General features: G+C 54.9%; 3 protein-coding genes across 20 annotated transcripts in view; 2 read left to right on the top strand and 1 right to left on the bottom strand.

Moving 5' to 3' along the window:
* Positions 1-666: 666 nt before the first annotated feature.
* On the bottom strand, positions 667-36,936 carry COL5A3 (collagen type V alpha 3 chain). 3 transcript variants are annotated; one of them, XM_046685188.1, is made up of 67 exons: positions 36,657-36,936; positions 32,680-32,841; positions 32,396-32,585; positions 32,164-32,320; positions 31,311-31,415; positions 30,853-31,005; positions 28,912-29,025; positions 28,671-28,817; positions 27,398-27,445; positions 27,283-27,324; positions 26,916-26,978; positions 26,315-26,389; positions 26,134-26,217; positions 25,890-25,946; positions 25,747-25,800; positions 25,498-25,551; positions 24,869-24,922; positions 24,733-24,786; positions 24,490-24,543; positions 24,078-24,122; positions 23,933-23,986; positions 23,709-23,753; positions 23,519-23,572; positions 23,340-23,384; positions 22,339-22,392; positions 22,191-22,235; positions 22,019-22,072; positions 20,523-20,567; positions 20,362-20,415; positions 20,112-20,219; positions 19,645-19,698; positions 17,147-17,200; positions 16,174-16,218; positions 15,893-15,946; positions 15,738-15,782; positions 15,290-15,343; positions 15,138-15,191; positions 14,992-15,045; positions 14,756-14,863; positions 14,494-14,583; positions 14,194-14,247; positions 13,249-13,356; positions 13,053-13,160; positions 12,917-12,970; positions 12,391-12,444; positions 11,887-11,994; positions 11,757-11,810; positions 11,513-11,566; positions 11,350-11,403; positions 11,161-11,214; positions 10,237-10,344; positions 9,678-9,731; positions 9,435-9,488; positions 9,093-9,146; positions 8,893-8,946; positions 8,595-8,702; positions 8,390-8,443; positions 7,851-7,904; positions 7,553-7,660; positions 7,222-7,275; positions 7,105-7,140; positions 6,624-6,695; positions 5,884-6,091; positions 5,681-5,793; positions 3,679-3,747; positions 1,722-1,961; positions 667-1,632 (listed from the first exon to the last, which is right to left on the bottom strand). In XM_046685188.1, the coding sequence occupies exons 1-67, from the start codon at positions 36,742-36,744 to the stop codon at positions 1,486-1,488; spliced, it is 5,259 nt and encodes a 1,752-aa protein (XP_046541144.1). In that variant the 5' UTR covers positions 36,745-36,936; the 3' UTR covers positions 667-1,485. The 3 variants fall into 3 exon arrangements, 1 of the variants encoding a protein (XP_046541144.1); XR_006891910.1 differs by lacking the exon at positions 667-1,632 and having other exon boundaries at positions 1,889-1,961; positions 6,641-6,695; XR_006891911.1 differs by lacking the exons at positions 667-1,632; positions 24,078-24,122 and having other exon boundaries at positions 1,889-1,961; positions 6,641-6,695.
* Positions 36,937-38,570: 1,634 nt separating this feature from the next.
* RDH8 (retinol dehydrogenase 8) lies at positions 38,571-44,416 on the top strand. Its single transcript, XM_046637803.1, has 6 exons — positions 38,571-38,673; positions 41,208-41,369; positions 42,003-42,182; positions 43,138-43,231; positions 43,460-43,643; positions 43,753-44,416. Exons 1-6 carry the CDS (start codon positions 38,571-38,573, stop codon positions 43,966-43,968), a joined length of 939 nt encoding a protein of 312 aa, XP_046493759.1. The 3' UTR covers positions 43,969-44,416.
* An 8,750-nt stretch (positions 44,417-53,166) lies between these two features.
* Positions 53,167-60,948, top strand: part of LOC124225884 (putative protein C3P1) — a 17,415-nt gene continuing 9,633 nt past the window's right edge. For 2 of the 16 annotated variants that reach the window (XM_046638676.1, XM_046638659.1), the window contains exons 1-10: positions 53,167-53,650; positions 54,839-54,931; positions 55,019-55,101; positions 55,325-55,505; positions 56,455-56,575; positions 57,575-57,714; positions 57,795-58,099; positions 58,194-58,834; positions 59,096-59,225; positions 60,125-60,948. The exon at positions 60,125-60,948 is cut by the window's right edge and continues 802 nt beyond it. The gene's annotated coding sequence lies outside the window, so the exon portion shown is untranslated. Of the gene's footprint in view, positions 53,859-54,650; positions 54,742-54,838; positions 55,102-55,324; positions 55,506-56,212; positions 56,316-56,454; positions 56,576-57,574; positions 57,715-57,794; positions 58,100-58,193; positions 58,835-59,095; positions 59,226-60,124 lie in introns of all 16 variants that reach the window. The other 14 variants (XM_046638667.1, XM_046638660.1, XM_046638663.1 and 11 more) reach the window with 14 other exon arrangements.

Below are 60,948 nucleotides of genomic sequence, written 5' to 3'. Positions count from 1 at the left end.
CCCCATTCATAGCAACTCCTACCTCGCCCAGTTCATTCTACTTCTCAAATCAACCTTAATTGAATTCAACCCAACGTCTCATTCCAAACCCTTAACTCAGTCTGCTCATCACACAACCTCCACATCGACGGGTCCCATCATTAACCCATCTCTTGACACATCCCTCAGCTCAGCCAGTATTCCAGGACGGATCAAGGTCAACTTGGAGATCTGGCTGTTTTCTTTTTAAGCTTGATGCCTTCCTAATAGGTTCACCATTTTTTTCCAGCTTTATTGAGGTGTAATTGACACATAACATTGTGTAAGTTTAAGGTCCACAACATGATGATTTGATACACTTATATATTGCAAAACGATGACCACCATAGTGCCAGCTAACACCTGCATCACGTCACATCATTACCATTTCTTTTTTGTGGTAAGAACGTTTAAGATTCGCTCTCTTAGAGATCTGGGTATTTTCAACTTTTCCTCTGGGGGCCTGAGTTGATAAACAGACCCATCACCTCCAGTGAGTCCTATTATAATTGGGTTCCCCACTCACACAGCCACTTCCACCAAAAGACACGATTAATTAAGACAGGTGGTGGCAGCTACCTCGGGTGGGACAAGAGCTAGGCCCTAAGAGAGAGACAGCCAGCACCAGATGAAAGACAGACACGCAGACACAGTTCACAGGTTTATTCTCACCCTTGAGATGCCAATTATGCCCTACGGCCCCGGAGGGGTGGGGATCATGCTAGAATCTCTCTCATCATACCCCAGCCTTCCCTAAGGAGGAAGCGGATTAAATACACAATAGAGGGGACTCTCCTTTTAATACAGAGCCAGGTATAAATAGGGCAGCACCATTAGGATCCTGATTCACCCCCACTGTCTTGGTCCTCAAACCACCTGGCATGGCAAGGTGTGTTGGGGGAGATTTGGGGGCGCAGTATTCAGAGCTGGGCTGAGGCAGCCGAAAGAGCACACAGCTCAGTCCAGGGAAGTCCCACTTCCCTCTGTAGTCTGACTTCAGTTCCTTCTCTGTGAACCCACCTGAAAACAGGAATGAGTGAAGGCGTCCCAGTCTGGGATCAGGAGGCGTCCAGTGCTTAACTATTGGGAAGGGGAGCACCAAAAGGCGTTGAGGGCACTGACTGAGGAGGGGGAGGCAGGCATGGGGGGCATTCAGCTCTGAGTTAGGAGTTCATTGCATGGAGAACCAGGGGTCGGGAGTTGAGGGCTGGGCGGGCGTGGAGCGGAGAAAAAGCCAGACTACAGTTGTGCCAGCTGGGGTGCGGCGGGGGGAGGCTGGACCCATGGGCCAGGAGAGTCCAGCCCCCGGCCCCCTGGAATGGAGAAGGCATATTGCTTGGCCGCGATGAGTAGACTCTCCTCTGGCTTCACAGTCACAGGAGATGATAAATATGGTGGCTTCAAAGCCTCAGCACCAAATGCGCCCCCTCTGGGGCTCCCTCATTGTCCCTCCCACCCGCAACGTTCTCAGCTGCTAAAGCAGACGGGGCCCAGCTCAAACCCAAACTTCTGGTTCGTCTGGCCAAAGTCGGTGGCCGCCACGTCCCACAGGGGCAGAAACCCCACACGGGAAGAGGTGAACTCCAAGAGGGTCCTCGTCTGTCCCTTGCGGAGCTGACCACGGGAAGACACGGATGGGGAGTTAGGGGAGGGCAGCCGAGGCCTCCCCTCCTCGCTCTGGCCAGCCCCATCACCCCCCTTACCCGGCAGCCATCATAGGGGACGGTGATGGTGGCTGCTGCCGTCTGGTTGAAGGACAGCTCCTCCCCGTTGGCTCCGAGGAAGCGGAGGGAGCGGCCGTAGTCGCCTGCGGCTTCGTCCAGCCAGGCGGCCGAGTTCTGGCAGGAGTAGGTGAAGCTCTGGCGGGCGGTGGCGCTCAGCAGTTTCAAGAAGGTCAGCTGTACTACGCTTACCGGGGACCCATCGGCGTCCACATAGGAGAACTGGGGGTGGGATAAAGCAGAAAGCGAGGGCACCCGGCTCACCTCTCCCTTCTCTGAGGAACCCACCTCCCAGCATCCTATCCATCCACAGACCCGCCACGTCCGCCAGGACCCCATCCTTGGGGCAGCCCCCCAGCCATCCTGCCATCCCTGGTTCTGTGAGCCCCGAGGCACGTGTGACTGGCTCCTGAACACTTGAAATGTGGCCGATAAAGCTGAGAAAGTTTTTTTCTTACTTTATTTAATTGTCTCACTTTAAATTTTTAGGTAATTATTTAATTTAAATGTTTTTTACTTTTATTTAATTCATAACTAATAACTGAGCCTCAGTCCAGTTATCAGAAAACTTAGGTCTGAAACAACTTGAGTATATGAATCCACTTCTTCAGTGGCAGGTTTTATGAAAATATGGATCAAGTATTTCCCATGAAATTTAGGACCCAAATTACGACGTGCCGTAAAAATAGAATATGCACCAGACTCTGAAGAACTCATATGAAAAAATTTTAAATGACTCAGCAATCTTTACGTTGATACAGCAATATTTAGGATATATTGGGTTAAATAAAATATATGAGATGACTGTCTTGGTAAGGCATCCTTTTTTGGCTTCCTTCTCTTCTCTGTATCATTTCCATGTTCCCCGATTGAATTCTGGAATCACCTCCCAGATAAACTACAATTGAGTCTCCGTCTCAGGGTCTGTTTTGGGGGAACCCACAGACACCCCCTCACACTGTATTATAGCTTTGTTTCCTTGCTTATCATCTCCCTCGCCCAGTCAAATACCGGCTGTGTGAAGTCGGGAACTGGGTTTCATTGGCTTCTATGTTCTCAGTCCTTAGCTTATACGTGTATGTTATATAAATTAACCCAAACCCGAACCCAATATCCCCCCACCCCTCACACCTGCTCTTCCTCTCATTTACATATCTCAGCATCTCACCAGACACCAGCCCCCAAGCCAGGAACGTGGGTGGCACCCTCATCTACCGCCCCTCCATCTAACCCATCACCAGGTCCTATTGACTTGACCTCTTAGATGTTGTTCCAAGCCATGCCCTCCACTCCATCAGCTCCAGCCCAGACACCCTCCTCACTTTCCTGGACCAACACATCTGTCTCCTCCTGGGTCTCCCAGCCTCTGGTCCACCCTGCCACGCCAGCCCCAGAGGCAATTTTCTAACACAAAGATTTGATCCTTTCCTCACTTAAACACATTCCATGGCTCCCTATTGCCCACAGGTCTTTCTGGGGAGGTGGCCCTAGCCCTCACCCACCTCCCCAGCCTCTTCTACCACATTCCCCCCGACACTCTCTAGAGCAGAACAAGTAGCCTTTTTCTTCTTTAGATTCACCAGGCCCTCTTTTGACTCTGGGCCTTTGCATATGCTATTCCTTCTGCCTGGAACACTTTTCCTTGTCCTCCCTAACTTGCTAACCCGACTCATTCTTTAGGCGTGGCTGAACTGTGACTTCTACCAGGAAGCCTGCAGGTCCTTCCAGCACTGCCTCTGGATTTCCACCCCGCCCTGGGCTTCCCCCACCGCACAGCCGATGCTGCCCCGGCCGCCCTCTTGCCCCAGCCTGCGAACCCCACAAAGGCAGAGGCAAGTCTGTCCTGTTCCTCTCACCCCTCAGAGCCCCTCCTCCCACTCCCCACGCACGGGTCCCACCAATTGGCATGCCATCGCCCACCCGGCCTCTGGCAGCTCACCTTCTTCCCTCGACGGAACGTGCTGTACCAGTTCCCCGGCTTCTCCTTGGACCAGGAGGCCAGTTTCACCTGGGAGAGGAAGTGGGGGTCAGTGTGGCAGACGCCTCAGGCGCCCACTGTGTCCTTTCTGCATTTCCCTCCCCACACACTGAAGGATGTTAAATATCTGGGACTCTCGGGCTGTCCTCTGCCAGCAGAGTGGACCTGGCCGGGGCATGGGGCAGCCCCAAGGCGCCGGAAGGCCCTGCCGTGGGAGGCAGCCTCAGCCAATGACCGACAAGAGCTGGTGGATAAACACCCCGGCTCCCTCTGCTCCCAGTGGGACAACTCGGGCACCTGCTCCACAGTCACCCAAAAGTCCCCGGATGGAACTCAGCCTCAGGCACCCCATGGTGATTTTTTTGTTGTGTGTTTTTTTTTTTTTTTTTTGGTTTGAGGTTTTTTGGTGAGGAAGATTGGCCCTGAGCTAACATGTATGCCCGTCTTCCTCTATTTTGCATGTGGGTCGCCACCACAGCATGGCTGATGAGTGGTGTGTAGGTCCACACCTGGGATCTGGACCTGTGAACCTCAGGCTGCCAAAGCAGAGCGTGCAAACTTAACCACTGCACCACCAGGCCACCCCCTCCCCCCATGGTGACATTTTACTATCACACTCCATCCTGGCTGCCTCCCCAGCTCCTCTCACTTCCCCTCCCCTTCTGGAGCCTCATGGGATCACACCCTAAATAAACAACTTGCCCTCAGTTCTCATCTCAGGGTGTGCGTCTGGGGAACCCAAATCTAGAACATTCTCATTCCCCTCTGCTGCCACTCTCTGGGCGAGAGGAAGCGGGGCTGGTGAGAGAAGAACAGGCCTTCGGTGTCGGCAACTGTTTAGGAAGCAAGTCCTGCCCTGGAGACCCCATAAGTCGGGGGATCTGAACTTGTCTAAACTTCTGTCCACTGCGGGGCCTGAGCTTCCGCTAAGCCAGGGCTCCGACCAAAAATTATAACAAATAGGGCCGCCCGGTGGCATAGCGGTTAAGTTCACGTGGTCTGCTTTGGGGGACCCTGCGTTCACGGGTTCAGATCCCAGGTGCGGACCTACACACTGCTCATCAAGCCATGCTGTGGCAGCGTCCCACGTAGAAGAACTAGAATGACCTACAACTAGAGTATGCAATTATGTACTGGGGCTTTGGGGAGGGAAAAAAAAAAAAGAAAAGGAAGATTGGCAACAAATGTTAGCTCAGGGCCAATCTTCCTCACCAAAAAAAAGAAGAAGAAGAAGAAGAACTTGGTTCTCCGTTCTGGGGCATTTCTTCTAAACTAAAAAAAAAAAAAAAAAGGCTGAGGTGACAGATCCTGATTCCAACCCAGACAGTCAGAGTCCTGAACCAGCGATGCTCCCCTCTACCCTTCACTGCTAAGCCTGGCATGTGGTGTGGGAGGCTGTTCGGCTCCCTGATGGAGAACCCTGGGATTCCTGGGGACCAGATGGTCTCCCCTCCCAGCACTCAGCCTGGAGGGCAGTGAGTCCCTGGGCCTGTGAGAGGGCAGGGTGGTGAAGGGCTGGGACTCTGGAGTCAGACTGCCTTGGGTAATCTCGTCACTGCTCTGTGCCTCAGTTTCCCTATCTGAGGGATGACGACAGAACTGCCACATCGGGTGGTTGGGACTCAGTAAGTTAATGCAGCTGAGTGCTCAGAACAGGCCTGGCACACACAGCACTATATAGAGCTTCGCCACCATTGTGGATTTCTTTCCCAGATTTTCTTGTCTGTCTTGCCCTTTAGGAGGTGAGCTCCACAAAAACAGAGAGATCTTTTTTTGGTTTTGATTCTTTGCTGTAGCCCCAGCATTTCACAGGACTTGGCATACAGTAGGTGCTCAATAAGTGCTGGTGGAAGGAAAGATCAGGTCCCAAAGCCTGACGTGGGGCAGGGGGCGGGGAGGCGCGGTGCCAAGGAGCCGCTTTGCAGAGCCCCTGCCCCTCCCGAAGACCCTGCTGGGGACTCACCATCTCAAACTTCTTGTCCGGGGAAAGACAGGTCTCCCCTCCCGCCGTGAAGTTGCAGAAAACCCTGAGCGCGTCCCCGGCACAGCCCTGGTTGGGGTCGATCCAGTATTCCCCTGCCGCAGAGCCAGGGGGGCGGTGAGCGGGCCGGGACCCGACGCCTCCCCGCCCCCCCCCCGCCCCCCCGCCAAGGGCCCGGACCTCACCATCCGGCAGGTGCGGGTGGTTGCGGCGCAGCTCGCTGCACACGAGCCCCGGGCGCTCGGCTGTGCCCGGGGGCCGCCGCAGCTGCTCCAGCTCCAAGCTCAGGGACGTGAGCGAGGCCAGCACCTCCTCCAGGCCGCCTTCCGGGGCCCCCAGGCCCGAAAGCGAGCGCCGGCGACGGCGCAGCCCGTGCAGATCCGCAGAGGGCCCCTGAGCAGAGGTGCGGAGGGGAGTGGAGATGGGGGAGGAAGAGATAGCAAGAGAGACAGGCAGAGATGAGAAAGAGAGACATGGGAGACCGGAGAGACACAGTAGTCAGGGGAAACGAGAAAGGGGAGGGAGAGATACAGGCAGGGACAGAGACACACAGGAAGGAGAGAGACATGAAGTCTCAGAGAAGGGGAGAGGCCAAAGTGGTAGGATTATGAAAGAGACAAAACCGCAAGGTCAGGCAAAGAAAGCAGAGGGAGAGAGAGAGAAAAAGCAGTGGAACAGTAATTAAGATAAACAGAGACAGAGAAAGGCCCAGAGAGATGCAAGAGATGGAGAGAGAGACAGGGAGAGAGAGATGGGGTGGGGACAGAGCGGAGACAAGACCTGGTCAGAGCCCCCATGGAGGTCCCCCAAACCCCCCCCCACACAACTTTCGAGGCACCTCCCTCCCCACCTACATCCCCTGAAGACTGCTGTGTGCCCCTCCCAGTTCTGGGCACTGGGGGACCCAGGGGGAACACGCCAACACAGTCCCTGGGGACTCACCGGGGGGCCGGGGGGGGCCTGGGGGTCCAGTGTCTCCACGGGGACCAAGGGATCCCTGTAGGGAGAAGTCACTTGGGGGTGAACACTGTCTATGGACCCCTTTCCGCCAACACACACACACACACACACACACACGCACACAATTTTCAGCAACAAGCATAAAGCTCATACTTTGTTTCCATACTTCAACATCTCTGAAATCAGCATCTCAACATCTTTGGCAAGTCATAGTTTACTTGGCAGAATTATTTTCTTTTATAGCAGTTTACAAAATAACGGTGCCTCTTACAATTGATGGCATCTTAGATTTGGTGAAATACACGGTGGGTGTTGAACAAATATTTGTTGAATGCATGATCGAATAAATAAATAGACAAATGAATGCGAAGGCATTGAGGGTTCTGGTGAAGTGGAGGGGGGTGGGGAGCTGGGATGTGGGAGCCTGGGGAAGAGCAGGTACTCACCGGGGATCCCTTTGAGCCCTTCTGTCCCAGAGGACCCTGTGGGGTAGAGACAGGGAGAGCTGGATTCCTGGCCTGGCCCCCCAAGGTGACCCCACCCCACACACCCCTCATACTCACCGCCACACCTGGAGGCCCAGGGTGGCCCAGAGAGCCCATGGGACCAGGGGGACCCTGGAGAAAGGACATCAGGGTCATGACGGCTGGAGTTCATCCTATGGTCCAGACACATCCCCCAGACAAGCCTCTAGTCCCCTCGAAACAAGACCCCAAACCCCAGACACACAGCCTCAAGCCTGCAAGTCCCCAGCTAGAGCCCCCCCCATTTTCCCCAGACCCTGGCTCCCCAAAGCCCCACACACACGTCTTCAGATGAGTCCCATTTTCTGGCTCCCCACCCACCCTCTCCATGAAACACATTCTTCCCACTCAGGGCAGGACACACACTCACAGCTTCTCCCTTGGAGCCAGGGGGACCCTGCACGCCTGGCAGCCCCCGATCCCCCTTCTCACCAGCCTCGCCAGGGGGGCCAATGAGGCCGATTAATCCGATGTGGCCCTGGGGGACACAGAGGCACGTGTTGGGGAAGAAGAGCGGCTGCTGAGAGACTTGTCTCCTAGAGCCGTGGGGTGGCGAGTTTGGGAGCAGAGGGGACCCCAGGCTCCCAGCCCTCTGGCCAGGGAGGGAGGTAAGGGGGAGGAGGGGGAGGTGGATTGGGGAGGGGGGTCATGGAAGGAGGTGCCCCTACCTTTTCCCCCTTGAGGCCAGCGTCTCCCTTCAGCCCTGGGAGGCCAGAGGGCCCCTGGAAGGAGAGCGAGGGTCAGTCGGTGGGTCTCAACCCTGAAATCTCAAGGTCCATGTAGTGATGGGAGGATGGCCAGATGGGAAATTACCCAGACTGCAAATGGGAATGACCAAGGATGTGGCCACGGGGGTGGTCAAGAAAGGGAAGGGATGACGAGAGATGCAGGAAGGGCTGGTTGGAGGACAGCCACTATGAATGGTCAGTGGTCAAGATCAGAGTGGATCAATGTAGACCACTAGGATGGAGGGTCAGTGTGGGTGGTCAGTGTAGACAATCAAGATGGAGGTCGGTGTGGGTGGCCCGTGTAGACCATCAGGATGAGTGGTCCGAAGAGATGGTTAGTGTGGACGGTCAGGGTGGAGTGTCAGATGCACAGTCACGAGGAGGCAGCCTGCACCCTCAGCACCCATGGTCACTAGATAGTCGCTGGAGCCCAGGGCGGTTGTCAGTGCCAGGCCCTCAGGGACAAAAGAGTCTCTTACCAGGGGGCCGGGGGGGCCTATCTGTCCAGGAGGTCCCAGGAGGCCTGGCTCACCCTAAGACGAAGCAGAACACAGAGGGGCTGCACTCTGCCAGAACCCAGTGTGGGCGCCCCCGCCCCCCCGCCAGGGCCAACTCGTCCGGATGGTGATGAGCAATGACAGGGTGGGAGCACCCCCACCCCAGCTCTATCCCCACCCCACTCACCACAGGGCCGGGGATCCCTGGAAGACCCTCGGGCCCCACACGCCCAGGGGGCCCTCGAGCCCCCGCTGGGCCGGTCCTCCCTGGGGGCCCATCAGGACCCAGCTCCCCCTGTAAAGGACAGGGCAAAGGAGGGGCAGAGAGAGTCAGGGAGCACCTGCTTCGCAACCCCAACCAGGAGCCATCATGAAGGGGAGGGAACTGGGGTGCCTGTGGTGGTCACAGGCCCCCTCCCCATTCTGGTGGCCCAACTGTTGGCAAGGGGTCAGGGCAGGGACCCTCCCTGGGTGAGGAGACTCACCTTGGCACCTTTCTCTCCTTCTCTGCCTTCTCGACCCATGCGGCCCGAAGGACCCTGAGGAGGGAAACAGTGTGAGGGGGCCTCTGCTGGTGAGTGGGGACCCATGGGGGGAGTGGGGGCCCATAGGGGGGAGTGGGGGCCTGTGGGGAGAGTGGGACCAGGCTGAAGCCAGGGCTCACAGGAGGCAGGTCATCACTCACCCTCTTACCAGGGGGCCCAGGGGGGCCAGGTTCCCCGGAAGCGCCAGGCGGACCCTGTGCAGATCACGACAGCACCGGGATGGCATTAGCTGACGTTGGTTAGCACCCCGCCTTTCAGGATGCCTCTGATCCAAAGACAGCCCTCCCCGAACATCCCCGAGCCCCAGCAGTCTCCGCCTCCTCCCTCAAGATGAGCATGTTCACAGTGACGCCCCAGAGAGGCGAGGCAGAGCATCCACAGGAGCCCGGGGTGTCTCAGTGACCCACCCCCTCAGCCCCCCAGTTCACCCACTCACCAGCCCCAACCTCTCCCAGCACCAGATCACCGCTTCCCCCACTCACCGGTCCCCCGACATCACCAGGGTCTCCCTTCTCCCCTGGGGAGCCATCTAGACCCTGTGGGGTCGGGGAGACAGAGTCAGGAGGCATCATGGGGGCATGTGAGAATTGGGGGGTGAGGCTGCGTGGGGAGTGAAGGTTGTTTGCTCCACTGACCTTGCCCAGGTCTGGGGGGCGTGGGGAGATGGGGACAGAATTAGGGAACATGCCAGGCTTGGGGATAGGGGAAGAAGGGCTCACACCCACCGAAACTCCAGGGTCTCCGGGGGGTCCCAGATCTCCAGGGAGCCCTGTGGGGCCCTAGAACGCAGAAGGGTGGATAAGCACATGTCTGAATCAGGGAGCTAGGAATGTTCCAGCATCATCTCATTTCAGCCTCTCAGCTCTGGACCCAGCAAAATCAAGGTCCCACAGACTCTGAAGCTCCTCCCTGCCCCCCAACCCAGACCGCCCCGAGCCCCACCGCTATGGCGGGAGGGTCTCAGTCCCCGCCTGACCCCAAATCCAACGTCAACTCTGACCCTGACCAGCATCAGTCTCAACCTCGGCCTTCCCAGCATGGCTGGAATGATTCAGCGTGGAAACCAGTTGCCCCCATCCTATGACATGTAACCGCTGTATTTCTGTGTTCATTCATTCAGTCAATCATTCATTCATTCCTTCATTCATTCATTCACCCATGTTCTGGGTTGCTTGTAGAATCAGCGCATGGGGCAGGAGACCCCTGGCTAGAAGTTGTGGGACAGGTTTGAGGAGATACAAATGCCCCTTCCCCACCTCTGCCTCAACCTCCCCCAGGACTCACCACGTTCCCTTTGGCTCCATCCTCTCCGGGGGGGCCCTTCTTGCCTGGGGGTCCAGCAGCCCCAGATGGGCCTGAGTCCCCCTTTTCACCCACTTCTCCTTTGGGCCCCTTTGCAGAAACAGAGGTCAGAGGTCAGAGTAGCCTGGACTTTCCAGGAGCCAAGGGTTAGCAGACCTGGATTTAGGAATCTGGGTGGTCTGGGACTTTCCCAGGGTCAGGGATCAGAGCAGCCTAGACTGCCCAAAGTTCAGAGGTCAGAGGGATCTAAGACCTACAGGAGTTAGCGGTCAGGATGGTCCAGTTGCCCAGAGGTCATGGGCAAGTTTGGTCTAGTCCATGTGCCACCCTGGAGTGAATTAGAAAAGGGGCCCCTCTTGAATTATGTTAAGTGAAATAAGCCAGTTAGAGAAGGATAATCTCTGTATGACTCCACTCATATGAGGAATTTAAAAATGTGGACTAAGAGAACAGATTAGTGGCTACCAGGGGAAAGGTGGGGTGGGGAGTGGCCACAAAGGGTGAAGTGGTGCACCTAGAACACGACTGACAAACATTAATGTACAACTGAAATTTCACAAGATTGTAACCTATCATTAACTCAATAAAAATAAATAAATAAATAAATAAAAAGGAAAAGGGGCCCCTCTGGGGCAGCTCATCCCCAAGCCAGGGCTCGAGGTTTAGATCTGAGCCACAGCCTGTCCCCTCAGCCCTGCACAGTTGTGCAGTGTACAACCTCGGGAGCTGTATGTAGCAGCCCTATCTGAGACCTTCCAGGGCTCTGTCATGGAGACAATCAGGGATGCCCTGGATCAATGGGACTAGGACTGCCCTAAGACTGTCGAGAGGTAAAGGTGGCCCGAGATGTCCAGGGGTCAGGGGTTCCCTGAGATGGGTGGCGGGCCACAGGATACAATCACTCACGGGGATGCCGGGGGTCCCTGGGGGTCCTGGGTCTCCAGCCTCCCCTGGCTCACCCTGCAGGAGGCAAAGTCAGAGTAGGGATGGGTCCCCTCCTGAAAGACAGGGAGGGGCTCCCCAGAACAGCCACGCCCAAGCAGGACTGGTTGTGCCTCGCCCACCCCGTGCAGCCCCTGCTGCCCTCTCTCTCACCTTCTCGCCCACAGCGCCCGGCTGCCCAACTCCCCCAGGCAGGCCTGGAGGACCCTGGGAAGACAGCAAGGGATGGAGGTGGGACCCTGGGACCCCAACAGCCTCCTCTTGGGAAACGGGTGTCCCACCTCCGAGGCGTCCTGGGCCCCCCCAGAGTCCTCACCTCCACTCCGCTGGGGCCATGGGGACCCCGAGGGCCTGGAGCTCCATGGGGACCCTGAAGGATGGTCAGAATAGCATCCAGTGACCCCATGCCCCCCCCCCCCAAGGTGCCAGTAACCACATACACCACCTGTGATGCTGGTGACCTGGATGATCCTTAAAGCGACAATGTGCCCTGTGACCCCCCCCCATCCGTCTAACGGCCACCTCCATCCTGCCCCTACCCCCTTCCCCGTTGTCCATACCATGGACCCTACGTCTCCGACTTCCCCTTTTTCTCCAGGAGGGCCCGGCAGCCCCTGCGGAACAAAGAAGCAAGATTGGGGCACAGGGCGGGGGGAACCAGAGACCGAACCCCCAAACTCAGACACCCACCTGCAGACCAGGGGGGCCGATCAGTCCCACGAAACCTCTCACTCCATCATCTCCTTTCTGCCCAAAGAGCCCCGGGGGTCCCCGCCGGCCCTGAGCCCCATCTGCTCCCTGGGAGACGGACGTGGTGGGCACAGTTAGGGTTGGGCTCAAGGGTTAAAGGTTGGCTCAGGGCCAAGGTCAGGATCGAGGTTCAGGGTTGGGGTTAGGGCTGGGATTAAGTTGCGGGAGGGTCAGGGTTGGGGTCGAGGGTAGGACTGGGTCAGGGTCCGGCCAATGTGGGACTGGAAGATAAGGATTGTTCTGGGACTGAGATGGGGGCTGTGATGGGGTTCAGGTTGGGGTTCAGGTTGGGACTGAGTCGGATTCCAGGGTGGGCTTGCGTTGGGTGTCGGCACGCAGGGGGAGGTCAGGGCTGGGGTTGAATTTGGGCTTGAGTTCCAGTGGAGGACACTGGCCCTTCCCATCAGGGCTCCAGGGGACGGTCACAAAGCCAGAAGCACTCACCGGGGCACCTGGGTGTCCCGGAGGGCCCCGTATACCTGTCGGTCCAGGAGGGCCCTGGGGGAGGGAACAGAGTCAAAAAAACTCCTCAAGTTCATGATTGGGGGGCACTGAAGATAATCACTGCCCCCCTGTGCACTCGCCCCACCAGGAGGTGACAGCTGCATCCCTCCCACCCTGTCCTACTAGCCACCAGCTGATGGGTCAGACACAGCGTCCATCCTAAGCGGTCCCCCGGAAGTCCCACCAGCACCCAGGACGACGCTGGCCCACTGAAGCTGGACGCTGCAGATGACGTCCTGGAGGGAAACTGGGACCGGATGCCTTGGCGCCCTCCCCCGTCTCCTGGGGCCGCAGCGACTCTGTCTGCGGTTGGCCCCTTCATTCCAGGTAGCTTGAGTGGCTTCTGTTGCTCGCTGGTGTCAAGATGGGGCTCAGGAAGGCAGGCAGCTCTGCGGCCTCCCCCACCCATCCTCCACATCCCCCTCCCCTCCCCAAGGGCCACCCCCTCCCTGGGTCCCCCACTCACCGCATCCCCCTTATCGCCCTTGCTTCCTTTGTGACCTGGGGCGCCCACTTCTCCCTGCAGAGGAAACAGGATGCAGAGGACCTGGCCTCCCCCACCTCATCCTCCCCCACACCCCCCTCCATGAGCTCTCTCTCACCTTGTCCCCTTCCTCGCCAGAAGGACCAGCAGCTCCAGGAGGCCCCCGAAGCCCCAGGGGCCCTGGGATCCCATCTTTGCCGGTGGGGCCAGGGGGGCCACGTTCGCCCTGAGGGAGAAGTGGCAGGGGGACATCAGGGGGCAGAGCAGGAGTGGGTCCCAAGGATGCCTGAGGAGTGGGGTGGGCAGGCACTTACCGGGGACCCCTTCTCGCCTGCGGGGCCAACAGGGCCCTGGCCTCCGCTTTGGCCAGGAAGCCCAATGCCTCCTGCTGGGCCCACAGGGCCGCGTTCCCCAGGGGAGCCCTGAAAACAGGGGTGAGGGGTCAGGGAAAATAGAAATAGCAGTAGTTCTCATTTATGGAGACTTTTCAAGCCGCCAGGCATGGAGTTAGGTGGTTCCTAGCACATATCCAATCTATTCCCCACACAGTGGCCACACACATGTCAAGTCAGGGCATGGCCCTCCTCTGCCCACAGCCCTCCATGGCTCCCATCTCCTTCAGAGGAAAGGAGAAGTCCTCCTGGCAGCCCACACAGCCCTCTCTCCCCCTCGCTCACTCCCCTCCAGCCACACAGCCCTCCTTGTTGTTTCTCCATCACACCACATACGGTCCAGCCTCAGGGCCTTTGCACTGGCTGTTCCCTCTGCCTACAATGCTCTTCCCCAGACATCCACGGAGCTCCTCCCTCACCACCTCAGGTCTCAGCTCAAACGTCACCTTCTCAGGAGGCCCTCCCTGACCAGTCAATTTCAGCTGCTCTTCCCCAAACTCCCCACTCTCTGTGCTATTTTGCTTTGCGGCATTCATCCGGGCTGATCTTGTCTCCTGGACCAGAACACAAGCTCCAGGAGAAAGGAGGTTTTCATATGTTGACGTCTGGCGTGCAGGTAAGTTATGTGTCAGACGGGTCATCTCACTGAGATTTATGACAATCTCTGTGATGGGGCCATGTCACAGACGAGGAAACTGAGGGTCTAGGAGCGACAGGACGGCCCGGCCAGTGCGTGGCAGAGCTGGATGTGCCCCAGGCCTGTCTGACTCCCCAAATAGTGGACTTAATCACGACACTGCCCAGCTCCCCAGAGGCCCCAAGGCCCCCCCACCCTGCCCCCCACCCAGCAGAAGGGGTTACACTTACGTTGGCCCCAACAGGGCCTGGGGGGCCTTTGTCACCCTTCAAGCCAGTAGGTCCCTGAGGGAGGAGACGAGCCACAGTCAAAAGCCCCCTCAAGGGTGCCCCCAGGTCCTATCCTCAATCTGGGGTGCTCACAGTTCCCACCCCCTTCCTGAGCACTGAGGTTTAGGGGTCTGTCTCCCGGGGTCCCTTTACTTTCACAGTTCCTCCCATCCAGGATGTCACCACTACTGAGCCCCTCCTTTCCTTCTCCACTTCACAGCCCAGCCAGGCACATGCAGGAGGAGACCCAAAGATACTCACTGGGTCCCCGCGGGCTCCTTGGGGTCCAGGAAAGCCCCTGGGCCCCGGTGTCCCTTCCTTCCCGAGGGGTCCTGGTGGCCCCAGGTCCCCCTGTGGGAGTGCAGAGGAGGCAGGTCAGGGTCCAGAGAAGGGGTATGTCCCCCCAGTCTGTGAGTCTGGGCCCCCTCCCCCACGGGGCTGATTCTGAGCCTTGAGGGGGCAGCGGGCTGTTGAGGGACCTTTGGGGCCACTAACCGAGATCTCCCCCGGGGAAGGGTCTCACCTTGGCCCCCTCTCTGCCCTCCAGGCCCGGAAGACCTTGTTCGCCGGGAGGTCCAGGGGGGCCCGGGGGCCCCCTCTCGCCCAGAGGCCCCGCATCTCCCGTCTTTCCCTGGAGAGGAAGAAGGCTCATCTTGAACAGAGGAAACCGAGGGTGGGGTCATTCTGAGATCCGCTTCCCCTCTTTAAGTACCCCATAACTGGTGCAAAACTGGGGAAACTTGTGGGGTCCACTCTGACCTGAGGACCCACGACACCAGCTGGTCCAGGTGGGCCTGTCTGACCTTGGAAGCCCTGGGGAGAAAAATTAAAAAGGGGGTGTCATGTAGGGGGAAGAAGCAGAGAGCCGAATGGGGTCAGGGGTCAGAGGTCAAGGGGTCGCTCACCAATTCTCCTCTCTGTCCAGGGTGCCCAGGTCTCCCGTCTTTCCCCTGGGGGCCCTGCAGGACGAGTTGAGAGAGAGTTACACAAATAATGGGCCTCCTCACTCCCTGGGTCCCCCTCCCACCCGCCCCCCAATCAGAGTGAGCTCACTCACAGGGGGACCCTTCGGCCCAGGGAACCCAGGAGGACCTTGCAGACCCAGGAGGCCCTGAAATGGAACCAGAAGTCATCACCTCATCCTTCCTGCCTGGCCACCCCGAGCCCCATGTCATGACAACAAGAACTAACACATAGTGAGCCCTTTCTGCATGCCGGGCATGAGACTGAGCCCTCTGCACACAGTAAGGCGTTTCATTCACCACTGCAGCCCTTGGGGTAGGGACTGTGGTTATCCCCATCTTGTAGAGCAGTACATTGACGCACAGGGAGGTTAAGCGACTTGCCCAAGATGACACAGCAGATGAGTGGCAGAGTTAGGACTTGAACTCACGGCTCTCTGACATTCAGAGGCTGCGCTCTTTCCACATTCTGTGTCATAATGTCTGCCTGCCTGCGGGGCTTGCCTCCCACCCAGCATCACACACACAAACATATGCACACACCTTTTCTCCAGGGATCCCAGGGGCCCCGTCCTGGCCCACGTCACCCTAGGACAGAATGAATGAGACTCAGGCTGCAGAACAAACTCAGCTGAGGAGGACTTGATGAGCCTGGGCTAGAGGGTCTGCCTGGGGTCCTGATCATGCCCACCCCATACCTTGGGGCCTGGCTGCCCCGTGGCACCCGGTTGTCCCCTCTCTCCTCTGGACCCCTGAATAGAAAGAAGCAAAGATTAGAAGTGAGAGGATGGGGGAGCCTGAGAGATAAGACTGAATCCTTTGGTCCCTGCCCTCCCTCTGTGACCCCCTCTCGCCCCACCAGGGACACCAACATAATCCAAACCGTCTTTCCTGCCCCCTCACAACCTCTCCACAAACTCTTCTTCCAGCTCTGCCCCCTAAGGGCCAGTGGGGTGGGGAGAGCTCCCCATTTTCTTACTGGTGGCCCCCGCTCTCCTTCCAGGCCTGGCTGTCCCGCTTTCCCCTGGGAGGTAAATCGGGTGAGGGGAAAGCAGAAGAGTTATGGTGAAAAGACAGGACACAGACACACAAACGCATGCAGTCACAGATGTAGAAGGATGTCTGCCACACATTTATGCACAAGCCTTTCATTCACACACACGTATAAATATAACTTAGACACACACAACCGTGCAAAGATCAGACACCCAATGACATGTATGATTGCACCTATATGCTCCACACCTACAAGCATGTTCCCCCACACAGATGCCTATTTATCACAGCTGCATGGCATGCACACATGACATGTGCCATCATGGCATGTTTTGGGCGATCCACAGCCTCAGTTGACACGCTGAACTCCTCATGTAATATGTCCCTTGTACACACGTGCACCCAATGTAAACACATACACACACGGATTCATGAGAGGACATGGTCCTGATAAACACATCAGTATACATACACTCGTGTGTTTACACAGTGTCCATTTACACAGCTGCAGTGCGCACATAACAAGACAATGCATGTGTGCATACACACTCAGTGTGCACAGAAGTACACACCTATGTGTGTATATCCATATCCTTTCACACACGTGTACATGACCCTTGCACACATGTATGCCCACAGTCACACAATGTACACTCAGGCTCATGCCCTCGTTCACCCAGTCACAGGCCCACAGGCTGCAGCCCACAGACCCCATCTGATCTGTAGCGAGAAACACACGAATGCCCACCACACACATGAGCACAGACACCTGCACCGTATGCCACGTGGGGTCACTTGCATGTGCCCTGCATTGCACATGGGGATACGTGTGCACACAAGTGCTTCCAGGCACAGACACAGCCACCCAGGGGCCCACCCCCCGTCACGCACAGCACACACGCTGTTCCACTCACGCAAGCCGTCCCCTCTCCCCTGATCCCTAGATCACGACTCACCCGCTTCCCTTTCTCTCCTAATGGTCCCAGGGGCCCAGGAAAGCCGATAGATCCCTGAGTGGAGAGAATCAGAGAGAAGAGATGGGGTGAGGAGTGGGTGGTGGGCAAAGTTGGCCCCTCATCCCATTCAGCCACCCCATCCCTACAGGCCTTTCCAGGCCACTGAGTCCAGAAGCTTCTTTGGTTCCCCCAGCCCCAGCCTCCTCCAGGGCAGCCCTCTGCCCTCCTGTCCCCTGACTCTCCCCATCTGCTCACTCCACTCCAACCACATTGGTCTTCTCAATGTTCCTTGAGGACAGCAGTACATTCCTGCCTCAGGGCCTTTGCACCGGCTCTTCCTTTGCCTAAAATGTTCTTCTAGCAGGTCCCCACAGAGCCAGCTACTCCTCATCATTTAGATCTCATTATGATGTCACTCCTTAGAGAGGCCTTCTTCCACCATCTTGATGACCACATCTGCCAAGTCACCCTCCGTCTACCACATTATCTTATTTTGTTTTCAATACAAATAATATTGTGTGGAAATGACTTTGTTCACTTGCTTACTTATTCAATGTCTGTACTCCCCAGTAAGACATAGCACTTATTCCCCACTGCCTGGCACATGGTGGGTGCTCACTCAGTATTTGTTAACTAACTGACTCCAGTCCATGCTGTCCTGCCCTTCCTGGAGGCATTCTCCCTCCACCTGGGGAAGACATCACAGGCTCTGATATCCCCTCCCATGTCTCACTGTGTTTTGAATCCCAAATCCACCACTGGGCTAGCTGTGTGGCCCTGGACAAATGGCGTAACCCCTCTGAGGATCAGTCTCGTTGTTTGTGGCCTGCGGATAACAACAATACCTCCCTCACAAGGTTTTGGTAAGGATTAAATAAGATAATGTGTAAAAAGTGTTTTTACGTGGTCTTTGGCACATAGTAATTGCTCAAGAAATGTGAGCCATCATTGTTATTTATGGAGATTATAACTGACTGCCATGGACTGAATGTCCCCAGAAAATTCATATATTTAAGCCCTAATCTTAGGTGGAGCCCTTGGGAGGCAAGTAGGTCATGATGATGGAGCCCTCATGAATGGGACCAGTGCCCTTGTCAGAAGAGGAGGAGCCTATCTCTCTCTCTCTCTCTCTCTCTCTCTCTCTCTCTCTCTCTCCCTCCCCTGCTCTCTATAAACCAGGAAGAGAGCCCTTATCAGAACCCAACCATGCTGGCACTCTGATCTCAGACTTCCTGCCTCCAGAACTGTGAGAAATAAATTTCTGCTGTCCACCCGTCTAAGGCATTTTTGTTAGAGCAGCCTGAGCTGACCGAGACACCGACCTCGACTTAACCAACACAGCACGCCTCCCGGAACACATTGCTCGATGCCCAAGACACGCTGTCAGGTCTTGGCTGGGAGGCCTCCCTCTAACGCCCTTGAACTTCTCCCACCCGGTGAGTTCTATTCTTAGCTATGGTTGAGTCTCTTTCCAAACCTGTTTATGGCAGTTGCCCTTGCTATTGGAGCCGTGTGACTTAATGAAAGTTGACAAAAACTGATGAGACGTAGGAAGGAAAACAGCGATGTCTATCCAATCTAAGTTAAATGGAAAAGACTCTGTATAAAGGGAAGTCAGTAAAAAAAATCACCGTCAAATTAGACGGCAAAACTGTGGAACTCTGGAACGATTCTGCACTCAGATTTCTTCCCAAGTGTCTTTGAGTTTCTGCTCTGCTTTATATAAATAAAAACTATAAATCGTCAGTGATGTAATGTGGGTATGGTTTAGGGAGACAGACATGTCTAAACTGTAGCCTCATTCATCAAAGCATTGGCAGACGAATGTACATTTTTATATAAGTACATTTTATTACGTTATAATTAATTCAAGATATGTAAGACATGGATTTTTTATGATTCTCCTCCTTACTGACTTTGTTGGAACTGTCATTCATTCCAAATAAGAAGGATCCTACAGTTTTATTATCAAAATCACCAATGTTATTATAATCAAATTGATGAGGTAAATACTACTGATATCTCTATTTTGCAGCTGAGCAAATGGGCTCAAGAGACTTGGCCAGGGGCTGGCCCCGTGGCCGAGTGGTTAAGTTTGCGCGCTCCGCTGCAGGCGGCCCAGTGTTTCGTTGGTTCGAATCCTGGGCGCGGACATGGCACTGCTCATCAAAGCACGTTGAGGCTGTGTCCCACATGCCACAACTAGAAGGACCCACAACAAAGAATATACAACTATGTACCGGGGGGCTTTGGGGAGAAAAAGGAAAAAAATAAAATCTTTAAAAAAAAAAAAAGAGAGAGACTTGGCCAAAGTCACATAGCAGCTAAGGAGTGGGTATTTGAACCCAAGTCTGTCTGATGCCAAACCCACATCTTACATTGTCTCTCAATGACCCATGGGGTAGACAACTCACCCCCCAGACCACAGCCTGGACCCCCAGATGTTAACCAGTCTCTGAACCCTGCCCTTGCCCAACCCCAGCCCCCCAGCTTCTTACCTTAGGGCCTGGACGTCCTGGGTAACCCGGGAGGCCCGGCACCCCAAGCTTGCCCTACAGAGACATTATGGGACAAAGGTCAGAAACTGCAACCAGGAGGTCAGAGAGAAAGGGCAGGATGGCTGGAGCATGGTGGCAGGGGTAGCAGGATGGGATTCAGGGACACATGGGTTCAAGTCCTGGTTGCTGCCTGCTGGGGACATGTCCTTGGGCGGGTCATTCAACCATTCCAAATCTGTTCCTTTGTCTGTAAAATGGGGAGAGAAATGCCTATTGCATGTGGTGGTTATGGGGAGAAAAATAAGATAATGTGCACGGAATCGCTCTGTAACGCCGAGCTGAGGAATTAAAGATGGTAGCATCCTCCCGAGGTCAGAGGTTAAAGAGCAGAGGGCAGAGGGAAAGAGCCTCAGGAACACCCACACTGAAGGTTGGGAAGCTGGAGGGGGTGACAAAGGTCCATTCACCTTTTCCCCAGCCGAGCCTGGGGGCCCCTCCTCGCCAGCCAGCCCCTCCTGCCCCTTCATCCCTTCAGGACCATCCTCTCCTCGGGGACCTGGGGGTCCGGGTTGCCCCTGGAATAGAAAGAAGATGCCCTGATATCAGTCCCCTGTCATCCCTGCTCCTCCCAGCACCCCATCTTAGCCCCAGCTCACCTCCTCCCCATCTCCCCAAGTCCCCCAGACCCACCAACACTTCACCTGGGGATCGTCTTACCCGATCGCCTTTAAGCCCTCCATCACCCTTGACGCCTGGGAAGCCATCCTCCCCCTGGGTGGGAGAGAGTGCAGAGTTCAGAGGTCAGGGTTTCAGGAAAGGGACACAGCCAGAGCCGTATTATTATGGCTCCCCTCCCCAGGAAGCTCCTTCCTTCTCACCTTCTCTCCTTTCTCCCCCTGGAGGCCCCGGTTGCCAGAGGTACCCTGAAAAGTAAAAAAGCTCTCCAATCCCTCCTCCTCTTATGAAGGGCCCCAAACTCAGTCTCCTGCCCCAAACCAGCCAGGACAGTCCCAAGAGGATGTTGGACAGGATGGGGGGGCAGCCTCAGAGGAAATGATCTTTCTCCAAAGCCTGTTAATGGGATGTACAAGAGGCTGCCCCTCCCCCCGCTTCCCACTGGCAGTCTCCCAAGGTCAGCTGTGTGGGGGTGTGCAGGGAAGGCCAAATTTCCCAGTAATTGATTCCCATCTCCCAGGGACACTGTGTCCACAGTTCCTTCTGGCAGGAGAAAGAGGATGAACATTCCAGGCCCGAGACTCACTCTAAAGGCAAAGGAATGTTCCCCATTGTACTGGCTACAATGCGACTCTGTGCCTGGCAACAAGGCGAGTCTGTGCTTGGCTACAGCAAGATGCTCCATGCAAGCCCAGATGCTGCTTGCACAAAACTCTGGGCTTGGGCAGAGAGGAGAGCTGCTCTTGGCTACAACGTAACTGAGCTTGGCAACTACGAGGAAATTGTACTTGGATACAGTATAACTGTGTGTTTTGACAACAGCAAGACTGTTTGCAGCCACAGGGAGGCACAATGTAAATGAGCTCAGCGACTACAATAAATTGCACCTGGATACAATATAGCTGTGTGTTTTTGACAATAGCATGACTGTCTCTGGCCACAGGGCAATTCACTTGACCACAACATAACTGAGCTTGGCTACACAGATGCTCTGACCTTGGCTACAATGTACGCAGACTCAGCTACAACATAGGCTTCAACTATATCTAACTCTGCGTGGCTACAATGTAACCCTGAGTTTGGACAGCCACAGGACTCTGTGGCCGGCTACAATATAGCCATCTCCTTGGATATACAATGTAAAAATGTGATGAATCAGCTCTTGGCTGCTACCAAACTCTGTTCCTAGACCACAGGTCTTGGACATACCTGTACTTGGCTACAACATAACTCGACTCAGCTACCACATAGATGTGAATTCCAATGTCCCTGCCCTTGGTCAACAGTGCACCTCTATTTAGCCACAGTACAGCTTGCAGCTTCTCCCACCATCACTGTGCTTGTAGGTCATGTGGCTCTGGGCTTGAATTAAAACATGAGCATCTACTTGACTACATGTGCTGACCTGTACTTGAATGTGGCGTGTGTGCTTATGGTGACATGGGTGCAGCCTCTAATGGCTTAACTGTCCTCAACTACAAGGTGACAGCTATGGTGTAATGCTGCCCTTTGGCTGTTTGGCTCCAAAGTAACACACACATTTCTATATATGGTCACTCAGACCCAAACCCCGCTCCCATTATCCTTTGCCTGGCAGACTGATTCCTCTCATCCCACATGCAGATGTTTCTGATGGAGCTGGTCCCCGAAGCCAATGCTGATGAATCATCCTCACCTGCAGGCCCCACGCATCACCTACCTTTACACCCCGAGGTCCAGGATAGCCCGGAGGGCCTGCTGACCCTGGTGGACCCTGAGATGGAGATAAGATCAGCGCCATCCTGTCCTTCCTCCTCCATGTTCTCAATACCCTCATTAGTCCCCGAGCACCAACCCTCATCCCCAACCCAGGCTCTCTACAGGTCACTCACCTGGATCCCTTTCTCTCCCGTGGGGCCTTCATGGCCTGGGTGGCCCTGGGAAAAAACCATTCAAACTTGTCAGAGACCCGGATTTGACCATCCAAATTCCCAAGCCTCCTCCTTTTTCTTCCTCCTCCTTCCAGCTCCCAGTTCTCACCGGAGGGCCATCAGATCCTGGGAGGCCTGGAATTCCTGGGTTTCCTGGGGGACCCTGAAAGATGATGAACAGTAGGGGGAGAGAGAGGATCTCAGAGCCTGGCATTCCACCAGGACCAGCCCTACTCAGATACACAGCGAGAGAAGGTTAGAGAAGAAGTCACTCCCAGTGGCCAGAAAATCTATGCCCAGCTCTGCCCAGACTTGCTGTGTCACTCCGGCCAAGCCCTTCTCCTCTCTGAGTCTCAGAAGTCTTCCACTTCTGGGAAGGTTGAAACAAGGGTTGTAAAAACAGTGCGAGAGAAATTTGGGGGGGGGGCCTCCCACCCATAGCTCCATCTGAAGAGGGGTGGATCTAGGCAGGCATGAGGCGACCCCATATGTCCTGCAAACAGTTGACAGGTCCAGAGACGGGCCCCTTGGCCCAGCTAAGTCAATCAGATTCTCTTCTGAAAGTTTGAGGTAAGGGACAACTTACCTTATAGAAACTATGATCACATGGTTTGGGGTAAAGAAACTATAAGGTCATAAGGAGCTGGGGACTGAGATGGTGACAAAATGGGACAACAGTGTGTAGAAATAGAAGTTGGGGGTGAGGACAGATGAAGATATGTGCAAAAAGAAGCCTGTCTGCCAGGGGAGATAGGGAACACGTGCAGAGAAACAAAGATGACACCACAGGACCTCAGAGGAAGGGCTTTCCTGGCCCTTGAATCTTGGTAATGCTTGCTATGATGGCTGCTGTGGGTCCCCCTGTATCTTGACAATATCCCGTTATGTAGTCTAGCTTTGGTGGGTTTCTATTTCTCACAACCAAACTTTCCCCAACAATGACACTTTTAGGACTTTTAAGACAACAAGGACACTCTGGACTTGTTTAGGGAACATTGCAATTTATCACTATCCAGAGCTAACAAAAAGGGCCCTGAGGGGTAGCTTTCCCTGCAGACAGAGTCGAAGGGAGAAGACATGGGGGGAGGGGGAGGTAGAGCTGTCACTCACCTTCTCCCCAGGAGTGCCAATGGGTCCCTGGGGGCCAGGGATTCCCTGAGGGTATAAAAAAGAAGGCAAAGGATGGCATGATAAGGAGGCAGTGAGCGCCGAGTTTGGGGAGGCTGGGAGTGGTCTGTGACCTTGGCTGGCCACCGCCACCCCGCATTATTGGGAAAGACAGCTCAAACCTGGGATCCAGGATTTCCCTGCTGTCCTGGGGGCCCTGGTTCTCCTGGAGGACCCTGGGGACAAAGTGAGGGTTCCATGAAGCTGAAAGGGATCTGGTGTTGAGGTGTCAGCAAAGTTGAAATGGGAGACATGGGAGTGGACAAGAACGTGGAGGGTCATGGGTCAAGGGTCAGAAGGGAGACCACATACCACATTTCCTTTGGCACCTGGAGCACCGTCAATTCCAACTACACCCTGGGGGAGGACAGGGTGTGAGACCAGAACAGACACACGTGCAGGAGCCTGCATCTGAGACACTGAGAGGTGGGCAGAGAAACCAGGCAACAGAAATGGCATGCAGAGGAGAGAAAGGCTAGAAAAGGACAGGCAGGGGTATGACATAGAGGGGTATGCATAGAGGAAGACATTCTCACCGGCCGTCCCAGGGGGCCGGGGGAGCCTCTGGGGCCGATCAGTCCTCGGGGGCCCTGCAAGGAAGTAGGAGCATTAGCCCAGCCCCATGGGCCCTGACTCTCTCCCCTGTGCCAGGCAAGGGGTCTGGGGGTCCCTGATACTCACTGGCTCCCCAGCCTGGCCAGTGGGCCCCGGAGGTCCCTCTGCTCCCTGTGGGAAAGTGTCATCACCTGGTTAGGGGAGACGTGCAGCCCTCAAAGAACCACCTTCCTCATCGGGGCGGCCCCTTCCAGGGAACTCAGGATCAAAGGGTGCAGCAGGATCCAGCCGAGTGAGCACACATAATTCGATTCAGGTTCTCTACCCCAATCCCAGGCCTGCAACCCTGAGTCTCACCTCCCAACTCCAGCACTAGTTCCCAGCTCCCAGTCTGCCTTTTTGAGCCCCACTGGACCCTCCTCACCCCCAAGTGCAGACTCTCATCCGTCACCCCGTCTCCTAAATGATCTACTCCACTCTGACTCTCATTTTCGCTTTCTAGCTTCCAAACCATCCCCTAAGTCTCTTCCAAACTTACCTTCGCACCATCCTCTCCTGGGGGGCCTGGCTGCCCCACATGGCCAAAGTCACCCTGGAGTGGGGAACGGAGGGGAGTTCAGAGTGGAAAGGTGGGGGTGGAGACCAGCCCCCCAGGAAAGGAGATGGGGCACACGGGGTGAGGACAGAGACGCAGGGATGGAGGCTCTGATGCTGGAGGCAAGGGGGTCGCCATGAATATTGGGAGGGGATTGCACGTGGGAGAGGGGCCTCACACACTCACCCTTTGACCCTTCTCACCAGGCAGCCCTGGGAGGCCATCAAAACCTCGATCACCCTGCACACAGAGACACCAGCTGAGCCTTGAATCCTCGACCCTGACAGTCCCTCTGAGTCCCAGTCCTGGCCCCATCACCTACCTTTGGTCCCGTTTCCCCTGGGAGGCCCCGAGCCCCATCTGCTCCTGAGCGGCCCTATGGAAGAGGTGACGTCATCAAGATACCCAGTACCATTTACCGAGCACCTTCCTGGGCCGCATCCTGTGCTGGGGGCTTGTCTGTGTACAAATGTAACCTTCCAGATATATCTCAGACCCACCCATTATTCTTCATCCCTGGTGCCTTTGCTCTAGTGCATGTCACCATCGTCACAAAAATTAAGAACCATCGTCTTCAGCCTCCACCAAATGCCCTGTTGCAGGTTCCTCACTGCACTTAAAACTGTCTGGAATTATCGTGTTCATCACTCCTCCACAATGTGCCAGTCTCCTCTTTTGCACATACTGTTCATTCTCTTTGGAATGCCCTTCCTCTCCTGTTTACCTGGCTATACCTCAGATCTCAGTCCAAACATTCTGTCTGCCAAGTCCTCCCCGACTCTGTGACCTGGCCAGACGCCTCTGTCACACCCTCAGTGGAGCTGCCATTCTCTGTTCTCAGTGCTCTTATCCCACCAATGACACCAGGAGACCCGTGGGGCACAGAGCCAAGGCTCACGTTGGGGATTGAGGGATGGATAAGGGATAGCTCGAGACCTAGGAGTCACTCACCATCTTTCCCTCTCGGCCAGGGGGCCCAAGAGGTCCCTGAAGGCCTCGGGGACCCTAGAAGAGAAAGAAAAGTAGGAAGAAAAAAGAGAGTAAGAAGGAGGAAGGATTTATTTTAAATCATTCCCTAGGAAGGGCAATCATTTCAAGGGTACCCCAGCCCTTGTCATTTTCCTCAACTAGAACATTATCCTGTGGCCCCAGGAGAAGACTCTTCCCATCCGAGCCTGTCCCCACCCCCACCAGTCTCACCTGTGGCCCCATTTCTCCCATCTCTCCTTTCAGACCTGGATACCCAGGGAGACCCTTGGAGGAAGAGAGATGGGGTAAAGCAGTCAGAACGTTACCACTCCCCACTCCTGAGTCCCCCTTTTCCATGTAGCCTCTTCACTCACCACGGGGCCTGGGCGCCCAGTGAGCCCCACTGGGCCGGGGGGCCCTTTCATGGAGAGCTAGAAAAAGAGAGAGGAGCAGAGTCTCAGGTCTCCCACAAGATCCCTGACACCCCCCCAAAAAGGCATCTTCAAGAGACAACTATCCACCTGTCTCCTGACTAGCCCACCTTATCCCCCGTCTCTGTCGTTCTCTCGGTGTCTTCCCATTAGCCCTCCCTCGGTCACCTTGTCGTCCTCCACTCACCTGAGCCTGTTGGAGTACTGCCTGGGCCTGGGCCTGCTGGAAGGACACTGGGGGTCCTTTGAGCGAGCTGCTTACAAACTGGAACTAGGGGCAAGTAGTGGTGAGGGGAGCCCCAAAGAGAGGCCCCCTCCTGAGTGAGGGCTCCACGCCCCAAGGTTGTGCCACCCTATCTCCTTCTTACCGGCATCATGATCACTGTGCCTGGTAGACCCCGGATCCCGTCAATGCCAGGGATCCCTGGGAGGCCAGCAGGACCCTGAGAGAGGGAGGGAGACAGAGAAGAATGAAGGCAGAGAGATAAAGGAAAGGATGGGAGCAGGAGGGGACAGAGAGAGAGAGAGGTGAGAGATAGAGATGGAGGAGGAGAGAGACACACACACAGAAGGGTGGAGGCAGAGAGATGGAAAGAAGGAGGCAGGGAGAGACAGAGAGAGGAGTGAGAGAGAGAGATGGAAGGAGGGAGAGAGTTACAAAAAGTGGCAGAGACAGAAAAAGAGAGAAGAGAGATAAAGAAAGAGAGACATAGGGAGAAAGACAGAGATGAAAGAAACTCATGGGTAGAGACAGAAGGAGAAAAGAGGGGATAGGCCCCCAGGGACAAAAGAGGACCAGAGTGATAATTCACAGATGGGAAAAGAGACGAGCAGGAGGGGTCAGCGCCAGCTTCGAGACGGTGTCCCAGCCTCCCGGACCCATGTTCAGACATCCATGCTCCCAATCTCAGCCCCACAGCCTGAAACCTCACTCCCCCAGAAGGATACACCCCATAGGGAGTCTCTTACCGGTGGACCAGGGTCCCCAGGGAATCCTGGGGGACCAGGAGGACCTGAGGGTCCAACCACCCCCTGTTGGGGACAGGGGAACAGAAGTCATGAGAAGTGCAAAGACTGAGCCAGGCTGACTTCCGAGCCACCACTGACCCTGACCCCATGCTCACCTTCCCACCCATCACCGAGCCATTCCCCGCCCCTCAATACTATACTGACCCACACGACTCCCAGCTTTACATCCCCCACCCCTATTTTGACTCATCCTTTGAGACTCAAATATCCAATAGTCATTGAATGATCCGGCAACATTTCACCCCAGGGGCTCAAACACCCCAACTGGAAGAGAAAGCAGAAAGAGGAAAACACAGCCATGACTCACTCGGGGTCCAGGGGCTCCTGGAGGTCCCTCAAACTGCTGTCCCTGAGGGAGAAATGAGTGTGACCCCCATTCTAGCCCAGACCCCTCCACCCGCTCCCGGCTCCACACCCCTCACCTGTTCAATCACTGCTGGTTCTCCTTTGGCTCCCTTCTCTCCGGCGCCCTGGGGCAGGGGAGTGGAGAGAAGAGAGATGTGGGCCCAGGACTCAGACACAGAACTCCCAGCTAATTGACCTCACACTTGTCTCATGCGCCTGCATGCACGCACGCACTCCTGCACACAAGCTCCACCCTCAGAGCTGCCTCTGCTGTGGTTTCTTCAACCGATGTGTTCTGAGCAGCCTCCAGCTTCAAGCTGGCTATGCAGCATCAAGACGAAGAGCATGAACTCTGGAGCTCATGGGGCTCTCAGTCCTTTGTGGTCCTAATCCCAGAGCTGCCTCTCACTAGCTGAGTGATGTTGGGCAACTTAATTCAACTCCTACAGCCTCGCCTGCAAAGTCGGTGGGTGAACGACGACTATACGTCCCATGGGAAGATGAATAAGTTAAAACAATGCTTAACACCTAACAGGCACTCAGGGGGAGTCGGTTAGGATTATTCACTTCCTCCCCCGTCCAACACCAAGGCTGGAACCTGGGCTCCCCTCTCTGTCTGTGTGATTTCCCTAGGCAACCTCATTCAAACTCTTGACCAAAGACAGCATTGCTCTGCAGATGAGTTCCAAGTCTTTAACTCCAGCGTAGACCATCTCCCTTGAACTCCAGAATCTTCTAACCAATCACCCGCTTGACATCACCATTTGGATGCCAAACAGGTGTCGGCAATTTAGGGCATCGGAAATGAGATCCTCGACCCTTTCCACTGGCTCCTCCTGCAGGCTTCCCCATCTTATCTGGTGGCGCCACCGAGCATCTACCTGGTCCTCTTTGCATCTTTCTCCACCTCCAGCAGCAAGAGCAACATGGAGCACGGCCCAAATCTGTCCACTTTTCTCCGTCCCCACCGCCACCAGCACCCCCTCATCCAGATCACAACTCTGTCGTGTAGACTTTTTCCCCTGCTGCCCCTCTGGCTCCCCCTACAGTCCATACGCTGAGCAGCAGCCAGAAGGAGCTTTTAAAACTGCAAGTCAGATCGTGTTGCCTCTCAAGTGGCTTCTCATCTTGCTTAGATTAAAAGCCAAAGGCATGACCCTACCCCCAGAGCCATCTATTAGCACAATGCCTGTCACGTTAACACAGTGACTGTTGATAAATAAAAACCACGCGAGGCTGGTGGGAAGACATTCTAGGCAAGATTTAAAAAAGCAAAAGAGAGGATGTGGTTGTGTGTGGCTCCAGGCAGGAATCTCTTCCCCCGCACCTAACCCAGCCACCCAGACTCACAGGAAGGATCTGGAACTGGGTCTGCAATGACCGTTCTGCTGCCCAGAAGTCAGGCCACATGGTGGGGCGACCTCCTTCCATGTCCTCCTTGGCCAAGCTGGTCTCCAGAGTTCCCAGTTCAGTTTCGCTGTCAGGATTCAGGCTTTCCTGAGGACATTGGGGCAGGCCAAAGTTTGCCCCTGACCTCCTCATTGTCTGCCACCACCGCTGCCCTGCCCAGCCCCGTCCACTGCCCACCAACCTCTGTGATCGCGATGTTGTGGCCAGTAGTCACAGCGGTGGTGAGGACCAAAGGTGTGGGAGTCAGAGACAGAGTTGGAGCTGGGGTCTCTGTCTGGGGGATGTCAGTGGAGGTCTGGAGCAGGGACAGAGGGAGAATCCGGTCTGGAGGCAAGACAATCAAGACAAAAGGGAGGCAAAGGAGGAGACAGCCCTCTCCCCTGGAGGACCTAGTCTAGGGAGAAGGATGGAAGCGGATTCTCAAAAACCATCAGAGGCATATAGGGTAGGCGGTGTGCTGGCTGGACCAGGACAGCCAGCAGGGGGAGCTCTCACGTCTGGAGGAGGGGCGGCGCTGGCCTGGGCTGTGAGGCCTGGAAGGCAGAGTGGGGCTGGCTCCAGAGCCCAGTGGTCAGGGTCAAGGTCCAGTACTTAGGGCCAGACTCCGGAAGCCTACCCCACGTGTCCACTCCCAAGGCAGAGCTCAGCAGTCAGCCAGCCAGGCTGCAGGCAGAGAGGGAGCAGAGTTCCTCCTGGCCTGGACAGCTGCAGAGGAACTGGGTGAAGGGTGCGAAGAGGGTGGTGGGGGCCAAGGTGACAGGCTAGGGCTGAGGAAGGGGATGGGATAGGCTACTCCTGGTGTCCCCGTTCTGGGACTGGAGTGATCATTTCTTTCTCCTTGCTGATGCTGAGAGCAGATGTCATGTAACCAGCAACTCCCCTAACCAAGGACCCCAGTCAGTGGCCCACACCAAGGACCCCTACCCAGTGACCCACCAACTAATGACTCCCATCAATGGTACCAATTATTCTTACAACCAGTCACCCGTTAGTGACCCCACCCCCAATTAACGACCCCCATCAAAGACCCCTGGCCAATGATCCTCACTAAAGGACCTAACCAGTGACCCCCTCAATGAATAACCCACGTCATTGACCTCCCACCAATCATTCCTATAACCAGTGACCCACCAGAGGCCCCCCAGTTAGTGATCCCCATCAATGACTCCAATCAGTTTCTCTCCCATCCAGTGACCTCCCCAACCAGGGACCTCAACCAGTGACTCCCCCGCAACTGATAAGCCCCACCAGTGACCCCTAATCAATATTCCCTTAACCAATGCTCTTCCAAAATGAATACCCATGAGTGAACCCAACTAGAGCTCCCCAACTAATGACCCCCAAACAGTAATTCCACTAACCAATGACCTATTAGTGACTTCCCAACTAATAACCCATCAGGGACTCCGAAACTAATTATCTTATCCATGACCCCCTAAAAGTCACTCCTCCAACTAATGACTCCAATTGGTGACCCCACTAGTGCCTTCCGATCAGTGGTCCCCCACTGAGAACCTCCCCAATTAATTATCCCCAGAAATGACCCCCCTCCACCACTAATCCTAAACTAGTGACACCAATAACACCAACAGTGGCCTCCATCAATGACCTTCAACAGTGACCTCTAACTAGAAACCCCCCAAACATTGACCTCAATCATCATCTCCCCACAATGACCCCCCAACCAGCAATCTCAGTCAGGTAGGCCAAATAGTGCCCCCCCAATTCTAATTAGTGGCTCCCCCAATGAATAACCATCACCAATGATCCCAACCAGTCAACCCCAAACAATGACACATTAACTAATGAACCCCTCCTTCACCCCAGCGAACCAACACCCTTAAACAGTAGCCCTCACCAAGAATCCCCTGATAATAAGGTACTCTTCTGGTGTGTCCCCTCCCTCTAGCCCTCCAGAACTGGAGGTTGGGGTGACAGAGATGGGAGAGTTCAGAGGACAGGACCAGCACCCCCCAAGCCATCAGTCAGCTGAAAGAAGTCAAAGGTCAAAGATGGGAGACTAGAGGCAGAGACTTTGGGTGAGGTGCCAGCAATCAGTGGAGATCAGAGACCAGAGGTCAGGCAGTCAAAGAGCAGAGGTAAGAAGTCGCAGGTCCCTTACCTGGTTCTCCAGGGAGCCAGGAGGTGGACTCGGGGTCAGAGTTTCCTTGTTCTTCTTCTTCCTGCCTTTCCCCTTTCGACCTCGCCCTTTTTTCTTCCCTTTTCCCTTCCCCTTCCTTCGAGGGGGAGGGGTTTCTGGGTCACCCTGGGGGGCCTGGGAAGAGGGCCCCAATCATGTCTGGAACCCCTCAATGGCGGCCCCATCACTCAGGTCACCTGAGGTCATGCTGGCACATGGTCCATTGGTCCTGTGCTTTGAAGCGAGGGCTCACTTAGCCCTGTGACCTGAGGTCAAGGTCAATCATATGATCTGGGGCCAAGGGTCACTCAGTTATGTAACTCGAGGTCAAGGTCACTCACGCCTGTTGGAGGGCAGGGATCAAGCTGCCCCATGGGATGTGGGTCAGAATTCACTCATTCCTATGACCTGGAGCCAGGGATGACGAGCCTCTCACTCACCCCTGTGGCTGTAGGGTCCAGGTGGGCACAGCCGGGAAGGTACCGCTCACAGGCCTGAAAGGCAGCTTGAGGATCTGGGCTTATCAGCAGCTCCTGAATGTCTCCCTGGGGAGGGGGGGGGCAGTCAGGGAAGGGAGCCAGAGGCTGACTCTGACCCCGTTCCAAGCACCAAAGCTTGGTGTTTCTCCACCCAGAACACTCTAAGTAGAAGGACGGGGTGGCCCCACCCCAGCGATCCTTCTGCCCCTTAAAACTGAGAGAAGAAAGATCCCATCAGGGTCACACCAAATCTCGACCACAAACCACATCCCACAACATCTGTCTCATCAGAGGCACATTTGTTCCTTAGCTCTCGGGCACATGGTGACTCCCACTATGTGCCAGGTGCCCTTCAAGGTACTGGGGATAAGGAGGGGAGCACGATAGATGAGGTCCCTGGCCCCCTGGAGGTGACACACATCACAGAGACAGCACAGTCACCCCCAACAATCACTACGCCCAAACCACATCTGTCACACAGCCACACAACACCACGCCTGGCCGGCATTCAATGTCACAACTGCCCCACATACAATTACGCACCATCACAACAACCAGCGCAGGCGCATGTCACAACCTTATCCTTCCCCCATGAGCCGAGCATGCATCATCACAAATTAGTTTTATCACTCTACAATCTCACAGTCGCACACCGCTAAGATGCGCAACAAGGTATGGCACCCCCTTCTCTCAGCTTCCAGGTGCTAGATGGAAGCTGGACATCTCCCTACTACAATCTCTTGCCCAGATTCAGGGGGTGGACAAAACTCTCTCCCATCCTCTGCCTCAGTTTCCCAGGTCACTGAAGCCTTACCTCGAAAGTCTCCTCCCCAAGGTCCTGGGTCCCCAGCACAGTGAGTCCAGCTGTGCTGATGAAGCGAGGCCCCTGGCCCAGCACAGGCAACTGAGGTTCACAGTCGGCCACCAGGGTCACCATCCCACCATCCACACTGACCGCCACACGGTGCCACCTGCAAGGGGACAGTCTCAGCCAGGGGTGCTTCTCACCCCATCTCTGCCTGGACCCCCACCCTCCCTACACTCACCTGCCATCCGTGAGGTTGACTCGCTGAGGAAGGGGGCGGAAGGGGTCACCTAGGAGGCCCAGAGCGGGCCCCAGCGCCAGGCCCAGCTGCCGGGCACCGCCCTCATCGTAAATGGATAGAAGGACAGACTGGTTGGCGGGCTGGCCCCGCAGAGTGACCAGCACGGAGAAATTCTCAGGAAAGTGCCCATCTGGAGGGGACAGAGGGAAAAAGGCAGCTCAGGTGGCCTAGCAGAGTGACCCACGTTTCCGGGGTGATCCCCAGCCCCTCCTGCCTTGACTCACCTGGAAAGAGCTCCCTCGTGGGGACGCCTAGTGTGCTGGCCTTGCCCACTCGGAATGCCCGGTCGCCCTCCGGGGCCCTCTGGGGGCAGAGGCCAGGCCCCACAGGGACCCCAGCCTGGCCCCCGCGCACACCCAGGACCTTCAGCACATCCACGGGCTCAGCTGCAGGGGGAAGCCAGGGTGGGACAGTTACAACAAGCCTGGGACTCCACGGGAATGGCTCAGGTTTGGGGGGCTCAACCCCCCACTGTGTTTGTGGGTCAGAGAGAAGGAACAGGCCTGGGACCCACACCCCCCACCACCCACAGCTGTTCCGGCCTCATCAGCCTGTTGACTCCTGTTTTTTCCCTTGGTTTTTGGTGAGAAAAAAGCAAAGCTGACCTAGTTCTGGGATGAATCAAAGCTTCCTGGCCTGAGCCCCAGAGCCAGACGGTCCCCCCCCGCCCCGTGCACTCCCCCACACGGGTTCCCTGGGGCTGCCTCCTGAGCCCGAAGCCCCCTTGCCAGGGGAAACCCGCTTGGAGAGGAGGGGCTCCTTGTGTGTGTTCTTCCCCCGCCTCCTCCCTCTGAACTCCTCCCTCTGACCATCACCCAACACCTCCTCGCTCTGACCTTCACCTCCCCTGACTTCTTCCTTCTGGCTGCCATCACTCATGACCTCCTCCCTTTGACCCCTGCCACTTCAGACCTTCTCCCTCTGACCACTCTTTCTCTGACCATCCCCAATGACTTCTCCTTCTGGTCACCCTCTCTGCCCTCCTCCCTCTGCCTATCTCAGTCTCCTCCATCTGACATGTGACCTCTCCATTTCATCACCCTCCCTGCCCTCCCCCTTGGAACCCCCTCTCTCTGATAACCTCCTGACCTCCTCCCTCTGACCCTCTCCCTTTCATCCCAGCAAAAGGAGGGACTGGTCTGGCCCAACCAGATCCTAACCCCAGCCGTCCTATCAGCCCCGCCCCACGCCGCTCGGCCAGTGCTAAGTGGAACCACATGGCTTGGGCAGGGGTGGGCGGGTGCTTCCCTGGGCCCAAAGCCCCTGCCTGATCTCCCCTCCACTCGGCAGACTGTCCCACTGACCCCCTGACCCAGCCTCTTGGCAGGAGCCAGATTCTGCCGACTCTGCCCATGACCTCACCCTGGGGGCGGCTCTGCTGACCTCACCATTGGGAACCAGGGTAGGGGGCCAGACTTGGGGGAGATAGGGTCTTGGATGAGCGACCCCTGTCCCAGCTCCTCCTGGGTGAGATCTCCTTATCCTCCAGCCTCGGATCCCTCTTGCCCCCAGCCTCCAGCCTTCCCTCATCTCTCCCCCTCCCCGCCCTCTCTCTGTCCTACTTTCTGCATGGGTCTTTCCAGGTCTCCATCTGTGTCCAACTCTGAATCAGTGTCTCTCTCCCTCTCTCTCTCGCTCTCTACTTTCTCGCTCTCTCTCACTCTTTAGCTCTCTCCGTCTCTGTCTCTCGGTATTTCCTTGGCTCTCCCATCTGTCTCTCTCTGCGTGTCTCTATCTCTGTGCCTCCCTCTCTGTATCTCTGGGTGTGGGTTGCTCTCCGCATCTCTCTCTCTCCATCCACACTCCCCTCTCCAACCCCGTCGCCGCCACCAGCCCCATCTCTAATTGCCTGTTCTGTGGCTGGGCTGTCATTAAGAGGTATTTGAGTTACAGGCCCCTGGGGCTGAGATCTGGGCTCCCAGGCTCCGCTGACCACAAGGGTCACTTCCCCACGGAACGATCATCCCAGATGGGGCCAGGCGAGGGCTGAGAGCCATGACCCTACCCTGCGTGGCTCTCCCAGGCTCTCTCCTCGCCCAGACCCCAGGCTGTATTCAGTGGGAAGGGGTCTCCCCATGACCAACTGCTCACTCACAAAGTCCCTGCCGGCATCGAACCCAAATGTCTCCTGCTTAGATCTTGTGTCCCTTCTGTAATGACCTTTCAGAGACTGACTGCCCTTTCTTTTCACTGCTGGCTTCATGACAAGGAGACACACAAGAGGCATTGAGTCCTGCCTGCAGGGCCAGGGGGTGGGGGTCTGTCAAGGACCCAGCCCGCCCTTCCCCCACAGTCTCTCCTCTGTGCTGGTCAGGGCCCCGGGGAGACATTGGATGGGGTCTACGACACGGAGGGAGGCAGACAGGGGCCCGGCTGGGACACGGTTGGGGTCCCCTCAGATGCATAGGAGAACATGGGTGTGAGTGTCTGTGTAAATGTGTGTATATGTTACTACATACATGTATGAGATTGTGCATTCTATATATCGCGTGATTCTATATATTGTGTGATTCTATATGAACCAAGGAATGGCCGAGTGTGTGATTTGTGCTGTGTCAACGTGTGTGAGTATTTGACCCACCATGGAGAGATTAGATGCAGCTCTTTGACTGGTGGCTGTGTGTCCTTGTGAGTCTGGGTCCTGCCGGTGAGCTCGCGGCTCTACGGGTCACACAGGTGAGTCTGTGACTGTGAGGCTTACACTCGAGATGGGGGGTGTGGTTATATGTGAGCGTGTGGCCAAGGCAGCCAGTGGGTGACTGGTTGTGAATGCCTATCGTGTTGGAAGGATGCCAGGGAAAGCATGTGTGATAGTTTAAAAGCGTAGGAGGGTGACAAAAGCTGTGACCATGTGGCGGGTGGCTGATGGGGTTGCCTGGACGTGAGCACCCGTGTTTAACATTCCTAGTGTCCCCAGGGACTTATATTCTGAACGATGCCTGCGATTGCACGACGGTGTGCATGTGTGAGCGTGGGAACGGGGCATAGGCCAATTTGGGATTGTCCGTGTGAGCAGGCATCTCCCCGGACTCCAGAGAAATTGTAGTATAGTGTGCGTGCGTGTGTGTGAGTGTGCGTGTGTGTGTGTTAGGGGGCTGAGTTCGCCTTAGGGAGGGGTTTCCAGGAGGGCCAAGTCTGGGATCTCTCAGACCAGAGAAGCCCCCTCCATCACCACTTGAGGGACTACGACCTTCCGGATCCCCGGGGCGCCCCCTACCCGGAACCCTCCGGGGCGGGGCACGGCGTCCAGCCAGATGCGCGCAGCTGGGCGTGCGTCAGCGCTGACTCACCCGTCCGGCGGCCCCCGGGACCCCTGGGGGCCCCTGAGAAATTCCTCGGGAAAAACACTGGAGACTCCCTCAGCTGGGGGGAGCAGCTTGCACTCCCGCCCCCGCCCGCGCTCCGCCCCGCCCCGCCCTGCGCCCCGCCCCGCCTCGCCCCTCACCGCGGCCCTCGAGGTCCTGTCCATGGTGCTGATCTCGGCTCTGGGGAGCGCGGGGTGGGGGGAGGGGGGAAGGGATGGGGAGAGGGGTGGTGGTGCGGGCCAACTAGGGGCAGAGGAAGAAGAGGGAAAGTGGGGTGAAGCCACCTGGGGAGGCGCAAAGGGAACTCTGCAGCCTCGGTTAGCCCCCTCGCATACTCACCCCACTCACCATCCCCCTCAGAATCATCCACTCACGTTCTCACGGGCAATTACGTACACCCCAAAAATCACACTCCTCACAGGGTCACCTAGAGACACACAATCACACTCGTAACACACACACGCAATTATTCTCAAAATCAGCCCCGCACACAGACACACTTGAACATCCACAACTCACAATCACACACTCGCCCAGGGATCACCCCGTCAGCCACATCCACACAGTCATCGTCAATCCCACACCCAGGCATACACACAAATTCGTCCCAAATGGCCGCACACACATTGCTACACGCACACACACGCCTCTGAGTTGCATTCATTCTCACGCACTGGCCAGTAAAACATGGTCACACGTTTCTCCGCCCGCGTCCCCCCAGCCAGCTGTCACACCCACAAATCGCCCAGAGTCGGACGCTCGCGCCCGAACGCCACCCCGTAGCCACGCGCAACACGCACGCCCCTGCGCACGCCCCCCGTTCCCGACTCCACTCCGTCTTCGGGGGCCTCGCCGGCTCCTGCACCTTGAGTCCCATCGCCTCCCTCCCGGCTCACCGGCCTGCGTCCGGGGCAGAAGCTGCAGCGAGGCCAGGAGCAGGCAGAGGCCGGCCCGCGGCTGGCCCAGGCCCCGGCGGCTCCCCATCCCGGCGGGGCCCGCGCGCGAGGCGGGGGACCGGCCGGGGCGGCGGCGGGGAGCGGCGGCTCCAGCGGCTCGGTGCCCTCCCTCGCGGCGGCCGGCTCCGCTCGGGATCCGCAAGAGACTGCCCGAGACCCCGCCCTGGCCTCGCCCTGCGCTCCAGCGCCCAGCCAGGCGAGGCTCGCTGGAGGGGAGGCGGCTGACAGCCGGCGGAGGGAGTTGGGAAAGTTTGTGCCGAGCGCTGATTGGCCGGCGAGGGGCGGAGCCCTGGGCGGGGAGCTGGGCCCTCTCGCCCCACCCCACAGTGGAGGAGGAGGGTCATTCCCACTCGGCCTCGGGATTCCGGGTCCCAGCCTCGCTCCAAACCCTTTCCTCCTAAGAAACTCCCTCAAAGGCGATCTTAGCCTCATTCAAACCTTCAGCCTCCATCCAGGTGCAGCTTTATACCAAATCCTTTCTGTCTCGACGAGGCTCCCAAATGGGGTGTCAGCCTCACACCGACTCTCACCCACCTGCCTTACCCCGGTCTCTCAGGCCCACACTAAGAGGTACCAGCTGCACCCCAAAGCCTTCCCTTCAGGTCCCTAAATAAGAGATCCTCAGCCCGCCTCAGACTTCACCCCAGATTCCAAAATGGGGTTCCCAGCCTCACCCCGAACCCTCATCTCTCCGCCCAAATGACAGACTTGGATGTCCTGGCCCCACCCCCAAAGCCTCACCACAGATTCCAAAACTCCGTTTGTTCATGATTTTCTTCAAACTCTTAGTCTTCAAATAAAGGGTCTCCTCCCCCATCCCTAGGCCTCCTCTCCCTGACTCAGGTCTTCAGATGGGTGCCCCAGCCGTAATCCCAAACCCTCACACACGTCCCCACTGAATGGGGGGGTCTGGCCCTCTGCCAAAGCAGGGCACGGCCGCAGGGAGGGGTGGATCCCTGCCTTTCCTGGGGTGAGGCAGGGACCCCCCTCACCCCGCTGGGACCCCCCAGTGTGAAGAGGCCCCAGGGGGTCAGGTGGAGCTGTCTGTGCAATTGAACAAGCAGAGACCTGCGGGATCTGCCAGAGCTTCTGCGGGAGGAACCCAAAGGGCGTATCCTGGGCCCTGAACCGCACCCCCACCCTCCCGGCCATGGGGAAGAGGGAGAAGCCGGCTGTGCCTTCCTCCCAGCCTCTGACTCCTCAGACAAAGAGTCTCTGTGTCTCTGGAGAGGACGGGTGGGGCCCATCTGACCTGAGGGGGAGATGGGGGCCCCCAGGGAGTGGGGAGGAGAGGGAATAGCCCCAAGCTGCCCCTCCTCCTTCCCAGAGACACCAAACGCTAAGACTTCCCCAGCTAAAACTCTCATACATTCCCTGCCCTGCCCTGCCCTGCCTTGCTGGGAAGTTCTTCCCAGAGTCTATGGCCACCATCTGACATTTCTCCACCCACTTCCATTCTGAAAGGACCCTTCGAGGACCACTCTCTGTCACCTTCTCTCACTATCATCCTCCAATCGAAGATTCTTGGCCCGGAATAGAGACAGGGAGAGAATGCCCTGCTGATTCCCCGTTCCCTGTAAATCCCCCCAGCCCTGAATAATTTACCAGCCTAATAAAAAGACCCCATTTCTGCGCGTAGCAGTGAGGAGAGGAAATTTTTGACAGATAAAGGACACAGGGTGTGCTGAGGCTGAGGGATTGCCCCCAGCTGCCCACTCAAGGTCAGTTCAGAGTCGGAGGCCCCCGGGGCCCCTTCACCCTGCAGGATCAGTTGGAGGAGGCAGATGAGCCAAGGGTGGGTGACAGGAGTCAGGTGCTGGCCAGCAGGGGTCACCCGTCCTGGGAGGGATCAACATGGCCGAGCCACCGCGGACTGTATTGATCTCCGGCTGCTCCACAGGAATTGGCCTGGAGCTCGCAGTGCAGCTGGCTCAAGACCCCCGGCAGCGCTTCCAGGGTAAGGGGCCAAGGGCAGCCGAGGCGGGCAGGGGTGGGCACGGCTTCCGAGGACCCCCAGCCCTCCCGGCACTGGCTCCACAGCCCATCCCTTCGGCTGCATGTGTGTGGGCTTGGAAGCATCCCCTGATGCAACGAATATTTCACCTACCGAGTGTCAGGCACTGTTCTAGGTGCTGCAAATGCAGCTGCGAACAACATACAGAGACAAAAACCTCTCCCCTGGGTAGCGGGGTCATGGAAGAGGGAAGGGAGGACAGACAATAAGCAGATTTTTAAATTGTGTAATATATCTAACGCTAATAATTTTGCTAAGAAGCAAACTAAAGCAAGAGAGAATGTGGTGGGGGGAGGGAGGCGGGGTGGGTGATATTTTTAGAAGGGCTGATGGGGAAGGCTTCTCTGAGGCTTCACTCGGGCATCCCCTGACGCTCCCCTCCCCTAGTCCTCCCCAGATTACCGCTCCCAGATAAGCCTCTTAAGTGACCCTGACCTTGGGGGTTTACGGGGGACCTCTAGGTCTAGCGACTTAGCCTTCTGCAATTCTGGAGTCAATTGTCCCAACCCGCACCCCACCCATGGGAACCTCTGACCCAGAGCAGGCCGGCATTGAAGTGGGCAAAGGGCTGTTACTTAAGAGAGGCTGCAGGGGGCGAGGGCATTGCCCCAGTTGGCAGAGCTGCTTCATCCAGCCCTCTGCCCTCTGTCTTAGAAGCATGCACAACTTTGGGCATGACAGTCTGAGTGGCAGTGTGCAAGAAAGTAATTGTGCTCTGTGTGTCCCTGTGGGCAGATGGATGAATGGATAAAACTGCTGGTCAATGATGTTGATCGAGCGCTTATGATGTTCCAGGCTCCGATCTAAGTGTGTTGCATCTAGTAAGATATTGAATCTCCATGTCACCCCTGTAAGGTGGCCACTATCATTTGCCCCAGCTTAGAAATGAGACTGAGGCACAGACTGCCAAAGGTCCTTGCCCAAGTTTGCCCAGCCGGAAAGTGACAGAGTGTGGATTTGAACCCAGGCAGCCCAGCCCCTGGTACCATACTTGTCACAACACTGAATATAGGTGCCTGTGGCTCCCCTTTCAGCTGTGCAGCACTCATGAAACACACAGGCCCACAGATAACATGCAAATACCCCCAGGAGTGTGCATGTGTGATTGTGCATGCACTCGTGGGGGAGTGCAAATATGTATACGGGTGCCTGGGCTCAGCACTCAGGTTCAAATCTCAGTTCTGACACTTTTTAGGGGTGGGACAGGCAAGGAACTTCACCTTGCTGAGCCTCAGTTTGTTCATCTGTATAATGGGGATAACTTTATCTACCTGTTATGGTTACTACTGATAAATAGCAAATCACCCCAAGATTTACGGTCCAAAACAACTGTAATCATTCACCTTTCATGATTGACAAAGGTCACGAAATGCGAAGGGCTCAGCTGGGAGGTTCTGGCTCAGGGTCAAAGGCTACAACTAGAACAGAGGAGGCTGGAACATGCCAGGCCTGGGCAGGCACCTCTCTCCCTTCCAGCAATCTCAGGGCTTCTCCATGTGGTCTCTCTACCTGGACTAGCTTGGGCTTCCTCCCAGCATGGCGGCCTCAGGACAGCCCCACTGCCACGTGCTGGCTGAAGGCTTCAAGAGTGAGTGTTCCTACAAACAAGGCAGAAACTGCAGCACCTTTTCTGACTCAGTCTCAGAAGCCACACAATGTCACTTTCACCACATCCTATTGGTTCCCATCTTGTCACAAGATTCAAGGAGAGGGGAATGAGATCTCATGTCTTGATGTGGGAGCAACAAGGTTCTAGAAGAGCATGTGCAATGGGAGATACTGTGGCCATCTCTGGAAATGTTAGTGACCTAATCATAGGATTCTTGAGAGGAGCAGAGGTAGTGCTTATAAAAGTGTTTAGCACAATGTCTGGCACATAGTAGGTTGACAATAAATCAGAACTTATGTTGATGATGTAAATGTGGCTATTCATACTACAATATGCATGTATGTTGACCCTAGATGTGTATGCATTTCTTTTCTCCAGGCAATCTGTTCTATATTTATGGTCTCGCCTACTAGGCTATGAACTCCATAAAGACAGCGACCTTGTCTTTCTTATTTCATGCAAGAGTCTCAGCACCTAGAATAGGGCATGGCGTGTAGTAGATGTTCAATAAATGTTTGTTGGATGGATGGATGGATGGATGTAGAGATGGATGGATGGAGGGATGGATGTAAAGATGGATGGATGGATGGATGGATGTAGAGATGAATGGATGAATGGATGGATGTAGAGATGGATGGATAGATGGATGGATGGGTGGATGGATGGATGTAGAGATGAATGGATGGATAGATGTACATAGAAATGTATGTGCACAAGTGTGCATTCGAGGTTGTGTGGTGAATGTAAGTGTGTAAACCTGTGGGTCTCCATCCCTCTGTGACTGCTCATGTGAGATCACAGAAACATGTAGGTCCACACACGAGAAAGGAGCCCAGTGCCTGCCCCCAACTCTGCTCTCTGTCCCCAGTGGTGGCCACCATGAGGGATCTGGGAAAGAAGGGGATGCTGGAGGCAGCTGCCGGAGAGGCTCTGGGTCAGACCCTCACCGTGGCCCAGCTGGACGTGTGCAGCGATGAGTCGGTGGCCCAGTGTCTCAGCTGCATCCAGGGAGGAGAAGTGGACGTGCTGGGTGAGTCTGAGCGGCTCCTGGGGCCACTGGCCGCCTCCCTGGCCTAAGCACAGAGCCTCATCAGAGCAAGGTCTCTCCAGCGTCTGAACGCCAGCCCTCTTGCTTCACCAGCAACCTCTGGCCCTGGACAGAAGGGGTAGACCAGTTGGCTCAGAGCCCAGGATACCCATCAGTCTCTTAGAAACACAAGAAATAAACTAACTGAGACCTGGGAGTAGGGTGGATATTATGGAATAGAACTTCTCACGTATGGAGAAAACCATACGTGGTTGGGAAAATTATTTTGATGAGTCATTTGGGGAAGGGAGTATGATGAAGAAGCAACTCATGGTCCCCAAAGGGTCTTCTAAGAATGGTGAGTCTGGCTGTTTTGATACAATTTTGGGTCAGAGCTGAATTGCTCATGCATTAAGGGAGAGGCTGTTCCCAGAAGCCCTTCCCTTGACCTGGGCTCAGGATTCCCTATAACAAATGCTAAACGTAAAAGTCAAGGTTCCACATTTGTCTACCCAAGACACCCTGGACTGACCCTGGATTTGGAATGGGGGCGGGGGTGCTTCCGAGACTGTCCCTGGAGAAGTGACCCTAGAAGGGGTGGGAGGACTTGAAGGTAACCCTTACCTCTCCCCTTAGTGAACAATGCTGGAGTGGGCTTGGTGGGTCCCATCGAGGGGCTCAGCCTAGCTGCCATGCAGAAGGTCTTTGATACCAACTTTTTCGGGGCTGTCCGTCTGGTCAAAGCTGTGCTTCCTGGCATGAAGAAACGGCGACAGGGCCACATCGTGGTGGTCAGCAGTGTCATGGGGCTGCAGGGTGAGCCCTGGGGACCCACCCCTGGGAATCCCCCCAGTGTCTGACCCTCCCCAGGCTAGAAGGATGGCAAATAGGTTTTAGTTCCTATTCTAAATGTGCCTGTGTTGAGAAGGATTCTGAAGCCCGAAAGGAGAAAGTTCTGGAATAGATTAACCAGGTCTGCCATGGTGCAGATGTAGGTAGTGGTGTTATAGGTGCTGCCAATGGCCATCCACATTCAGCATCAGCCCCACTTCTGGACACCTCCAAAAATCTTTCCCAACCGTCCCCCAAACCCAAAGGAAGCATCATAACCACTCCTAAGACTCTCCCTTGCCAAACACCCCCCACCAGGCCCCAGAGATGTCTAGATTTGGGATTCTGAGGTTCCACAGAAAAGAGAGCAGTGATTGACTAGTGATGTCTGCTATGAGCTGCCTATGGAGGCCACCTACTTGCCATCCATACTCCTGGGTCTTTCCTCCTTGAAGCCCGTTAGACTCTCTTCTCTAAGGAATCCGCCCTATCAGTCACCCCACCACGGAGAAGATGCATGTAGTCAGCCCCATCCCTTTGGTGCCTTGTCCAGCTGCTCCTCCTGACCTCGAGGGCCACAGTCACTGGCCAACAGGGCTGATAAGGGCCCTGCTGAGCCGGGTTTGCGCTCAGGGGCCCTGGGGATCCCATGCCCACGTGGTCCAGGGGGTTAGAGGATGGAGGGAAATAGGGGAGATCCGGGTGGAGAGCAGATGGAGCACTGTTAGGAAGAGGGGGCACCTGGGTCCCCAAGACAACCTCATCCTGATGCCCTATGCCGGGATCCCACAATGCCAGACGCCCATCACCTTGGCCCCAGATATCCCTCATTCTGAGCCCCAAACCCTCTCTGTCTGTCTGCCGAAGACTCCACCCCTCTGGACCCACAAAGCCCATCACCCAGACCCCCCACGGGCCTGCCTTCCTTCAATCCTCTCAGGTGTCGTGTTCAACGAAGTCTACGCAGCCTCCAAGTTTGCTCTGGAGGGATTCTTCGAGAGTCTAGCCATCCAGCTGCTCCAGTTCAACATCTTGTGAGCGGGGAGTGGGAGGAGGCGCGACTGGGCTGAGGCCAGGAGATGGCGGAGTGGGGCGGGATGACGTAATGATCCTCGTTACGTAATCACGTAATGATCCTCGTTACGTAATGACGTAATGATGGGGCAACTAGGAGAGCGAGAAAGAAAGACGGCCAGTGATGGGCGAAACCGGGCAGCAAGTGGGTCGGGGCGCCAGATCCCCTCCTCTTCCTCCGCTCCCAGCGTCTCCCTGGTGGAGCCCGGCCCGGTGGCCACCGAATTTGAGGGGAAGCTGATGGAGCAGGTTTCCACGGCCGAGTTCCCAGGCACCGACCCCGACACCCTGCGCTACTTCCGGGATTCCTACCTCCCAGCCTCCAGGGAGCTCTTCCGCAACGTGGGGCAGAGCCCACAGGATGTGGTCCAGGTGAGTGGGGGCCCCAGAGCCCCGAGACATAGCTCGGGTATGTGAAGGGGCCCCTCCCTTGAGAACCCCCCTCTCCCTGGGTCCCAGAGCTCAGGGCTCCGCCCCACAGGCCATCGTCAACGTCATCGGCTCGGCCAGACCACCCCTGCGCCGACAGACCAACGCCCGCTACTCCCCACTGACCGCGCTCAAAGCCGTGGACCCCTCGGGCGGCCTGTATGTGCGAACCACCCACCGCCTGCTCTTCCACTGGCCGCGCCTCCTCCACCTTGGCCTTCGATGCCTGGGCTGCGGCTGCCTCCACCGCCGGGTCCAGCCCCGCTGAGCAGAGCCTCGCCCGCCCCTCCTCACCCCTGAGCAGCCAGGCCTTTCTAGTCCACACCCTGCTAGAGGCCAGTACAGACTCTGTGTTCATTCATTCAGTCAGCAAACTCTGCCTGACCTGCTCTGTGCCTGGGCATTGCCGGGACGCCGGAGACCTCCAGGCACACACCCCTCCATGGTCAGGGCTGGGGCAGAGAGAGCCACCCCGGGGCCCTGGGCCGAGAAGCCCAGAGCAGGGAGCTAGAGTGGTGTCTGGGAAGGCAAGGGAGGCTCCCTGGAGGAGGAGGCATTGTCGATGGACTTTGAAGAATGGGACAGGCTGCCTCATTCAACCTCAGGACTTCAGTGTCTGGAGCCTGGGAATACGAGGATGATCCAAAGCCACCTCCACACTGAGCTGGGTTGACTAAGAGGGCTCCAGACTGTTCTGGTCACGCACTCCATCAGCAAAACGTGTGTGTGCACACACCAGCAGTGGATGCATATTTTTCCATAAAATACAGATTTATAACCACTAGAATCGCTATATTAAATATTTCTTAAAGCTTGATTTCTTATGTCTAAATAAAAAATTGAAAAGCAGTGGCGTCCACCCCACACCTGTTAGAACGGCTACTATTAAAACAACAACAACAACAAAACAGAAAATAACAAGTGTTGGTGAAGATGTGGAGAAACCGGAACCCTTGTGCACTGTTGGTGAGCATGTAAAATGGCGCAGCCGCTGTGGAAAACGCTATGGCGGTTTCTCCAAAAAGCAAATGGAATTATCATATGATCCAGCAATTTCATTTCCAGGTATTATCCAGAGGAATTGAAAGCTGGGTCTCAAAGAGACATTTGTACCCTCGTGTTCATAACAGCATTGTTCACAACAGGCAAAAGGTGGAAGCAACCCAAGTATCTGTCGATGGAGGAATGGATAAACAAAATGTCCCTCCATACAATGGAATATTATTCAGCCTTAAAAAGGAAGGAAATCACGACACACGCTAAAACACGGGTGAACTATGGGGACACTGCTGAGTGAAAGAAACCAGTCACAAAAAAGACAAGTACTGTCTGATTTCACTCACAGGAGGTCCCTAGAGGAGTAACATCCACAGAGACAGGAAGGAGGATGGTGGGGCCCGGGGGAGGGGGAGTCAGTGTTTAATGGAGACAAGAGTTTCAATTTTGCCCCCAAGACAGTGTCCTCAAGTCTGTGGGCCCTCCTCGGGGGACTTGGGAAGCAATGGACTCTGGGTGTAAATGCCGGCTCTGTCCCTGGTTCACAGGGGCAACTGGCCTGGTGATATGTCCTATAAAGCAGGGCAGGAGTAACTGTGCAGAAACCACGGGGAAGGTCCCCTCACTGTTCCATTTCACTTGGAGTCGTGGTTGTGGCTCGTGTTCAGGTACCCCCTTGGAGCGCCAGGCTCTGGGAGAAGTTTGTTTATTAGTATTTGCTCCATGGCCTGACGAGATGGAGGCACTCAGAATCTGCCCTGTTCATCAAAAAAGGAAACTGAGGCCATCAGGAGCGGAGGGGAGGGGCAGGAAGCCAGGTCTGTCCAACTCTGTCTCTGCCGCTCTTCAAGGGTCTCTAGCAACCTCTTGGAGGAAAAGGGAAACTGAGTCCGGGGCCCTAGAAAGAGGTCTCTGAATCATGCAGAGATAACGGGGGCTACTTAGTGTGTTTTGTCAAATCAACTCCTCCTTTCCCCTCCCTCATGTTGGATTTTTGAAGCATTGTTGGAATACCTGCAAAAAAATATATGAAATTAGATAGTGGCGATGGTTGCACAGCCTTAGGAATATACCGAAATCCGCTGAACTGTGCACTTCAAAATGGTAAATTTTATGGTACATGAATTATATCTCAATTTAAAATTCAATTAATTTTTTGTGTTTGAGGAAGACTGGCCCTGAGCTAAGATCTGTTACCCGCCTTCCTCTATTTTGTATTTGGGATCCCGCCACAGCATGGCTTGACGAGCAGTGCTAGGTCCTTGCCCGGGATCCGAACCTGTGAACCCTGGACCACTGAAGTGGAGCACATGGACTCAACCACTACACCACCAGGCCAGCTCCTAAAATGAAATTAATTTTTTAAAGGACTAGAGGAAGCACACATGTGCAGGAGGTCCTTGGTTTGCCCCAGGAAGCTCACCCCAAGAGTTACATCCATTAATTTCCTCCATCTTTGGCTTCTGGTTGGGTTGGGTTCTGCCAATAGGAGGCATCAACTGGAGATCAGAGGGTGCAAGGGGAAAGACCAGGTGTTTGTCCCCCAGGCTCCCTCCGTGTGGGGTCCCTGTGGATTAGCTTCACCCCAAAGGTCTCCACTGTCCTGAGTTTTATGTCTAACATCCTCCTGCTTTTTCAAAAACTCCCTTAAATAAATTATTTTAAAACACAAATTTGGGCTGGCCCAGTGGTGCAGAGGTTAAGTGCACACATTCTGCTTCGGCAGCCTGGGGTTTGCTGGTTCGGATCCCGGGTGCAGACATGGCACTGCTTGGCACGCCATGCTCTGGCAGGCGTCCCACGTATAAAGTAGAGGAAGATGGGCACGGATGTTAGCTCAGGGCCAGTCTTCCTCAGCAAAAAGAGGAGGATTGGCAGCAGTTATCTCAAGGCTAATCTTCCTCAAAAAAAACAAAAACACACATTTATCTCCTTGTCAAGAAGGAAAAGCCATCATAGTCACCATCAGTGAAGCCAAACTCAATATTTATTTGCGGGTGGGGCATATGATATTCCAAACCCCTATTCTTAGATTCTCAGTGCAAGAAAATACTAGATTTTCTCTACCAGCTTCCCTTGCAGCTAGAGGGTGAGCATGTGACTCTGATTCTGCTCAGCGGATGCACAGGATTTAGAATTGAGAGCCGGCCACCCGGAGAAGGAGGCATCAAGAAGAGGAGGTGAAAGAAGGGACAGGAGTGTTGCATTGGCAGGTTGGCAGCAGAAGCCAGAGCTGCCGGCTGGTGTCAGGGGGGTGACTTAGGCTGTGGCCTCAGCCGCTGCCTTGCAGCCCCACTTTGTTCCTTTCCGTCTTCCGTGGCTGGTGATGCCATGAGCCCCCAGCATCCACGCGATACATTCCTTTGCTGCTTGAGTCACCTCGAGTCAGTTTCTGTTACATATTAGAAGGAACCATCAGCAACCCAGATGGAGGCTATAAAAACAGACGCAGCGGGGGAATAAAAGCTTTTATGAACTTCTAGCTGGATGCTATTGCTGACCAGCAGAGATTGGCCAACATTCAAAAGGTGTTAAAGACACACTAACCCTCGGCTCTGGATTTATACCCACGTCCACCCACTCTGTCCTCCTCGTCTTAGCAGGATCAGTCCGTTCTTCTGGTTGCTCAGGCCAAAAATCTTGGAGTCATTTCTGCTTCCTCTCTATCTTCACAGCTAATCTGTCAGGAGATCTCGTTTGCCTGACCTGCAAAATATGTTCAGAACCAAGCACTTCTCAACACCTTCTTGGCCCCCAGCCTAGTCTAGTCACCCTCCTTTCTCACCTGGAGGATCGTACCAGCCTCGTCCTCCCCTCTCCTCTTCTGTGTTTGCCCCCCTACAATCCACTCTCCACGCAGCAACTCAGAGGACCCTTTGAAAACATCTTCTGAATCAGTAAAATGTTCACAATGGTCTTTGAGAAATTAAAGGATATTTTAAAACACTTCTAGTCTCAACTGCCCATTTCTTGGTCCCCACCCCCACGCCTGCCTGTTATAACTTGCTTGAGTTATCCATCCAGATTTTCTTTTTGATTATACAGAAAAAAAAAAACCCTGGTGACTGGATAAACAAATTGTGGTATGTCCATACGATGGAACATTATGCAGCCTTAAAAATGAAGGCAATTCTGACACACGCTATAACATGGATGAACCTTGAAAACATGACGCTAAGTGAGTAAACCAGTCACAAATCTAGGACGAATCTATTGTATGATTCCATTTATGGAAGGTCCCTAGAGAAGTCAGGTTCGCGGAGACAGGAAGGAGAAGGTGGGGGTCGAGGGCTGGTGGAGGGGGAGTTAGTGTTTAATGGGGACAGAGTCTCAGTTTGGGAAGATGAGAAAGTTCTGGAGAGATGCATGGTGGGGGTGGTTGCACAGCAATGTGAACGTACTCAATACCACTGAGCTGTGCGCTCGAAAGTGGTTGAAATGGTGAAATTTATGTTGTGTATATTTTACCACAATTTAAAAAATGAATATGGGGTATTTTAGTGGAAAAAACTGAATATATACTTTTTTCTCTACCTTTTCACAAAAAGCAGCATACAATACACGTAAGTATGAACTTTGGTTCTTTTTTGGAATAATATATCTTGGAAATTTTTTGATAGCAGCCCAAGAAGACATCCTCATTCTTTTGCACAGCTGCAACGTATCCCGTTGTGCAGATGGATAATAATTTATGCAGTTGGTCCCGTACTGACCAACCTTTGGGCTCGCTCCAGAGTTTTGCTATTATATCAATGGCTGCAATGAACAACCTTTTGTGCATACATCATCTCACATATGTGCGAGTGTTCCTGTCATGGGATTACTTGGCCAAAGAAACGATGCATTTGTAATTTTTATGAACATTACCAAATTCATCTCTATTGGGAAGGACTGAGGTCCATCTGTTAGCGAGCTCACTTCCCCCCAGCCTCACCACACTCCGCATTACCAGTCTTCTAAATTTTTGCCAATCTAATGGGTAAAAATTAGTATCTCACATTTCTTTCATTTTAACTTGCATTCCTCTTATTATGAGTGAGCCCAAATGTCTTTTCATATGTCAAAGAACCTTTTGTGGACCTTCTGACCACATCTTTCAATTTTTTTCTATTGGATTGTTTATATTTTTATTATTTATTCCTAGAAACTCTTTACATATTATGGAGATTAGGGAGTCTGTAATATGAAGCACAAACACTTTTTTCTGGTTTTTTTGTTTGTTTGTTTTTCAAGCTTTTCAGTGGTGGTATTTGGCCTTATTTTTATGTTGTGGAATTGTTCATCTTTTTTGCTGTTGTTACTTTTGGATTTCGAGTCATAGTAACAAAGGACATACTCCAACTGATTCTATTAAAACAGGAAGATTATGTCACTCTTCTTTTCAAAAACTCTCCAATGGTTTTCCTTCCTATATGATTCAAATCCACAACTATGAGGCCTCCTACATGATCTAATCCTTGAATATTCATCTCAGATTATCTCCCACTTTCTCCCCTACACCCACTCCATTCCAGGAACACTCACCTCCTTGCTGTCTCTTTTTTTGAAGAAGATTGTCCCTGAGCTAAAATCTGTTGCCAGTCTTCCTCTTTTTGCTTGAGGAAGATTGTCCCTAAGTTAACATCTGTGGCAATCTTCCTCTGTTTTGTATGTGGGACACCACCACAGCCTGGCTTGATGAGCGGTGTGTAGGTGCATGCCTGGGATCCGAACCTGCGAACCCCAGGCCACCAAAGCAGAGCATGAGAACTCAACCACTACACTACCGCGCCAGCCCCCTTCTTGCTTTTTTTAAACACTCCAATGCACACTCCCACCTCAGGGCCTTTGCACCTGCTGTTCCCTCTGCCTAGAACACTTTTCCCAGATATCCACATGGCTCCCTCCTTCAGCTCACTTAGGTACTCAAATGTCACTTGCTGAGAGAGGCCCTTCCCCTGTCATCACAAGATAGTATATGTCACTCTACCCCTTGAACCTGCTTTATTTCTCATCACCAGACATATACTACAGTTATTTGGTTCTTGCCTGTCCCCACCCACGAGAATGTCAACTCTGTAGAGAGGAGGTGGTTGTTTGTTCAGCCACATCCCCAGTACCTACGACATGTGGCACGTAGTAGACACTCAATAAACATCTGATAACTGAGGGAATGAGTGGGTAAATTAATGCACCAAAATGAGATTCTCCTGGATGGAGCAAGGTTTTAAAGACCTTTTTCTGCTCCCCAAATCGCCATGCTCCCTCTCTCTTTCAGGCCTTTGCACGGGCTGTTCCCTTCCCCTGAAACAAAACCATCTTCCTTCTCCCACCCCTACCCCTTCACCCCCTTACTTGACTGAGACTTTCCTGTCTCAGCCTAAATACCGCTTCCTCCAGGAAGCCTTCCTCGACTGCCCGGAGGAGCCTCGGAACCCTCACAGCGGCTTATTTGTGGGTAGTTCTACCTGCCCAGGCTGTGCGCTCTGCAGGGGCGCATATCATTGTAATTGCACGGGGTTTCCAGACGCAGGAAGCAACCCCAAACGTGACAGCTGGGTTCTCCTTCCTCCGGCACAGCAACAAGCTTGTCCTGGAAGTTCTCGCTGCCTGCGGAGAGCGGGGGAGGGGAGCACGGGAGGCCCTGAGGGAGCAGGAAGCAGGGCCAGTTCATCCGGTGGGGTGATCAGAAGCCCTCGAGGGCCAAGAAATGACCCGAGGAGGCTGGGCTGGGACTGGAAGTGACCCAGCTGGGCGCATCCTGGTCCTTCCGTCCACGCTGTGAAGCCCCTGGCCTCCGCCACCTGAGCCGCCAGCGGTGCCTCTCGGAGCCTCGGTTTCTTCCTCTGTGAAACGGCATCGCGCTGGAGAGAAAATTCCTACTAAGTGCAGGGACTTAGGAGGCGCATCACAAACGACAGCCGTTCGTGGTGACGTTGACGTGGGCACCATTCCTCGCCCCCTGGGTCCTGCCCGGCCTTTCCCGGGAAGCCGCGGGCTGGAAGCCCTGGAAGAGGGGGCGTCAACAGAGGCCACACAGCGCTGCCAGGCTGCCCCTCCCGCCCCCGCCTCCTGGCTGCAGACCCGGGGTCCCGGGGAGGGGAAGGCGGGCGGAATCCGAGAGGCGGCAGCTGCTCCGGGCGTGCAGCCAGCGCGCCGCCCTCCGCCACCGGCATTCCTGCGGGGGAGGCCCGGGCCACCGCGCGCCCGCCCGAGGCCCGCCGGCGCCCTCTCGTGGCCACGCGGGCGAGGCTGGACCTGACCATTCACGCCTGGGGCGGAGCCGGGTGGGACCCGCAGCTACACCCGTGGGGCTCCCTCTCCAAGCCGGTTCAGGAGCTCAGCTCCATCGCTCAACCTGCTGTGTGACCCTGGGCGAGTCCCTCAACCTCCCTGTGCCTCATTTGCTCCACAATTTGGGGCAGGACATTTCACCTTTTGGTGCCTCGGTTTTGCCATCTGCAAAATGGGTCAATGGGCTATTCGATTGCTGGGAGGATTAAAATAGATACTCCAGGGGAACGTGGCTACAGGAAACATGCATTCCCCAAGGGCGGAGGGGTTCCCTTCCGAGGGTGCCGTGTCCCCAGCGCCTACAACAAGGCCAGGCATGCAGGAAGTGCTCCAATTTATTTTATTCATTTTCTAATTCGTTGTGGAGTAAACGCTTATCATTCTTTTGGGGGGACCTGGATTGGGGTGAGGTAGAGAGCGTCTGACATGTGAGTTCCTGCTGTCGCTCCTTCACCCGCGCCCACGTCCGCCTCCATCCGTTTGTTCGTTGGCTGAGGCCTGTTTGTTTTCAAAGTGTTTCTACTTCCTCTGCTGCTCATCGGTACCCAAGGGCGGATCTTCCCTTCCTGGCTCACCCTCAAGTCAACACTGAAACGCACGGGAGCCACAGGCCTGGGCACGCTTCGGAAAGCCTCGGATGTGCCTGCCTGCCAAGGCTTCACACTCGGGAGCCAGAGACACTGGCCCTGCAGGAGAGAGCCCAGCCTGGAGAGAAAGGCGGGAGGGTCTGAGAATAGAGCAGCTGCCGCCCCTCACCTTTGCAAAACCCCCTGTCCTGGACACCTGGGGCCCCCTGGAACAGAGTGGGGGATGTGGACGCCTGGTGTGGGGACGAAGATGTGAAGGGGAGAGCTCACCCCAGCCAAGGGAGAGCCGAACAGAATTGGTGGAGAGTCCCTGAGAGCCTGGGACAGCGGTGGAACATGCTGCCCTACATGGACACCAGTGTTCTAGAACCTTCCAAATTGGGTCTCACCTGCTTCCCTGATCCAGGCCTTCATTTGATGCAGTGGATTTTTTGCTTCATAAGAGATTGTTTACCGTAGACTTAAGAGCATTACCCATCCTCAGAGCTCACGTCACTGACACGGGGAGAAGTTGCTCCACATCCCGGGGCCTCAGTTTCCCCTTCTGTACAACGGGTGGCAATTCTTACTGCAAGATGGCTGTGAGACTCCTGTGAGTGTGCACAGAGCACCTAGAACAGTGTCTGGCACACAGGAGCTTCCACCTGCCTCACTTGTTTCTGACACACTTGGTTTTCCAGCTCTCAACAAAGACAGTCCGGAAAGCAGGCATGCGTTGGACCCAATTCACAGGAGGCTGTGAGGTTGGAGGAGAAAGTACTCCTCGGGCCTTTAGTGAGTTCTCGGTCAATGTCCACACGACACAAGCAGGGCCTTTGTCTGTGCTGTGTCTCCAGCATCCTAAGTAGGGCTGGGCTCCTAGTAAATACTTAATGGATCTTGGTTGGATAAACATACATTATCATTATTTTCGGGGGTCGGGGGCCTGCCAACAAGCAAGACTCGCCAAGCTGGCACTCTTGACTTCACTGAAGATGGAAGAACCAGACAGACTTGTCTGCAACCCCACACTTCTGAGAGGCAGAATCACAAAGCGAGGTCAACATTTTCTCAGGCATCATAAACAGCCAGCGAGAATTGTTTCAGGACAGAGAAAGCCCTTCTTCCAGGAATGCTTGAAGTGTGATGTGTTTTCATTCCTGGTTTCATATGTATAATTTGCCTTCTGGAAAAAGGAGCCCGGCGAGACGGGCATAAGTTTTAGAAACAATGGACAATGGTCACAATTTACCAAGCATAATTGTCTCCCGCGAGGAAGGAGAAAAACCAGGCGGCGCGCCCTGGGTGCAGAAAGATCTGATTCTAGCAAGAGAAATTGACCCGTGCATTTCCCAGAGGGTTCTGTTATGGGGGGCGCTGGGGCCATACGGCTGAATGACAACTGGCTGTTTGTGCCTGTGATTAGGAAATGAAAACATACACCTATCCTCTCCCACTGCAGGAGCCGCCCCAGGAACTCTGGCCAATTTCACAAGAGCGGAGGTGGGGACAACCCTATCTGCTCCCTCCAGCCAATCCCAACCAAGCCCTGAGTCCAGTGCACCATCCACATGGCCCAGGCTCCTTGCTGGGGGAGGGGAGGGCTTCAGGATGAGACCCCGTGGCTCACGGGAAGGACACCCCCCCTGCCACTCTGGCTCCCAAGGTGGGAGGCGGCTGGAACACTGCTCAGTGCCGCTGTCCACAGCCCCCAGTGGAAGCTTGACTGAGAAGGGAGGAGCAGCTCCCTTTCCCCTCATTGAATTTATGGGGATTCCGCCCCCCCCGCCCCGGTCCATTTAGATATTAACTCAGCTGGGACAGGCCAAACAAACAGACCAGAGCTGGGCTGACAAGAGGACAGGCCCCTGTGACCTGGGGCCCCACGTCATCCTCCCACTGCCATGGATGTGCCCTGGCCCCTGGGGCTGCTTCTAGTCCTCTTGGGGACCCCCCTCACCCATGCTGAGCCGCTGTGAGTCTGGAGGCCTGAGGGGACTCTGCCAGCTGCCTGCACATCTGCCGTCTGCATGAGTCCCTGTGTGCGACCCCGTCTGTCTCCGCCGTGGCTTCCCCACCTTGAGTCCCTCCGTGCTCCTGTTTGTCTGCTGGCAGGTACATCCTGGTGACCCCCCGAGTGCTACGGGTCGGCAGCCCCCAGAACATCCACGTGCAAGCTCACTCCGACTGTGGGCAGCCCCTCACCGGTCCCCTGGAGGTGAACCTCATGGTGTGGGACTTTCCCATGAAGAGGACAGTGGTGGCTACTAGCCAGCTCATGCTGTCGCAGGAAAATAACTTTATGGTCCAGGCACCGGTGACGGTGGGTGATGGGCCAGGATGATGGGTGGCTGCAAAGGGAGGCTTTGGGTCTGCAGCAAGGGTGGAGAGGGGCAGACTCTCGAGGGACTTCCCACGAAGGACACTGGAGAGTAGACACAGGGCCTGGATAGGCTTACTGCTCCTCTTATGTCCTGCCGGCTTAAATCCAAATTCGGGTAAGACAGGGTTCCAAGAACGGCCATGATCAGCTCATTGGATGCCTCTGGGTGCATTAACAAAAGGCGCCCTCTGCTGGTGGCTTTGGAAGCCAATCATGGACGGGATTGCAACCCTCCTGGCTGGATACCTTTGGACGTGGCTGTCTTGCTCCCAAAGGCAGAGCCAGAAGGCCCCCTTTCAATTGCTTCTCCAAGATCTGGCCCAGAGCTTGGGCCCCAGGGTTGGAGACCCCAGCAGGGCCTGAGGAGTGCGGGCATCTCTCCCCAGATTCCCGAGAGCCTGGTATTCCCCCCACAACGGGGGAAGCAGTATGTCATCATCCGGGCAATGTGGGCACCCATCTCATCGTCCTCCTTCATGGAGAAGCCGGTGCTTGTGGCTCCCCACGCTGGCTATATCTTTATCCAGACAGACAAGACCATCTACACGCCTGAGCACTTGGGCACAGCCCCCAGGACTTGACCCAGGGCAGGCGCTGACTCTCGTTCCTGGTCTTCCCCGCCCAGTACCCAACATGTCCCAACCCCCAAGGTCTCCTTCTGTCTAACATCCCCCCACTTCCTGAGATCTTAATGACTACATCCCCCCTCTCCAAACTCTCTCCCACGTTCAGGGTCTTTCCTCCTCCTCCAGTTCAATACCGGGTGTTTACCGTGAACCACAGGATGGGTCCCGTGACCAGGACATTCACTCTGGACATCAAGGTGGCCTCTCCTGATGGGAAGGTGGATCCTGGACACTGGGGTGATATCATAGGCTGAAGGCCTGGGGACATGACCCACCCACCCCTTGTCCCCACAGAACCCAGACGGGATCACTGTGATGAGCCAGGATCTGCAGGCCAACAGAGGTTTCTTCGTGAGCTCCTTCCGCCCGCCTCCCAGAGCTCATCAGGTGCCCCGCCCCCCCGGGAGGCCCAGGGCTGGGAGGATGGAGGCTCTTCTTCTCAGTCTCCGTCCCTCCTAACTCTCTGTGCCTCAGTCTTGGGACCTGGAGCATAGAAGCCAGTTACCAGAGTGCGGCCAGGCAGAAGTTCAAGGCAGCCTTTGACGTGAAGGAATATGGTGAGCAGGGTGTGGTGGGGAGGGCCAGGTGGGATACGCAAGGAGCAGGGCTGGTCTCATGGTGTACCTACTGTGTGCCGGGGCCTGAGCTGGGTGCTGGTGAACAGGACCACATCTTCCAGCCCTTGGGTGTTGCCAGAGTCACCGAGGAAGGAGCAGGACAGGGAGGGGATGAGGGGGACAGTAAAATGCTGAGGGCGTCCACTACCTTTCCTCCACCCAGTGCTCCCGTCCTTTGAGGTCCAGCTGAAGCCAAACAAGACTTTCTTCAGCCTCAATGATGAGGCTCTGGGCGTGGACATCTGGGCCTGGTGAGTCCCCTTTGGCCCAGCCTGGCCAGAGGACGAGGCACGCCAAGAAACTGAATGAGTAGAGAGAAGCGGACCACTTCTGTAGCCCTTAGGGTATGATAGGGGGGATCTCTGCCACTCGGGAGACACTCTTGGCCACCTATACTGTCCTATGAGGTTGTGAAGACCACTTCTGCCACCTTTGAGGTTGTGCAGACCATCCCTTCAGGCCTCTGGGTTTGGACAGGCCATTTCATCTACCTAATGGAGTTGTACCACATCTCATGGTTTGGACCATCTCTGAAGGTCCACGAGGTTGCACAGGCACCTTTTCTGTCTTGTGAGGTTGCCCAGAGCATCTCTGCAGTTCTATGAAATTGCAAATGCTATATTTGCTGCTTTATGGGATTTATAGACCATCTCTACAGCTCTGTGAGGTTGTACAGGCCATGTAGTCCACATAAGGTTGTAAGGGCTGTGTCTGCCACTTCTTGACATCATACAGACCATTCCTACAGCCCTGTCGTGCTTTCCAGACCACCGAGTCTGCCTGATAAGGCTGTACAGGCTACCTATACCATCTTGTGAGATTGCACAGGCCACATCTGCAACCCAAAAAGGCTTTAGGGGACATTATTTGTCACCTCCCAGGGTTGTGTGGGTCAGCAATGAAGCCATCTAAGCTTCCAGGGGCCACTTCCACCACTCTCAACATTTCACCACCATTGCTGCAGTCCCATGAAATCAGACAGGCCATCTCTGCAGCCACATGAGGTTCTGTGGGTGCGTGAGAGCCAGTCGGGTGGCACTCCATCCCCCAGGTATACATTCAACGAGCTAGTGGATGGATACGCTCTGGCCATCTTTGGGATAAAGCAGGATTCCTGCCGGATCCCCATCCAAAGTTCACTGCAGAGGGTGGAGGTGACTGAGTTCTGACCCCTCCCCCGCCTCCCATCTCCCCTCCCTCATCTTCCCTCCACCACCTCCCCCCACTGCCTCCCCTCCCCCACCCTCTTCCACTCCCCAAGAAAGCTCTTCCTCTCTCCTGCCCTGAGAGCAGATCTCAGAAGGCCAGGGCCACGTCTCCCTCCGGAGGAACATGCTGATGGATGCATGCCAAGGCCCAGAAAAGGACTTCAAGGAGATCTCAATCTTTGTCAATGTCACTGTGTTCTCTTCAGGTACCACCCTCACTCGGGCCCCTGGCTGAGGTCATGACAATCTGTTCTTTCCCAGCCCAGACACTCTGAGACCTCAGGCCACCTCCCAGCCTCAGTTTCCTCATCAGAGACATGGGAAAATACCAGAAAGCCTGGGAGGAGCTGAAGTTGTGTTGCTCTCTTTCTCTGCCTTCACCAAGATGGGTCTCCCATACCAGCAGTCCCGCCACCCCCCCAAGAGACTGAACTTCCTCTGTAGGTCTCACAATCCCCTTGTCTCTCCGTGGGGTGAGGTGGTCCAGGCCGAGATTTCCGGGGTGAAGATCGCCCAGATCCCATACAGCATCGAGTTCATCAGGACACCCCAGTATTTCAAGCCAGAAATGTCCTTCCACTTCAGGGTCAGAGACTAAGTTCACGCCACCCAGAGACTCAGGGCTCCCTCCCCCAAAAGATGCCTCCCCCAGGGAGACAAAAACCCACACTGGCCTCACTTGCCCCCCACAATTCATCTGTCTGAGGACTGAATCCATCATAAGCCCCACACCAAGCCCAAGCACCCCTCAGGTCAAGACCCAGGTCCCCTGAAGTAGGCTGATGGCCCCAGAATTTCTCTATGGGGGGCTTAGGGGTTCATTTTGAGGCTGCATTTGCACAGCAGGCTTGCCGTTTTTACGTGCAATCATTTGGGGTAACTCTGAGATGTCTGGTGGCCATTAGGAAAACTAGAAACATCCTTTGGTGTCAATTGCACTCAAGTTTACCTCAAGCCCTCCACATCTCCTCCTACCCTCTCCACCTCCAATTTCCCCCCACCCCACTGCCACGCCAACACCCAGAGCCTCCACATAGGGTTGTGCATCGTAAAGACTCTAATATGAATGGTGTCCCTGGTGTTGTTCAGTGAGCAACTTGCACAGCTATGCAAGCCGTCCTATCCAGACTACACTTTCAGTCCCCACTTCTCATGCCAAGACACCCCCGCACCTGTCCTTCGTCTCACGCTAGATTCCACCCTAGGTTTTGGTCTCAAATCCTGATGGGTCTCCAGCCTCCAAAGTCCTCGTCCACTGCCAAGAACACAAAGTGTACACTTCGTCCAATGGGGAGGCCACTCGGTCATCAACACACGTGGAGATCTGGACAAGCTGCCTATCGTGGTACCGACCTGACAGGGCAGAGATGGCGGGATTGCGTGAACTGGGAGGGTTGGGAGTTAATTGCCCATTGCTCTCTCCAGGTGGAGACAGATGAGTCTCTCCAGTCCGGGGAAAAGGCTTCAGCCACCATGACAGCTTGGCCCTACTCAACTCAGGACAGGTCAGAGAACTTCCTGTACATCGAGGTGAAGACATTGGGCACAGAAGTTGGCAGCAACTTGCAGCTAAGCCTCAACACAAACCATCGGGACTCGACAACCAAGGATGAGATCGCTTACTTCACCATCCTGGTCAGGGGCTAGGACCGGGACCTGAGTCAAGGAATTCTTTCCCTGGAACACTCTTGGCTAGCTGGGTTGGAGGAACTGTGATCAGTGGTGTGAAGGTAGGAACCATCTGGGGCGGGCTCAGATGGGACTGTGGGTCTCCCTTGTGAGCTGGCCCTGCCCTTCTCATCCTTGGCCTCCCTTGTCTCCAAGGTCCTGAGTAAGGGCCAGATCATGTATGCCAAACGTCAGCCAAAAAGTCTTCAGAGTGCCCTCACATCAGCTAGCATTCTTGTGGCTTCAAAGATGCTGCCCTCCTTCTGCATCCTGGCCTTTTATTTGCTGCCCAGAGCAACCAGCCAGGACCCTGAACTTGTGGCCGATTCCGTATGGATTGATGTGAATGACACATGCATGGGGATGGTGAGCCAGACTCCCTAAGTTGCACATCACTATCAAAGAGCTGAGGAGAGGGCATGTCAAAGTTCAAGGACTCCCAGTCTGGGGGCAGACGAGAGGAAGTGGAAGAGATGTGGCCTTAAAAGCTCAACCTAGGGCGTGGAGAAGATACAAGTAAATGCATGGGGTTGAGATTGGCCTGGTGGAGTTCTCTGATGCATGGACATGAAAGTGGAAGCCCCTTGATAGACTATGAGTCCCTCTCCCTGACTTCTCTCTTTTTCCTGGCTCAGCTGAAGGTTGGCTTGAAAAATGACAAACGTCCCCAGATTTTGGAGCCCAACAGCCGGGTGGAGGTGAAGGTGACAGGTGATGCAGAGGCCACGGTGGGGCTGGTGTCTGTGGACAAGGCTGTCTATGTCTTGAACAGCAAACACAAGCTCACACAGAAGAAGGTGAGAGTATGTGGGCTTTTGCCAAGAGGTTGCCTGGAGGTTCTAAGTGGAGCCTCAGTTTCTTCAGCTATTAAATGAGCAATACTGATGCTTGAGAGGGTTCAAGGAGCCAGTGCACAGCATGGGTTGGAAGGTGGTAAGAGCTCAATAAATGAGAGATGGTGTGAGAATTATTACTTGAGCAGCAATTCAGTGCACCATTATGCCTTCCCTGGAGGGGTCATGCAGGCTCCACATACAGCGTTCTCTCTTGCCCTCCAGGTCTGGGAAGTGGTAGAGGAACACGACATTGGCTGCACCGCAGGCGGTGGGAAAGACAGACTTGCTGTATTCAAGGACGCTGGATTGGACATGAAGATGAGCACAGGGATGGACACCCTAGCAAGTTCAGGTATAGGCAGTGGTTGGGGCAGGAGGAGGGCAGAGGCAGGGGCCATGCGGCCTAGTGGTTAGGAACGTGGAGTTTGATGTCAAACAGGTGGGCTAAAATCCAAGACCCTACCACTTACCATGGGCCAGTCACGTTTCCTCTGAGTCTTATCTCTCTGTCCATAAAATGGAGATAATAATAGAAGTAACCCACTCTGTGTTAGTTAAGGTATAGGTTTGGCCACATGTATCAGAGATACAAATGAACAGTAGCTTAAACTGGGTAGAAGTTTACTTCTCTCTTAGTAACTATGCAGAGGTCATTCTGGGACTCAGATTCCTTCTAGCTTGTTGCCCTGCCATATTTCAAGATGGCGCCTCACCAGGACCTCATGCCAGACAGCAGGATGGAGAGAAGAAGGAAGAGGTAGACAGTCCTCTCACATCTCATTGGCCAGAACTCAGTCACATGGCCCCACCCAGGTGCAAGGGAGGCTGGGAAAAGTAGTCTTCATTCTGAGTGATGTAAAAGATAGAAATTTAGTTGCCACAGATGAAGGGGGAGAATGGATACCGAGGACAACTAGGAGTGTCTTCTTTAGGCTGTAAATAGTGGTATTAATAATAGTTTCTGTTTACTACAAGCTGGACCTTGTGCTAAGTACTTTTATATGCATGATCTCATTGATAGAATTATGATTATACCATTTTACATAGCTGGGGAAATTAATGCACAAGAGGTTAAGTGACTTGCTGAAGATTGCACAGCTTTTAAGTAGCAAATTTTGAACATCAGGAGACTGTGGGATAAAATGAGGTGATGCATATAAAACCCTGGGCATACAGTAAGCACCCAGAAACTATCAAGGATGTTATAATGATCTTGACAATTGTCCTCTCACTCTTTCCTCTGACCCCCAGAGTGGGACTGCCCCTGGAGCCCCCCTCCTACCCGCCACCGCTGCTCCCTGAAGAGGAATGCAGGTCAGAGGGGATGCGCCCCTCGTGGCTCCCTAACCTACTGTATTCATCAAGGCTTAGAACAGAGATGAAACCACTGTAGGTACTTCAAGCAGGGAGGGAGGTATTTAACGAGGGGAGTTTGGTGCTTTCAAAGTCATCAGATGGGCAACAGGAGTAAAAGTTGGAAGGTTGCTTGCTGGGACTCAAGATCACCCCACCACAGTTCTTGCAAATCGTGAAATCTCAGGAACCTGCAACCGATATCTCTCATGGGGCTGACGAGTAGATGGTGGAACATGGAATTGTGCCCATTGCAAAGACACGCATAGACTGAAGCCCACCCATCACCTATTGCTGCTGCAGGGAAAATGGCCTTCACATCTTTCTAGCTTTCAAATCGTACACAAGAGCATCTTGGTGGCAGAATCTAACTCCATCGAGAACCCCAGCAGCAAGGGAGTCTGGGAAATGTAGTTTTTAGACGTCTAGCCTCTGGGATACAGGAGGGAATGTAGATGAAAGGAGACAGGAGTGCTGAGTATGAATGAATAGGATGTAGCAATCCTGCCACACCCGAGGCCAGGGTGTGGACCGGAACAGGAAGCTCTGAGCCCGGAGTTCAAGGAACATGGGAAGCAGTACTGGGTGGCGTTCGCTGAATGGATTCTATCAATATTAGATTTTTCAGTCTCTTTGAGCAATGCTGGTGATTCTGTGGATCTAAATAAAAGGACAGTAAGTGGACTCTAATGAAGATTGAGGTAAAACCCTAATTCTAATTT

Source organism: Equus quagga, chromosome 14 (assembly GCF_021613505.1).
Source record: "Equus quagga isolate Etosha38 chromosome 14, UCLA_HA_Equagga_1.0, whole genome shotgun sequence".
In the NCBI taxonomy this organism is placed as follows: Eukaryota; Metazoa; Chordata; class Mammalia; order Perissodactyla; family Equidae; genus Equus; species Equus quagga.
The sequence above is the reverse complement of the archived record's forward strand: the minus strand, read 5'-3'. Positions and strand labels throughout refer to the sequence as shown.

Excerpts from the sequence above, each read along its gene's own strand:
- COL5A3 (XM_046685188.1), bottom strand. The coding sequence starts at position 36,744 with ATGGGGAGCCGCCGGGGCCTGGGCCAGCCGCGGGCCGGCCTCTGCCTG. Across the intron at positions 24,123-24,489 it reads CAGGAGAGGATGGTGCGAAG|GGAGCAGAGGGACCTCCGGG; the intron begins GTAAGTTTGGAA and ends ACTTTCCCACAG. Across the intron at positions 23,573-23,708 it reads CAGGTGCCAAAGGAAATGTG|GGTCCTCCAGGAGAACCAGG; the intron begins GTATGTGGTCTC and ends CTTTGTCCCCAG.
- RDH8 (XM_046637803.1), top strand. The coding sequence starts at position 38,571 with ATGGCCGAGCCACCGCGGACTGTATTGATCTCCGGCTGCTCCACAGGA. Across the intron at positions 41,370-42,002 it reads AGGAGAAGTGGACGTGCTGG|TGAACAATGCTGGAGTGGGC; the intron begins GTGAGTCTGAGC and ends CTCTCCCCTTAG. Across the intron at positions 42,183-43,137 it reads CAGTGTCATGGGGCTGCAGG|GTGTCGTGTTCAACGAAGTC; the intron begins GTGAGCCCTGGG and ends CAATCCTCTCAG.